Consider the following 56203-nt stretch of genomic DNA (forward strand, 5'->3'; position numbering starts at 1 on the left):
AACAAGAAAAAAAAGAAGAGGAAGTCCTTTCATAGCTACTGTTGAAAAATGGAAGGTCCGTTCCCTCTGCGACGTAAAGCATCATTCTTTTCTGGACCTCAGTTGACATATATTAATATTTGTATGACTTTAGTGTTTCTTTTTAATCAGGACCTTTAATTAATAATGCAGTTAATGAGTAAAGATACCAACAAAGGCTATGTTACTTGAGTAAATTTATTCAGTATCATAAGCGGGGAACATTTAGGCTAGTGCTGTGACACAATGTATTTGTTGAGGTGAAATAATTGTACTGTCAAAAGCACAATAAAAAAAACAATGCATCCTGACAGGCATCAGCTATAAGGAAGTAAGGTCAGTGAAATGCACACCCTCTATGACAAGTAGGCTTTTGGCAGGTAATGGTTTGTACAATTATATAACACATTCTCAAAAGCCGCCGCTGTAGTGTCGGCTCAGTTATTCAAAGTGCGACAACAGAGCTGAAATCTGATGCGGTTCACAATGATATGAACAGAGGAGTATTCACAACAGTCTGTTTGACTATTTTTTGGTCTGTGTTAGAAAATAAAGACAAAAAAATAGAAGTTGTAAAGTTTTGGTACCATATTTAATTTAGAGATATTCAAGTTCACAGTCCTGTAAGTTCACATAGTGCAATACAAGGCTCAATATATAAATTGCATAGATAAATAAGTGTTCATTAACTGAGTGGCACCTCAGTCTTTCATCGCACCAAACAAACAAGCAGCACAAGATTTAATTTACAGTGTTCAGTTTTGGTCATGTGACTACACTTCATTATGAGAGTTGTTTTATTGTTCTTCCAGTTGCTAAGTCTTCTCAGCCCCTTCATCATCACATGAAAATAACAAACAAATACATGAGGTACAACACAACAGCAATAGGGCAGAACATGAAAATACAGCTTTAGTTCCCCCAAGTGGGTCGTCTTATTTAGGCCTGATAGGACCCACCTCAGGGACCTGTACCTGGTTTAAGGGCAGTACATAAAGTGGCTCTGATTGCATTTGTCCAAACAAACAAACAACCAACAAACAAACAAAACATACAACTTTAATAAAAAGGCATGTCTGACTGATGAAATTTTAAGCTTCTGACAAATGTGTAAATAAAAGCAAATAAATACCATCACAGTCAAATTCTAATCAGTGACATCCATAATTCTTAAAGTACAAATTCTGTAACTAGTCAGTAAAATTTCACGCAAGTGAATATATTCACTTAGACCCCTGAATGTAGGTTTGTCCAAACAACTTCAAAACAGTCACAAAGGGAAAAAAAATGAGCTAATTCCTAATCAGCTAATTCCTCCCAAGTGCAAGAATCAGGGTGACAATCCCAGAGTGTAGCTGGGTTGAAGGTAGAACCAGATCCTGTAGTACTCTGTGTCCTGACAGCCAGGTCTGGTTGGATCCCTCTGTAGACGTCGATCATAAGAGGCGAGCTGGCGGTTGTGTTGACATGCACAGTTGTGCTGAAGAGGTCAATCTGGAGATGAGACATTGAAGCCAGTTAGTTGTGTGACAATATTGTGCACATTCTTCTTGAAGGTACAAAGTACAGTAACTTACAAGATCTTTGGAGACTTTCAGAGGTTCCTTGAAAACAGTCCAACCACCGCCTCATTGCAGGTTGGTGTGGTAACGAGCCAAGGTAGCGGTAATACTTTGTGCGATCCACACCAGACAGGAGCTGAGTCAGAGAAATTGCAGAGCTAATTGCAACGGACTGACCTGAGGAAAGAACCACAACTTCACAAAGGACCGCCGCTGACAAGGTGTGACTTCAAAATATTATCCAATAAAAACTCATCCATACCTTTCAATGTAATGTTGTGCAGAATAGGAAGTCAATTTCTCCAGGCTTCAGGTTGGACAGTTGCATTACCTGACATGCACCTGAAGGGGGCACATACGTTATTTGACATCTATCCTCACAGTTCAGCGATGGGAAAAGGTTTTCTCATACGTTTTCTCAGGCATTTAATGTTGCTCTAAATTTGACCAGATGCTTTATGCAGCTGTATCTAATCATGTTGTTGCTCTAAAATCAGAGGTTCTCAACTGGTTTGGCTTCGGGACCAACCGTCAGCCCTCAATGACAAATTGAGAACAGTTAAACTTCTCAAATTAATCTAATAAAATACGGTGTTTAAAACCTGAGATAATACAGAAGATAAGTTAAATGATAAACAAAAACTGACCAGCAGGTTGGCGATACTAAATATGGAAATATTCCCTTGAACACTAAATTGGGTACATTTGAACTAAAACCAAAACTGTGCACAGACTTAAAAATTTTTAGTGTATTCAGTCACTTATTGAAGAATTAAGCACACTGAGGTTTTTGTCCTCAGTGTAGGTAAAACCATGTCTGATGTAGTCATTTTCATACCAGAGTTTCATCATGATAACAGAAACTTCTTCTTTTAAGCTGTGAAATGTCTGGTGTTAATAGGCATTACTGCCCCCTACTGTTTGGGAGTGTGAATGGACAGTACTCCACTCCTTAAAAAAAATAAAGCACAGGATTGGTTTGTTAACATTATTTCTTGGCCAGAGTAAGATCTAGACCACTTTTGGGTCACAACCCACCAGATGAGAACCACTGCTTTAAATTGTGGATGTAATATTTAAATAAATGCATCATTTCTCACATCAATGAAGAAACCAAGAGCAGCAAGTCCTGTAGAATCGCGATACCCGCTGTTGTGTTTCCATTATGAGAGGACTTGAGGTTTACAATGTGTAACTGAGGGAAAAAAAGGAACAGAAATGAGACCCAGAAAAAATGACTTGTGGCTCATATTTGCAGAAGTCTTCTCTACCTCCATGGGATAGCGTTTGCGTCCACAGTGTGCTCTGAACCAGGGACTGAGGAGCCGTTACCCCAGTGTAAGTGGAACTGCAGACTGTCATAGCGTTCAGACAAGCCTCCTCCTTCAACCCCAACACCACCAGCAAGGGTAACTTTGACTGAAATAAAACAAGAGGGAAAAGTAAAACCTAAAATCTGACATCAAATGAGAAAAGAAATTAACCAGATCCTTTGACAAGGCCCTGAAATCCAGGTAAGTTTAGTCTCATCCTTTATATGGAGCCAAGAAAAACATGACTTGAATGTTCTTAAAAAAAAACAAACAAACAAAATAAAACATTTTAAAAACACTATTTCCTTTTTAGTTTGGAAACATGAGCAAAGCATCTGGCATCAACCAGCAGGACTGATGTGTTCACCCACTCCTCACCTGTCTTTCCAGTGTTTTCAATCTTTGTCAGTGCGCTCGTGTTGTCAAAGCCATGGAACGTGAACGCACCCAGACTGGAGTCACCTGTGGCGTTTGCTGACACAATGTAATGGGAGATTGACGACTGCCGTTGCAGTGCTGGGAGCTATTTCTGGCCATCTGGTGTAATCTACAAAAAAAAAAAAAAAACTCTTTCAGAATGTTAAGCTGTATCACACTCAACAGATTTTAGACAAAAAAAATGTGGATGCACTCACTGCACTCGGCAGATGATAACACCACTCTGAAAGACGAGAGGATGTTTTGTTATTGATTTATTCATTCATCGAGATCATGTATTAAAATAAACGTTACTTTTGATACTCACCAACATTGCCTGTGGCTCAAACACCATGGGTGCTGTTGCGCACACAGCAAGTGCAAACTATAAACCACTTCATTGGAAAATTTTGCTTCAGGCCTAAATTGTGATACTTTTGTCAAGATCTGCTCCAATAGGACGCTACAAGGAAAAAGAAAGCAATGTGAGTTATTTTTTAAATATTATTATCTGGAATATAAAAATCAACAAACAAACAAAAAAAAAACCTGCTCTTCACGCAGGTTCTGTTCAAATGAAAAAAAAATGTTAATTAAGAAAAATAATAATATTTACACTGCAAAAAGCTGAATGACAATGAAATAAGCAGGCTATTGACACTATAAACAAATATCACATTTTTAAATGCTTCCAATAATTGCTAAAATCTTCCTGAAAAAACAGGTTTCCTTTGAAGGTCAGAGTCTTACCTTGAGCACACCTGTCGTCCTGTGTCCACTAATGCCTGTAGAGTTCCATCCTCCCTCTTTATTTGCTGAACCAACCTGCATCTGCCCTGAACCGCCTCTATCTGGGCACCAAATCATAAGTTTTCAGTATGACTATACCGCACAAGAGAATGTGCAAATACTGTATTTATGAATATTTCAGGTTTCAAGGACTGTGCAGGTGTTCAGGGGACTATGTTGTCAGTTTAAACAGCAGCGTCTGTCATGTGAACGTATACAATGTTTAAACAAGTATTGTATGTATGTTTCCTCTTCTTGATAACATCCAGTGCAGAGTGACGTTAATGCATGATGTTATCTCAAGAAGGAGGTCAGGTGGATGACTGAGTGTACAAAGTATGTTGATAGGTATTTCCATGTAATGTTCATACTGTGAGATTGATCTGTTATTGGTGAACACAGATAGAATGATAGATCAATCAGAGACACATGTGCATGCCATTTTGATGGTATCAGTCTTAGTTTTTACACTTTGTAAAACCCGGCTTTCCCTGGATTCAAGTCATGTTAGATGCTATTAGTTGTTTTTTTAATCCCTACCATGAAGACAACAAAAAATAAAATAAAAATTAGGTTATATACATGTCACACAGCCATGACCTAACCCTAACCTGATCAAATGTTTCAGATGAAAATAATAATTAATGATGAAGACATGTAGTTGCAGAGTCAATAAAAAATGCTTCTGTTCATCATGTGAGGTGGAAGTGGAAATGAGGAGATCAGATCATTTCAAACAGCCCTCATCACCTTAAATAACCAGCTGCACTGATAAAAGACCTCTCAACTGTAAGACGGACAAAAACATGCATGAGGACATAAGAGATGATAAATAAACTGAACTTTTTGTCTCTGATTACTGCTGTAATCTGTACAATATAATTAATTCAGTTCATTAACAATTTCAGACTAGTATTTAATATGTATTTCAATATTAGTATTATTTAGTATTCTTTTTTTGGTAGGTGTACAACTGGGGGCCAATTCTAGCCTGTCATATTAGGGTGGGCTGGTTGAAATAACAGGTGGGCAACTTGGTCAGTATGTACAGATCAGTGGCAGCTGCTCGTCTTTCAGACAGGGGAAGCTCATTGTCGGCTTACATCAAAAAAAAAAAGAAAGAAAAAGTCAGTTATTTAAACATAAATTCGGCCTTCCATTCCTTTTTAAGAAATAGTCGTATTGGTACCAAGTAAATGAGAAAACGTTGAAATTATGTTAAGCTGAAACAAGGAAGTACAATGAGTGTGTTTTATTTACAGTGCAAGACATGAACAAGTAATTTCTTAGTGGTTTCTCTCTTGATTTCACAGCAGAATGTGCGACGATATTAAACTGAACTGTGTCAGTGAAGGAGTAGATCTCAAACTAGCTGTCAATCAAACGGGATTCAGCCTTTCAACCGATCCTTCAATCAGCACGTGGAAGCCTGGCATTCAGCCCAGCCAAGCTCCGCCCACAGCTCCATTCACCCCCAGAGATGCCCGACGTTTGGGGGCGGGACAACATCGTGGCATTTATCCAATTACCGTCCAGTTTTGAGGCAATGAAAAAAAACTGTTCCACTCAGTCCCATTGAAGTGCATGGACGCTGAGCATCTACAGACAAATGCACTGAGCAGAGATCGAATGAGAAAACAGCGCAACGGGAATGTATGAGAAGTGAACAACATCGCGTCCGTTGATTTGTGATAAAGCTGATTCTGAACGAACTCGTCTGTGGGATGAATGTGTTCGAACACATTTGTAGTCAATGAAATGTCAACACATTCGAACATATTTAACCATTTAATTTTCATAATTTTAGGGGAAGCCGGGCTTCCCTTGCAGTCTATGAGAAATCGCCACTGGTACAGATGATAGCGAAGCTGAATAGTGGCCCTTTTCAAACCACATGTTTTCCTGTCTGTCAACTTGTCATCTGTTAATTGTTACACTGTGTTAGCAGGGTTGAAATAAACATGTGAACTGAACTGAACTGAACTGAAGGCTGACAATTTGAAGAAGTGGTTTGGGAGTTTATTTAAGATCTACAAATCACTTTATTGATCCCCAGATAGAAATTCGATTGTCGGGCAGCTCATTTGTGTTCATTTACTCTTTAATATAATATGAAAAGGATTTTAAAAGTCCTTCATACTTAATTCTTTTCACTAGATGAGCTTGAAAAATAAAAGAATTAATACCAAATACTAATAAAATAAATTATTCTCACTGTGGCCAGAATTTATACAAAAAGAAGGCAGTCTAAGCTAGTTGCATGCATGTTTTATTGGTGTTGCTTTAGTCAGTGTGTGTGTACATAATGTGATGTGGTGGCTGCTGCAGGAGCCCAGAGACAGTGCTCGGCCCAACAGCACGTCAAAAAATCACAGATACAGTGAAATTCCAATAGAGAGAATCACGATATTAAACAGAAACCCCGACACGTGCAGGAGTGACTTCGACATGTACAGCAGAGACCAAGGAGGGTCATTTATTTCTGTATGAGTGAATGAAGCACTCAGGAAATGCAAAACAATGATGATAACCAATCACTGATGGAATAGGGCAGGCTGTAGGCTGCCCACCCAATCACAAATAAGACCCAATAGTAGCGTATTCTGTTATATTTTTCTACTGGATAAATGTTTTCCCTTAACTTTTGATTGGATGGGCAAGACACACCCCTGCCCATGCCTAGCACTGGCCCTGTGTACAGCTAGATTTCCACGCTAATGTTGCTCTCTTTCTTTTTCTCTTTCTCCTTCTCTTTCTGTGTGTGTGTTTGTATACAAGTGTGTAGTTTGGTCACTGTGTCAATCTCTATTCAAGTGCTATATTTAACATTAGTTAGCATCATGGACCCATTATTGATTACTGCTTATTGATCCTTTTACATCTCCAGTTGGCAAATCTCATTATCGGTGCTATATAAAGACAGCTTTAAGTCCCGCCCCTTTCCAGTTGGGCCCCATGGAACCTAACCTGACCTAACCTGAAAAAACAAAAAAAAAAAAAATAAAGAAAAGCAGTATTACAGTCAATAGTAAGAGACAAGTTACATTTTGATTTTGTTTGAATGATGTGATCATTTGCGCACATGATATTTATCAGTTTAACAGATAATTGTACAAGTCAAGTAAAACTGTTAAAGTATCCGATTGTTAGATACAAATAAAGACAACACACCTGAAAGTTGCAGTGGTGACATCATTGTGCTTCAGATCTCTCCAAGATCTGAAGGTGTCTGCTGCTTCAACCCGACCAAATATGAAGTGACTTTCTCTTTTTTAAATACTTTTTCATCTTGCTCGTGCAAGATTGCAAGATTAATTAAAAATGTTGTAGCCATTTTGGTGTTGGTGACACAAAACATGCAGTCTATTTATCTGTTTAACACAAGGACTTTATAATCTTTGCTCCAAACTGTGACTTTCTTTGACTTTCCACATACAGTATGTGTAAATGGTGACTATTTTTCATGAAGTTAGGTCCCATGGGGCCCAGTGGAAGGGGCAGAACTTCAGCTCTCTTTGAAAAATAGTTTAAGTGGGCTAACTTTTCTACTTCGGTGCCTGATTTAGTCAGTGATTTTCATTTGTGATATTGGAGTTTGGAGTTAGCTACATATGAGAAGATGAAATGAACTTTCTTTTGACAAAAGTGGTCCTGGCAGAACCATAAAATGATTCCGTTTACACAAGCTAGCATTAACTATAAATTTAGCAAAAGTAAAGCCTGAGGCCTAGTCTTACAACACAAACAGGGAGCTGGTTCCACAGGAGAGGAACATGATAGTTAAAGGTTCTGCCTCCCATTCTACTTTGGAAACTGAACCACAAGTAAACCTGCATCCAGAGAGTGAACTATTCTACTGGGATTATACAGGACCAAATTAAGTCTTGAACATATGATGGAGATTTGTCATTAAGAGCTTTGTAAATAAGGAGACGGTTGTTGTAGAGCGGATGAAGAGAAGCTAATGCGGGAGCAATTTGACCTCCTTTGGTAGTTTCTGTCAGAGCTCTTGCTGAAGAGTTTTGACAGTTTAACTGGATTATTTTCAGGAAGTTCTTCAGGCGTCCTGACAGGAAAGGATAACCAGTGTCCCATCTAGGAGTAACAAGATTCAGTGTGTGAGATTTTCAGGTAAAGTTTGTGTCAATTCAATGCTTTGGAGCCTGTCATTTCTTGATGTTAATTAACCCTTCATCGGGCAAGTGACTATTTTTGGTAATTTCCGCATACAAGACAGTGACAGCAACAGTTCTAAAACACATGGTCCTTTCACCTTACATGTGTTTTTCTTGTATTTTTATCTTACTTCTTGGATTTTATTTATTTATTTATTTATTTATTTCCACTAATGGGTAAGGAACCAAATATGATAACTTCACTGGTCTTGATTTTCCACATATCAATAAAAAAGGCAATGGCTACTGCCACAGTACTTTGGCATGAAATATCAGTTTGTCTATTGCCATAGAGCCAATCAAACAATCAGAATTCTGCATTCCGAACGTTCTCCCAGTGGCTGATTTATATTTATCAAAAACCCGGAAAAATTCCTCATATGAGGCATAACAGTTGCCACATGTCATGTTGTTTCCTTGCATGCTGAAACTATAAGTCTGAATAGGTGCACAGACCAGCTTCCGCTAAGTGGTACCCTACCCTTTTCCTGTAACTGGATAGGCTCATGGCATGTGCGATGCTTATTGCCACAGGGTTACAGGTTGCCAATCTACACATGACATAACAAGGGTGCTGATCAGCTCTGTGGTAATAGACAAATGAGAAAGTAGTCCCACAGTACTGTGGCAATAGCCACTTCGATAAAAAAGCAAAAAAGTAATAAGGTCTTGGTAGGTCCTCCAATAACACACTGAATTTCAGAGTATTTCTACGAGTGCCCTATTAAGGGTTAAGCCAAAATCTCTCACTGTATGTGGCCCGATTTACCTCTCTCCTCAAAGGACACACAGAAATGTTAAAAGGATGGACTTGCAGAAATGTAAAATAGAGATGCAGGAATAAATAGGCTTAGAGCAATAAATAGAGGAAGAAAATGGAAGAGTGGGAACAGTGGGGAGGTAAATAAGACTATGAATAAAAAAAATGCCAATAAATTAATAAGATGTCAGATGAAAATAAAATATAGAAATAAATAAGAAAAACGATAAAGAAAATGTAAATAGAAAACAAAGCAAAAATAAATCTGGGGATAAAAATTAAAGAAGGAAAAACATAAATGTGGACAAAATAAATAAACGGTACAGAAAATGAAAAGTTAAGGTAAATAAATGCCTTTTAAAAAGCCATTTTTATATTTCTGTACATATTTTTCAATGTGGCAGGTTCAGTCCTCCATAAATGTCAATGTTTTTTTTTACTTTTTATAATATATATATACAGAGTCAGCCAAAATAATGTGTACACACTTCAGGAAAAGAAAAACTTGCATAAATATTTCAATACCAAATTTTTTCAGACATCACAAGATTAATACAAGTTACCTCTGGCCTCTACAATTACAGGAGGGGCTCAAAGTGGTGGCCATTGGCTTCTAGACATTTACGTGTACGGCGAACTACTGCTGGGGTAATGTTACCCCATTAGTAGTTCTGTGCTGCAGATGGGTTATTTGTGTTAAAATTTTTAATCAGATTAATCATGATGATGGATTAATCTGTGTTAACGCGTTCATTTTGACGGTCCTAATATATATATTAAACATGATGTAGAACAAGTGGTGCCAGGCACAACAAACCCCAGCAGTATTGTAGCTTATTTTGGCATCGATCCAGCTGATGTCATCATGTCTATGTGTGTGCTGATGTCAGCATAGACATAGACAGCTAGACAAATTTCAGCCATCATAAGTAAATGGGAAAAAAGATTTTAAAAAATTAATAAAAAATTTGAACTTTGACCTACTTTTCCCAAAATGTTCACATCTATTCTAGGTCACTGGCGATCTATAAACCCAGTTTGGTATGAATTCAACCAATGCTTTTGCTGTTATAGTGTTAACAAACAAACAAAGAAACAAACCAAACCAAAACAATACCCCTTGCCTCCCCTTCAGGGGGCGGGGTAAGAATCTGAAATGCCGACTCTACTTTAGTGTAGGAAGACCATATGGAAAGTGTGTTATCATTACCACTGATGAGTTTTATTTCATTGAAGTCACATACTTCAGTGTTCTGCTCCAAAACATTCTGGACTTTTTAGTTAAAGTATCTTAACTCCAGTTTACAGCCAGACATAGTGGGTAATTTTGGTCATTTCACTGCTAGAAAACAAGGGGAAAAAAAGAAGAGGAAGTCCTTTCATAGCTACTGTTGAAAAATGGAAGGTCCGTTCCCTCTGCAGACGTAAAGCAATCATTCTTTTCTGGACCTCAGTTGACATATATTAATATTTGTATGACTTTAGTGTTTCTTTTTAACTCAGGACATTTAATTAATAACTCAGTTAATGAGTAAAGATACCAACAAAGGCTATGTTTACTTGAGTAATATTTATTCAGTATCATAAGCGGGGAACATTTAGGCTAGCTGCTGTGACACAATGTATTTGTTGAGGTGAAATAATTGCACTGTCAAAAAGCACAATAAAAAAAACAATGTCATCCTGACAGGTATCAGCTATAAGGAAGTAATGTCAGTGAAATGCACACCCTCTATGACAAGTAGGCTTTTGGCAGGTAATGGTTTGTACATTATATGACACATTCTCAAAAGCCGCCGCTGTAGTGTCGGCTCAAGTTTATTCAAAGTGCGACAATAGAGCTAAAATCTGATGCGGTTTCTCAATGATATAATCAGAGGCGTATTCACAACAGTCTGTTTGTTCTGTGTTATGAAATAAAGGAAGAAAAAAAAACCATCCTGAAGAAAAATTATGGGTTTAAATTTTAATTCACTTATAGTTAACAGCATCAAAGTTCACAAGTTCATGTTCAAGTAGTGCAACACAAGGCTCAAAGTATAAATGGAGCGGATAAATAATAAAATGAGCGGCACTTCAATCCTTCATTACATGAAACAAAAGAAGCAGCATGAGTTTCATTTTGTGTGTTCACCTTTGCAACATGACCATAGTTCATTTGGTAACAGTGCCAACACTAACAACAAAAAACATAGAAGTGAACTGGAAAATGGCCACGGCATATTCTACAATAATACCTCTGAGTAAACTTTCAGACAGGTATGTACGTATACAAAGACAAATAAATACAGTTTGGTTTTGACTGGAACGAAAACATTCATACAACACAGCATTCAGTGCCTGTATATTATATTAATTTAATGTGGATTAAGCCTTTCCAGAGAAAGACAGCTGACATTTGAACTCCTCCAAAACAAACATACCTATCTGGTCAGTGCTTCAATACACATCACAATTGCACGTCATTCCATTCATTACCTTCATGCTGGAGTATGTAAGTATGAAGGCACTCTGTTGTTGTAGCCAGAGGTATGTTCAAACCTTATATTGTATGATAGACATCACCATTACATCACCCACTGGATTGTAGACAATCATTTGTAACCAGAAATATATTGTTTTTATTTCTCTTTTGTGGTTCTAACTCCTACACAGTACAAGAATTAAGACAATCAGCCCCAAAGAGTAGCATGGTCTGGAGCCAGAGCTGGTTCTGACAGGGAGCTCTCCGTCTTGGACATTCCTGAAGACATTAATCATTAATTGTGAGGTGCTGTTGCCGATTCGGACTGTGTTGCTGAAGAGGTCAATCTGTAAGATATTTATTTAGACATCTGAGTGAAGAGCTGCTGATTTTATTGTCATTATATTGTCATTATATGGATATGGATATTATGCATGTAGCATACCAAATCTTTGCTGACTTTCACAGGTTCCTTGAAAACGGTCCAAACCACCGCCTCGTTGCAGTTGGGTGTGGTTAGCGAGCCGAGGTAGCGGAAATACTTTGTGCGATCCACTCCAGGCAAGAGATCATCAAGTGAAATGCCAGAAGCCACTGAAACAGAGTCGCCTGGGGAAAGAAACAAAACCTCTCAGAGGAAATGAAGATGACACACTGTTGACTTGTAAACATTTGACACACAATACATAAGACAGTTTCAATAACAGAGGCTTAAATCAAGTTCTTACCTTCCCTTGTAATGTTGGTTAGGTAAGAGGTCAGTGTCTTCCAGCTTGCAGGCTGGCCAGTTTCATTTCCTGACATTGCCTAAAAGATGATGTCGTATTGATTTATTCGATTTCTTCACTCAGATACATGAAGCATACGCATCATAATAAAAATAATGAAGTTTAAAGCATGTAAAACAGCATTAGAGGCACTTACTTTGTTGCTCCAAATTGTGGATGTATATAATCTAATTTTATTTTATTTTTCTTATTTATTTATCTAATTCAAGTATCTAGTATCTAGGCCTATGTATGTATGTATATATGGATGTGTGCTTACATCTTCATATGTTCATGGGGGATATATATTTACATCATGGTGCATTTCATATGTATGTGTGAATGCATTTGTATTTGGGTGTATGTGGGTGTATGTATATGTGTGTATGCATGTATAAGTATATGTATGTATGTATGTATGTATATATGTGTATATATACCTCCCTTTTTTTTCCCTCTTCTCTCTGTGATATTTCGTACCTATGTTTAAATGTAAGTTTGTGTCTCACAAACTCTGTTACGTTTGTTCAGGACGACAGGTGGCTTTGCTTTTTTGTTTTGTTTTGTTTTGTTTGTTTTGTTGTATGTGTGCTTTTTATATGTTCTGTTCTGTATAAAAACAACACTTCCTATTGTTTAGATATATATATTTTTTTGCACTACTGCTGTAAAAAAAAGTCAATAAAAAATCACAGGGAAAAAAATTTATTGTGGATATAATACTCAAATAAATGCATCATTTCTTACTTCAATGAAGAATCCAAGAGCAGCAAGACCTTCAGGATCAGCAATACCAGCTGTTGTGTTTCCATTATAGGAGGATTTGAGGTTTACAATGTGCAGCTGGGGGGGGGGGGGGGGGGGGGGGGGGCATAAGAAAAATAAGACCCAGAAAAAAAATAACTTGTGGTTTATATCTGCAGAAGTGTTCTCTACCTCCATGGGATAGCGTTTGCCGTCCACAGTGTGCTCTGAACCAGGGATTGCAGTGCCATTACCCCAGTGCAAGTGGAACTGCAGACTGTCATAGCGTTCAGACAAGCCTCCTCCTTCAACCCCAACACCGCTGGCAAGGAGAACTTTGACTGAAACAGAGCGGAAAAACAAGAGGGAAAATTCAAACCTAAAATCTGACATGAAACAAAAGAGAAAAATGAACCCAGACGCTGTGACAAGGCCCTGGAATCCAAATAAGTTTAGAGTGGAGCCAAGAAAAAAAATGGCTTGAATGTTTGTAAAAACCTCAAAACACCATGTCCTTTTTAGTTAGCAACTCGAATCACTTAACAGGATTGCTCCATTCACCCACTCCTCACCTGTCTTTCCAGTGTTTTCAATCTTTGTCAATGCGGTCGTGCTGTTAAAGTTGAAAAAGGTGAACGCTGTCAGATTACCGTCCACTGTGGCATTTGCTGATTTAATGTTAATGGGAGATTGTCGAGTGCCATTGCAAAATTGTGCAGCTATGATCGGCCATCGAGTGTCATCTACAGAAAGAGAGAAAAAAAAAAAGACTTTCAGTATGTGAAGGGATAGGAGCTAATAGCAGTAAAGATTTTAGAGTTTAGAAAATGTTGATTCACTCACTGCAGGTTGGAGCATGATAGCACCAGGCTGAAGGAGGAGAGGAGGATTTAGTTATTCATTTATTAGGATCACATGTAAAACAGAGCGTTACTTGTGATACACGACTTACCGACAGACTGAGAGGCACCCTGGACCACAGATGCTGTGATACACACAGCAAGTGCAACTATAAGCCACTTCATTGAAAATCTGACGTCAGACCCAAGTTTGGATACTTTCATCAAAGACTGATCCAGTAGGTCACAACAAAAAGAGACAAGGAATACAAAATAATGAAAACCAACAGTATAACAAACATATTTTTACCATCTAACCTTATTGCTTTTTGTTTTTGTGCTGAGATAAAAAAAAAAAAAGAATGAAAGTTAAATTGAAATCCTTGACTGTACAAATGTATGGAAAAGCAAACAAACATTAACTTACATTTTAAAACCTGCAACAGCTTTTTACACAAGCCCACTCATATTTGAATCTAATAATTATTGCAGTTTTCCTGGGCAGCACAGTCCTACCTTCAACACACCTGTCGTCTTCTGTCTCCTCTAATCGTTGTGGAACCTCATCCTCCCTCTTTTTATTCACTCACCTCGCTCAGAAACCTGTTGTATTTAACCCCAGGGCCTGGAAGAATTTCTGAGACATGTTTCTCATTGTTCATTGTCTTGGACCTGTCATTCATGTTTTCCTTTTAAAGCGTTAAGTGATACGTCTGAACATTCATTTATGCAAACTGTTGCCCACACACTTGAAATAATCTCATTCTCAGACACACTTCCTCTTTTTATTCCTATTTATAAACATCAGTAATCACTTTTAACCTGGTTCAGTGATTACATACTGAGTCCCTGTTATGCTTGAAATCACACTGTCACATCATTTCATGAGAAGAAGTACAGATTTTTTATTGCAACAATATATTCAAATTATATATCAGTTTCTATGAGGAAATATTTGTCCATAACAGAGACTGTTATCAGTAGAAAAAAACAGAAGCTTTTTTTTTTTTATGGTTAAAATACTTAAGTAATAGCTAATGTTAATTATCTATGCATATACATTAATGTGATAGTAACTATTTACTATTAATACAATAAACTAAGGAGTAACTGAAGCAGAATGACACCCAGAGAATGGAGGTCAGAGTCTGTGGCTGAGTTTAAAAAGCACATAACATAGATGCTTTAATGAAGCATCCAAACAAAGGCGCTTCATTTCAATGGCATGTTACTTCACTTTTAACATTATTGCAAAAAGTCATTTCTCTCTCTTCACTATCACCTGTAAAGATGCCATGAATTGTTTTTTCAAGGCTCTCCCCTGACAGTAAAAAACAGAAAGATCTAGGTTATATACCAGCCACACCCACAGCTTCTGTGTCAGGAAAATGTCACAAGTGTGCTCTCGAGAATCCCTTTTATTTGGCAGGCATTCACTTGACACGACAAAGAAAAGCTGAACATTTGAAGCTGAAAAATAATTCATTTCTTCTTCTGTTCATGAACTGAAATGTAAATTGTATACTCTGCTGTATGATGAAAGTTGAAGGTATTATCAGTGTAATAATACCTCAGTACGGTGAAATAAATTATTATAATGATGTCATTTTACTTGTAAAATAGCAGCTAGTGTTGGGAGTAAACACGGATGATAATTTAGCTACAAACACCCCTGACGTTAGGGATTTAACTGGAAATAATGATGATAATGTTGTAGCATCAGAGATCATTTGTTTTAATCCAAGCACACTGTAAGCCCGGACTTTGTATTTAATAAAATACTTTAATTACAATGTACTTAAATGATATAAGTTTTATTACATTACTATAAAATGTTAAGTGTATTCTACTTATTTGTAAACATTGTCGAAAGTACGAAAAAGTTTAAGTTGAATGGATTTAAATCACTAAGTTTTAGTCTTGACCACACCTTTTTATCTCTGCATTGCATTGTGGGTATTGGGTATGTTGTTCAAAATATGTTCCTTTTCTGTGCAGGTGTTCAGCGGGGCTGTGGTGTTAGTGTTAATTTGACTTAATGTGTGTATGGCAATGTTTATTGGCCTTTTTGTGTTTGTTTTTATATTTTTGTAGAGCTGCACCATGAGTGAGAGCCATAGGCCGAAAAATCGCTTTCCTGTTTATCCAAGGTTATAGTTGAACCAGCAGCAGCAGCAGTTCATCTTCAAGGAGGATAATCTTTTTGATGATTTAAATAAGAAAATGGTGAAGTTACTTACACATTGAAATGTTCCCCCATTCTGTTTAAAAAAAGGTCAGTGACCTTATTGTTCCAAGTAAACAAGAAAACTCTGAAATTTTGTTAAATTGAAACAAGGAATTGTAGTGAGTATGTTTTATTTACAGTGCAATACACGAACAAGTAATTTTATAGTGGTTTTTCTCTCTGATTTCACAGCAGAATGCGCGACGGTATTAAACTGAACTCTGTCAAGTGAAGGAGTTGATCTAAAAATAGCTGTCAATCAAACAGGATTCAGCCTTTCAACTGATCTTCCAATCAGCGCCCAGAAACCTAGCGTCCGGCCTGGCCGAGCTCCGCCCACAGACTCCGGGCATCTGGGGGCGGGACAACATCATGGCATTTATCCAATTACCGTCCAGTTTTGAGGCAATGAAAAAAACTGTTCCACTCAGTCCCATTGAAGTGCATGGACGCTGAGCATCTACGCGCAAATGCACTGAGGAGAGATCAAATGAGAAAACAGCGCAACGGGAATGTATGAGAAGTGAACAACATGGAGTCTGTTGGTTTGTGATAAAGCTGATTCTGAACGAACTCGTCTGTGAGATGAATGTGTTCTAACACATTTGTAGTCAATGAAATGTCAACACAACTGTACATATTTGACCATTTAATTTTCATAATTTTAGGGGAAGCTGAGCTTCCCTTGCAGTCTATGAGAAATCACCACTGATTTGTACGCTGTAAATCTTTCTGCCTTGCCAAATAAAAAACATCTCCTGCTCTGGCAAAACACACTGAGTTGTCTTCCAACCTAACTGTCATCCAGGCTACAATATAAAGAATTAAATAAGCCCATGAAGCTACTTATGTCGCAAAAGGTTTTAATTTAAATAATTTTGGAATTGAATACAATGAACTGATGATATTAAATCTAATGATTATACAAAGCAATTGACATTACAACAAATTTTATGTTAAATTAACTTGGCCTTTAGTACGTTGTACTTTAAAATAGCAATTCCGTTCAAAACACGCATTTAAGTTTAATACACTCAAGTTTTCATTACTCATTACCTAAATTTTTTAAGGCAACCGGTTTACTCAAATTTTTTAAGTAAACTCCACTTATCTGGTCTTACAGTCCATGTCGCTCAATTTGTAGTGCAGAGTTAAATATTAACCCATAAAGACCAAGTGTTACTTTTGTGCCAGTTTCCAGATTATTTTTTCTTTATATTTAACCTTTCTTATGTGATTTATCACCATTTATTGTAATATTATCCTCTTTATTGTGTGTTTTTTCCAGTAAACATCAGTAAAAAATTCCTATAGGCTATTTAATTCACTAATCATGTAGATGTTCGTAAAAGCTCAGATTAAAGGATGAGGAATAATACAGTAAGTTTAAAAATGCACAATGAAATTCATGAATGTTTTAGAATAGAATAGAATCTTAATTTTGTCACACACATAAACATGCACTACACCCCAAAATGTGTCTTGTGCCTTTAACCTTTTACCAGATCATGCATCACACACTGCATGCTAGGAGCACTGTGTTGGGCGCCTGGGAAGCAAATCAGGGGGTTAGGTGCCTTGCTCAGGGGCACATCAGCCAGTGGCTCTCTCCACCAGACCAGGGAATTGAACTGGTGACCCATTGGTCACAAGCCAACTCTCCAGCCATCTAAACCACAGCTGCCCCCTTTTTAATGGACTATATTTCCAATTATAGTTATTGTTCTTATTGCACGTTTTGAATCCAGGAAATGGTTCATTCAATCAGGCTGTACAAATTTGACAGTACCATTCATTCTTACAAGGCTGCACTCAAGCGTGGCATTTTTGCTACAGACATTTTCCCCATTTTTACTTCAGGGTTTTTATAGAGAGGGTCACATGAGTACAAAGCCTCCACATTTTTGGTCAACAGTTTTGCCCATCCCAGTATTTCACTCCCCAACCCAGTTTGTACACTTAAGTACAACTTTCATAAACTGGTCTGTGGTTGAGAAAAAGCACGATCAGTCAGACAGAACAACAGTATATATGTGTGTGTGTGTGTGTGTGTGTGTGTGTGTGTGTGTGTGTGTGTGTGTGTGTGTGTGTGTGTCTGAGAAGCTGTTTGGAGTGTTTGAGTACATCTCATGACAATTGTAGCATACTTTTACATTTTAAAAGTGACTTTTTCAGCAAATCTATCATTAACTGAACATAAACCAAGTGCCTCCATCCACTGTCATTTATCAAACTCCATGGGTTTTACTGGTGAATCACTGTTGTAGAAGATGACGGTGTTTCCACGTTCACTATACAGAGCCTCTGAACGTCTAAATGGGTCATATTTGATGACCATGAAAAGATGACAAACTGCATTTTACACCAATTATTTACATGTATTGATTGGATTAGTGGATCAACAGGTATTAAACAGTTTATATCTGTACCTACTTTTGGTCGACAGTGGATTTGGATTAAAGATGGATTAAATATGTGCAGTGAACTTGTTTGTTTGACCCATAGTTACTTAATGTAGGTTGTTGTTCATGTCTGGTAACAAAAATAGAGTCTAGGTGTTTGTGTTTTGTGACTTGGTATACAGTTAATCCCCGAACTGGCTGAGGTAAACTCTAATTGCTCAATTATTTAGGCTTAAAATCAATCTGTGACACCTACTAACATTATAAAACTGGACAACTGTGAGACTGGTATGGCTTGTTTTTGGATGTTGCTTGAAAGAGCAGAGTCTAATTGTCAGATAAACCTGCTGCTCCACATTGAGAGGAGCTTGTTTAGGTGGTTCAGACACATGATAATGATGCTACTGAGCACTTGACTTTGGACGTCTACCAGACACCAGATCCACTGGAGATGGGCAGGTCTGGGTGTCTCTGCTGGGTTTGTTGCTTCTATTTAGTTTTATGTTTTATGTGCTTTAGTAAGTTAATGAAGGAATTAGTATTTGATGACAGTTTTATTTTTTCAGATTTACTCTCAGCCCATCTTCCATGCGAACCCAGTTACATCATAAGAACTAGTCCAAGTAAGTCAAGTATTTGAATGTTTATGAGTACACTGACAGGATGCCTGATGCAGGGTATTTCTGTTAGAGGAAGTTATGAAGAAAATGCGATATGCAGCAGATTTTTGCAGATTGCGAACGCATCGTAGGTCAGTCCACCTAAAATGTAAAGTTAGTGAGCAAAGCTATGAAACAGCGAGATAAAAGGTAAATGTCTGATAGGTTCAAAAAGGTTAAATCATAAACACACCCACACCTTCGCATAATCCAGCAGGAAGGTTCAGAGTGACAGCCAACAAAGCACATCAAAGCTCCATTATATGTCTATATGTATTTGTGTTTGCAGCTGACTGGCATCACCGCGCAAAGGAGACAATGCAAATGTTTAGTCACACTATTATTCCACTATTTCTCTGAAAATGACTCTGCCCATAAAATCGGAATAATTCCTTTTTATCAGTATCATTTTCGACTTTATCCATCAAGAATAAATCACATTGTCAAAACCATTTCATGAAAAGAGGCAAAAAATATATATTTTATTCCAAATGTATGCAGAATAGTGTAATATATTCCAAATTAGGCCTTTTCTGAGTGGAGAATGTTCCTATATTCTTCACTGGACATATATACAATGCATTCAGAAAACTAGAAAAGCACTCGGAGAGCGCAGACCTCCTCCAAGGCAGATCAGTCCCCACCCCCCATCACCACCAAAATTTAATCATTTGTTCCTTGTACCAGTATCAACATTTCCTGAAAATTTAATGAAAATCCGTCCATAACTTTTTGAGTTATCTTGCTAACAAACAAACAGACACACAGACAGACAGACACACAGACAGACAGACAGACAAACTCAGATGGAAACATAACCTCCACTGTTTCACTTGGTGAAGGTAGTAAATCAAACTTTTAGGTTTTACTTGCAGGTTGTAACACATGACTCCTGTTTTAATGTTCATCTGCAGTGAAGACAAAGATCCTGAATGCTCCAAAACCACATTTTCATATTTCTGGTCAGAAGAGGAAACACACCTATTGTTAAACGTGATAACAGAAGATGTCATTATGTTTATGGATATGAACATTAAGTGGAAGTTTTCCAGAAGGTGTTTGAACAAACATAAGCCGGAGGATGAATTCACACAGTGGAACATGTGTTGTCAGTGGAAAACCATGGAAAAGCATTATTTTTAAGAGGATATACATGTCCACATGTAAGCAGGTGAAATATTCACTTGCAGATTCACTTCCTTGTTTTAAAATGGTTGTGATTATCTCCTGACTGTGTATTTTTTTAAAGCAAGGCAGAAAAAAATGTCAACTCCATACAGTTTCTTAGGCCCTGGGGCCATAAATCAGTGAGGACCCACACACCTTACTTAGCTATGTCACAGCAATATCTCAAATATTTCAATGCACAGATTGGCTGTGACATCAGCAGAATCCACCTGCACACATAAATCCTCAACCACTCAAGCAAGTAATTCTTTTCTTCAATTTAAAGATCTACGGTGTCTGTTTTCTGTAATTGCATCACAGGGGAGGTGTATTAGGATAGGTCAAGCGCCTGCAGGGCTGGATGCTGACACCACAAGAGTCCACTCAAGGCTCACCTCCACAAATCACAAGAGGAAAAAGTAATTTATGAGTGTGACAAGGTCTTTTCAGAAACATAAAGGGCATAACTTACATATTTGTCCTTTATGCACCCATCAGATGAGTATTATGGTGTCTCAGTGGCTTTTGACTGTCATGGCTACAGCTTGGTCATTACAAGCCGACAATGCCTTTCATGAAGCATTTAGTGATGTTTTCAAATACTCTTTGCAAACCTCTGGTAGGCATTCACAAAAAACAACATTTGGTTCATTGTGTCATCCACTCTCAAATCACAATTTGATATCAAACATTCATTTTTATCATCAAGCTTTTTCAAGTAGTACGCTGCTATTTCTTTGCCTCTGATTTGCCCTACTTCACATGCCATGTGCATTCTTTTGTCAGGAGTGTATAATTAGTTCTTCCTGAAAAAGGTCAATTGCTTTCTCACTTTGCTCAATTGTAAACTTAACAGTGTGAATTTCATTGTGCCAGTAATTCTTCAACTCCATCAGATATCAGAAATAGTTTGTTGCCTCTCGGTCAACTTCTGGCCGAAGAGGTATTGTAATCATTTTGTTGTCTTTCTGTCCGTCCGTCTGTCCATTCAACGACATAATCACATTATCTGAAGAATGCATTGAGATATCTGCACCACATTTACACTGTGGATCCATCTTGGCATGGAGCAGAAGCCTATTGAAACAGGTCACCTTGACCTACTTTTTCAAGGCCTTATGCAGTTATAATATCTGAGTACATTCAAATATAAATATGTATGTAATAAGTTTTACACAAAAACAATCTAATCTAAATTATAGGGCAGTAACTTTCAACAGAATCTTACACTATATTTAGCTGAGGGGTATTAAAAGTACGCTGCACGTCATGTTTTTTATGTTAAAATCTTTATGAGCATTGATAATGTTATCATTGATTTAATATGATGTCTTCTCTAAGTGTATTTATTTTATTTGTATGGACATCTCCCTGTATGTCATGTACATATTTAGCCAAGTAAATCTCATAGTCGTAGCCACAATTACATTAAAGGTTATCCAGGCTGAGCTGTGTTTGTATATGTAGATTTACGAAACATTTCCACTTATTCACTGTCACTGTGTTTCATTTAATTAAAACCCATCCTCTGTACAAGCATCCTTTTAAAGTCATATCAGTCAGTATCTAGGCCAATAATTATCTTGAACAGAGAAATGTATCTGGGGTTTTTTTTTTTTTTTTTTTAGATGGCCTGATCGCGTGCAGGTTCGCTGCAGTAGCTGATGGTTGTTGACTGTGTCATCATGGTACAGGGAGTAACCTGTCATGACACAGATTTTTTTCCAGGTTATTAAAATGTTTTATATGTCATCTTGCCAAGAAACCACTGTGTTTGTTTTTGGCGCGGCCCCGGCAGAAGCTTTGGTATGTGGCGACTGTGGTTTTATGAAGTTTCTATGGTTCAAGTCAAGTTCTTCCATCCATCAACTTTCATTAAAGTGTTCACCTGATCCAACCTGTACTGTAGCCCAGTAGTCCTCCCTACCGGGTCAAATACTAAAAGCGCTGCAAAACTGTGTGTGAAAATGGAAAAAGACAGTATTCCTTAAGTTAAAGTTCTTTTATTTATTGTCCTAAAATAGTAATTTAATTTACAGGATAAAAAGCCTACAGATGTGAGAAACCAACAAAGCATTTAATAAGTTTTTCATAAGTCGTTAAATCACGTCCATCATCATACGACAAACACAGCGCACTAACACACTACAGGTTTATTTCATTGTTTCTAAACTGCATGGATGTCTAACAGGTCTGAAAGTGTGAAATAAGTTTTGAGGATGGTTATAACAACAGCATACAGACGGTAACCCCAGCAACCTGTGTTCACGCCCACATATTCACATGACAAATAATACTACTTAGTAACCCCTGAGAACAGTGTGTGTGCACCCGTCATGTATGTGCACCCAGGGCAACAGGAAGTGGCACAGCAGGTGACACAATCATTACAAAGACTTCACTTTCCAAAAGTACCTCTTAAAATAAATAAAAATTATAAAGATCACAACAGTGAATGCATTAACAGATTCTGAAGTTGATCTTTTCACTGAGGATGTCTTCAAACTTTATATATCTTATAGACTCCAGCATGACAAAAAAAAATCACATTCATGTTTAGAGATTGTTTCTCAGCAGCATGCAACAACATTAATAAAATTTAGCTCATCATTTTATTTGATATCATACATGGTCTGTCACATGATTCAGTTTACCTACACCTGCAGATGAGGCAGTCTTAGTTATTGCAATCTCAGCTTTTAGGATTTTCTGTAATTATTGTATAGCATTAAATGATGATAAAGTGCAAGACACAGACTTCACAGTATTTAAACTAAGCAATCTTCTTAGAGGTGGAAGTTTGCTGAAAAGCTGCAGTAAAAGGCGAGCAGCAGAACCAGTATTGCTGGTCCAGGAGCAGGAGCAGCTGATGTTTTGTAGATTTTCCGACTGTTATGACTCTGCAGCGGGCGAAAGGCGTCAGAATATCCAGCCTGAGCAGGGAACATCTTCATCTGTTGGGTTTAAAGAAATAGTATGTTTCAATTTTGGACAGATGGACATTCAATGAAACCAGATCATTTTTCTGTTTCAGTCAATGTATATGTGTGTATGTGGTTTGTTTTCTATTTTCCCATCTCCCCATAATGAGTTCAATGCCCTCCAGGCTTTCATAGTTTTAAACAATGTGAAGGTGATTTACTAAAGACTCTAACCTGTTTGGACAGAGACACAGTCACATTTATCTGTTATTGATCAAAACTAATGCGAACATACTGTATTCAGATTCAGGAATGCGTGTGCTGTCTTTCCAGTAGCTGTCGTAATTGATTAACACAGTTTCAATCAGCACGGGTAAAAAAGAAATTACAAGCAGCACTTACTAGGTCAAAAGGAATTACATTTAATCCAGCTGAATGGAAGATCATTGATATTTATTCTCTTTATTTATTCTCGTTAACGAAAACTAATGAAATGACAAAAACTAGAATTGAAAAAACATTTTCGTTAACTGAAATAAATAAAAACTATAATTAAAAGAAAAAAACGATAACTAACTGAAACTGTATTGTGTGCTTCTTACAAAACTGACTAAAACGTATAAAAATTATGGATAAAATTCCCTTCGTTTTCATCTTTTTCAATGTCAGATTGATATGAAAGTGATTTATTTTGCTCTAGCAATTTTAGTTAGCGGCACCATACACTACTTCACGGTCTGTCACTTCTTGTCACTTCTCATACTCTATCTGGAAACATGGAGACTAAAGTTGGGAGAAAGCAGCAGAGTCCTGTCTGGGATTTATTTGAATACAACAGAGAAGAAGAGAAAAAATATGACAAAACTAAAATTAATACTAAAACTAAACTAAAACTAAGCATTTACAAAAAAAAAAGAAAATTCATAAAAACTAGCAAACCTGCCCTAAAAACAAATTAAAACTAACTGAATTAGAGAAAAATAAAGTTAAAACTAAATAAAACTAAACTATAATGAAAAATCCAAAACTATTATAACCTTGTCACAGAGCTGTCTGACGTAAAAGTGCTCATTTTTATACTTTGGGATTCTCACATATATGTGATCTTCTATTAAATATCAATTGCAAAAGGACATGTAAAGTAAATACACACATTGTCTATTTATCCAGATAAACATAACTATAGTCAAAGTGAATGCACATGTATAGATCTAAGTCTTTTGTCTGACAATGTATTGCACAGAATTGGAAAAACACCAACAAACCCAGTACCACCCAGTGGCTCAGTCAGATGCTGTCCAGTCTTCCATTAGAAAGAATAACCTACATTGAGAAAGCCAAACGGCAAATATTTGAAAAAATTTGGAGACCCTTCATTAACTACGTCAAAGAGTTAGACCTAATAGGCAATTCAGTTGACTGTTAACATTATATACGTACATTGCAGTTCCTGGTTTTATATGGACAAGTACACTTCTATACCCAGAATCACCAATTTTCAGAAAGCCTGTTTGTCTTGATAATGTCTTTCTGTGACATTCATCCTTTAAGATCAATCCAACAACACAATTTTCCTCCATGATGAATAAGTTTGTTCAGGATTATGAATAGAATTCACAAAATTAGACTGGCCAGCATCATAAAAATTCTAGGAAATCTTAGCTACATTTATGTCACTGACCCTCATGAAACTGGGTCAACTGACCAGCTCCATCCAATTTCTGACAAGTCTCTACTACAGGCATCAACCTGAGCCAGTTCTGGGAAATCTATAATTATTCTATCTGAACCATTATGCAGTTCCACACCCTATTTAAAATATCTCAAGTATTATCATAACTTGTGCAATAATCAATGCCATTATACTGTTAAAAATGCCATTTACACCTACGTTTGTAAACAGTTTGAAGAAAATATAGACATACAGTAAAAAAAATATTAAAAATAGAACCAGTTCTATCCCAAAGCTAAAATTCTGTGCACAACATCTTGAAACATACATGAAGACATGGTAAAAATTTCAAAATTTTCATTAACTGGCTACATGGTAATTTGGATGCTCAGATAGAGTATTTTTGGGAAAAATTTAAATCGACCCATTTTATTCATTGCCTCACGGCAACACTTTTCATTGAAATGTAGTCTTTTTGGAGTATATTGTTGCATCTTGACCATAAGAATCCATGCAAAAAAAATAGATCTCTACATTCATCCATTATGGCACAGTGCAAACCTGAAGAGAGAGGACATTTGGAAGAACTGGCCTTTTCGCCTGATTTCAAGGCCTCATGGACCAAACATGAAGGCACCTACAATTATTTTTGATGCAAAATACGATCTTTTCAGGGGGATTTCACCCCAGACAGTAAGTTTCAGCAGTGTGGCTTGAATACCTAAGGAGATATAGCTCCTCAAAGTTGGCTGAAAAACAAATTTGCAAAATTAAAAAAAAAAAACATTAATTTTCAAAGGGCTGTATCTCCTAAACTATTACAGATATGACATTAAAATTTTGGATGTGTTCGTTTATCTGGGAGGTGAACAAGTGTGAATTTTTTCAGAATTTTCTGAGGGGGTCATGTGGGGCACTTTCTGAAATCTGGTTGATTTGGGATGGAATGACCCTGCTGTACTTTATGATTGTAAACCTCGATAAAAATATTCTGGCAATAAATAAATGAATAAATAAATACATACATTCATACATACAGGGTGGGGAAGCAAAATTTACAATGAACATTTAGTTGTTTTTTCTCAGCAGGCACTACGTCAGTTGTTTTGAAACCAAACATATATTGATGTCATAATCATACCTAACACTATTATCCATACCTTTTCAGAAACTTTTGCCCATATGAGCAATCAGGAAAGCAAACGTCAAAGAGTGTGTGATTTGCTGAATGCACTCGTCACACCAAAGGAGATTTCAAAAATAGTTGGAGTGCCCATAAAGACTGTTTATAATGTAAAGAAGAGAATGACTATGAGCAAAACTATTACGAGAAAGTCTGGAAGATACTATTAAAGAAGAATGGGAGAAGTTGTCACCTGAATATTTGAGGAACAGTTGCACAAGTTTCAGGAAGCGTGTGAAGGCCGTTATTGAGAAAGAAGGAGGACACATAGAATAAAAACATTTTCTATTATGTCAATTTTCTTGTGGCAAATAAATTCTCATGACTTTCAAAAAACTAATTGGTCATACACTGTCTTTCAGTCCCTGCCTTAAAATATTGTAAATTTTGCTTCCCCACCCTGTACACACATTGGGTGACCTCAGCAGCATCAAATCTCCATGAATCAATGACTCACCTGAATGTAAAAATGTTCACATTGTCCTTTGTGCATTGTCTGTTCATAAAGGCGCTGATCAAACAGCACCATCAGGAAAAACAGACCACACCACATTCCTGTTTAATGGACCACTAAGTTGATAGAGGTCATTTTCTGGCCCTGGTTGAAGTATTATCAACTGTCTTTTTCCCTTTTTCATCAGAGCGTCATTAGACACATTACAGAAATCCTGAGAAAACCCTATGCTCCTACACACACTAGAAAAAACATCACCTGCATGATACATCAACATCACATGACCAGTAGGACATACCAGGCTGGGATCCACCTTGACAGGCTCTTTAAAGACCGTCCACACCACAGCTTCATTACAAGATGGTGTGGTTAAGGAGCCGTTATAGCGGTAGTACTCATGGCGGTTCACATCGCCAAGCAGGTCGTCAATGGAGATTTCCTTTTTGACCTCAACGTGAGAACCTTCATTGAGGTAAATGCGTATAAAATGCACTCATGGTTAAACATTTACAGTGTCCACACTCATAAAAGCATAAAAGAAATGTTGTTAAAAAACAATGCACTCACTGATGTTCTGAATGGCTGGCAGGTAGCTTGTCAGTTTTTTCCATGGATCTTCATCAGATGTGTGACTTGTCTACAGAAGAAACATGTTGAACAAGTAAGAACATCTGAACATAGAGCAGCAAAATTGACTGAACTGACATTTTAAAAAATAATATTTCATTCACCTCTTCACTGTCACCTGAGCGTCCCTTGCTTTTGTGAGACTCGGCAGCCTTGAAAATAAACAAGTATATTAAAATTATACTCTTATCACATACTTAGATTTGTAAAATAAAATAAAAAAAACACACTGTACTTTTATGTACCAAGAAACAAAACACTCCACCCATTGTAAAAGTGCACTACATCTACTATCATCACCATCAGTTAATGTCTGGAAAGTGACAGAAGAGTGGACATGTAATTTATTTTATGCATGTTAATCTCTGGTGAACCTTTGTCAATCAGTCTGTTCAGTCAGTGGCATGCAGTCTATGGACGTGATGTTCAGTTTCTAGACACTGACGCGGAAACCACCAGCAGCTAAATATTTGCAGCGGTGCAGGAAAAGTCTGAACATTCTTTTCCACCATGAAATACTGGTATATTGAGTGACAACTAAAACCGCCTACTTTTTGTTACTTACTTTTTAGTACTTTGTAATGTGAACCAGCAGATTCATATTTCTTGTTTGGTGAATGATGCATCTCTTCATGTGACTATTATAAGGAGTGTTTTTCCACTTAACTACAAAAGAGCACTTCCATTTTCTCATTGCTTTGCATCTGCACTCTCTGCATAACTATAAGTGCTGACTGTTACCTCCATGAAGAAAGCAAGCACTGCCAGGCCGTTTGGTGTCTTTACTGCTTCTTCCAGGGTTAAATCCTTCCTCTTGTTCACAATATGCATCTGGACAAAGTCACAATGACAATTTATTCTTAAATAGACAATGCCTTGACAGTAACGCCTGATGGAGTGGATGGTTTCTGCTACCTCCATTTGATATCTTTTGGAATCCACTGTATGCTCCGAACCCGTGGAGTTATCTGATGTGGTGCCCCAGTGGAAGTGGAACTGAAGTGTGGAGTAGTTGTGTCCCAGACCTCCCTCTGACACCTCCACCATGTCTTCTTTTAGCACACATTTCACTGGGAGTTGGACAAGAAAACAAACACATTTTTCAGTTGATTTTATAGGCTTGTAAAGTAATAGCTGTAGCAAATTTGCTTCCCAAGCAAAGAGTCACAGATTTATTTTTGTTGGGCTGTCAATCATCAGAGTAAATGACTATGTGTTAATGGGTTGTTTCTGGTGACTAGTGTGTTGGTGGGTAGCAAACATTACCAAACAGTGTTAGAGAGGATTGCTAATGTTATCTTTGCAACTGATCCACAGCAGAGACCAAATTTGTTCTCTGTCCAAAAATAGAACTTCTTAACTATGTTCTGAATTTAACTAGTTTTATCTCTAGTTTTGTCTTGTTAACCCTTTCATGCATAGTGGTCACTACAGTGGACAGCTATCTTTCAGCTGTTCTCTTATCGTATTTTCAAGGATTTAGTTGTTTTAGTTCCATATCAGCCGACACAGTGGAAGCTTATGCATCATCTCATACACTGCAATTCATACCATTATTGTAGCTTTGCTGTTCTTGATAAACCTGATCTACAGTAACATGTTTGAGTGTAAATCAAGCGGTTGTTATTGTTGTTAGACTGTCTATAACTTTTTTTTTTTTTTTGCATATAATCTCCATAAAGTGAGTGTGTTAAAATGTGACAAAACATCAGATTAACAACATTTAAGAAATTATTTCAAATTATTTCATAGTTTTCACAGTGTATCAGTAAATACATGTTTCTTTGCTTCAAAAATTAAAAACATGGTGTCCAGATGAGTAGACATTTTTGCAACTCCATGAAAAATAGGTTTATAAAAAACAATTCCAATTGCATTATTTTTTTCATGCCTAAAATGGAATAAAAACACTCAGGAAAGAAAATCTCAATTAAGGTTCTCATAATTCATGCATATGAAAGGGTTAAATAAGTATACATGAGGAGCGTCAATTATTATTTTTAGTGCTGTTGAAATAGAGTTAGGTTAGAAAACTTTTCTCCATAGCTCCATGTAAAAATAACATAATTTTTGATGTAATTTTTACAGTTAGCTCCACAGCTAAATTTAGCTAAAGCTATCATACCAGCCATGGTTGGCTGCTGTTAGCACACCAGTTAATGCTAATGTTAGCTGATTCAACTGAACAAAATGAGCACATGTATTTGATAAAATAACATTTTAGATTTCATAACTACTTAAGAATAAACAACTATTTATTCATATTCAGTCTGGAAATAGCATTTTCTAAAATGCAAAAAACAAATGAGGGTTTCAGTACTGATCAGGAAGTGATAGTCACATTTCTTCAACATTGTTTTGATGGGGAAATAGCCTCGTCAGTGAAGAATAAAAATGCTATGGAAATTCATGAAGTATTGCTTTTTACGTTCCAGTCCTGGGGGGGAGCAGATTCACTTTTTGGTCCTGAGCTGAGAAAATTTGGAAATCCCAGGTGTAATACCTTGTTTTTTTTGATAAATAAATCTAAAATGACAAATAAATTTACAAAAGAAACAAGCTTTACCTTTATTCTGGTTTTGCTGGGGTCATTTCAATGTGCATTTAGCCACTGTTATCCAAGAAACCAGTACGCAGCTTGAAATAAAACTCACAAACCTGCATGGCCTGTGTTGATGATGTACTTGATGACATGTTTGTCGTCAAACTTTGTGTAAACGAAGTCGCCCAGATCTTTGTTCTCCACGGTGTTTTTTGTGACAATATCGACAGGCGACTGTCTATTGCCATCACAGAACGAACCAGGCAGCATGTGCCAATGAGTCGGGCTAAATTCTGAGGGCAAAACAGGAAAAAAATAAGTCTACATCCTTATCCAACGGTGTTATCATATGAAACTATTGTATCAAGACATCTTTGCAGATACCTACCACAGTGGTTATCATAGCACCAATCACAATCTGAAGAAGACAAGAACAAATGTATTTAAAGGATGAGTTGCAAGACAGTTAAAAAATGTACTGGGTCATGTGTAATTTTCTAACCTATGTGGACTGCAGGGGAGGCATACACTGTACGTCCATTGAGGGGTTGAGGAGGACGGTACACACTGGTGTATCCTGTCTTTGTGGGAAATCGCTCGATCTAAGAACAAAACAAGATGTCCATGAATGGAGCCACACACTGATGACGCTGAGTGTTAACATTTCAGAGGAGCAGTGGCAGTTAAGGAGGTCATAGGTCAATGGAAATGGATGTCTACAGGGCAACTTGTACATTTTTTGGTTTAGTAACCGCAGAGTTATGGCATTTTTTCTTCTGGCAGTATTAGTCAGCCCATACTGTCTCAAAGTAAAAGATAAATCTGGAGCGATAAACATTTTTTGAAGGTGACAGAGTAAACTGGTTTTGTGTGAACCTGGTATTTATTCTACTCATTCAGTTTCTTCTTTAACTAATGAAACAGAGGCACTACCTTAACAGTGACATCTGAGCCCTTTGGTTCAGTTGGATTGTGTCTGCTACGCTCATTACATACGTGTCCTACCTGATATTTTCAACCTGGATGTTCTGCTTTTTCATACACAAAAGACAAAAGCAGTCTTGCATCTTTTAAAGATTGAAAACACTAACCGGCATGGGAGTCCATCAGGAGATTTTATCAGCATTTTTTGCAGTCATATCTGGGGGGGTTTTCTAAAGGTTTCATTCATTCCTCTTTCAATCATTGTCATTTCTAAGATGCCTATCTGATTACATGAGATACACTCTATGTCTACACCCATGGAAATACAATTGAGGTCAAAAGTTTGGATACGGTATACCTTGGTTTACGCATACAAAAAAAGTTTTCACACTTCAGAGTGTCACAATATTGAAGACCCTGGTGTTAAAAGTACTGAAGTCACATTTTTAGACAATTCAAGTTGAGCATATAAACATGTAGTATTTTTTTTTAACTAAGTCCACCCCATAAATATTTTTAACAGATGTTTTTTGTGACTTCAGTACTTTTAGTACCAGGGTCTGCATATTCTCTCTGCCAGTCCAGTAAGCTATAGCTATTTTATTAACATTCAAATTGTATTTTCATAACAGGGTTTTGGTTTTGTTTTTTTACAGCTTTTATATATTCTGTTTATTATATATTTTATTATGTTTTTAATTCATTCTTAGAGGGTTTACCTGTGTCAGGACAGAATGGATACTTGTCAAATTCAGGGATATATGTTTGGTTGTATTTTAGGGTTGTGTCCTTTTTCTCACTATCCTGAAATCAACTGAAAGACCTGAGAAAACAGTTTACTACAAGTCTGGTTTCTCCGCAGGCAAAATTTTCCAAATGTTTGAAGGTACCTCGCTAATTCTTACAAACGCTTGTGTAACAGCTGTGAACGGCACCTCAAGGCAACATACCTGGTGGAGGTAACTGATGCCGTAAGTAACTGGTACAAAATATCACTATTCAGAGTAGAGAGAGTATTGTAGAGCCAGATCCTGAAAAGCTGCTACCCAAGAAGGAAGATGCTACGTAACAAAACTTCAGTTTTCAAAGGGGCATCGTGACACAGATCTTACTTGAAGAATAAATGTTCTCTTGTCAGATGAAAAATATATAACTGTTTTGATCTTTGAGCAGGATATCCAACATATCTTAAAATAGTGTTCCAGAATGATGGGCATATCAAGGTAAGAAGAGAGGGAGATTAAGTGATTACCCATCATACCTAGTGCCTACAGTACAAGCCTGTGGGGGCAGTTTTATGATCTGGGGTTGGAAGATCAGCTGAACTTGAATATACCAAACATCAGTGTTTTTGTTTGTTTTTTTTTTACCTCCGCCAAGGAGGTTATGTTTTTGTCAGCACTGGTTTGTCTGTCTGTCTGTCTGTCTGTGTGCAAGATAACTCAAAAAGTTATGGACAGATTTGAATGAAAATTTCAGGAAATGTTGATACTGGCACAAGGAAGAAATGATTAAATTTTGGTGGGGATCGGGGGTGAGGGGCCACTGATCTGCCTTGGCGGAGGTCTGCGCTCTCCCAGTGCTTCTAGCTTTTTTTTTTTTGCTGATGACACAGACATATTCCACGATGACAATACCCGGATTCTTTGTTATCAGATCATGAAGGAGCGGCTCAGGGAGCTTGAGACATAATTTTCACACATGGGCTGTCCACCACAGAGTCCAGACCTGAACCAAAATTCAGAATCTTTAGGAGTGTGCTAGAGAAGAATTGTTTTCCATAAATGATCCCATTGTGAACGCATGCAAAATTAAAACCAAAACTTGCCAAATGGAATACCATATGTGTGACTTCATTTTTGACTGGGCAGTGCATAAAACAATGTGATAAGTGAGCTCAGTGTCCATATTGACATCTAGTAGTGACTTAACTGAAGTGTTTGTTTTGCTTGTTCTGGGAGATTGTAACTCTCATCCTAGATATATTTTTGAAATGAAAACACAACAGATCCAGTTCCTTCCAAATATACACTTATGGAAATGGAAATGTGAATATTTTATTCCACTTTTGTGTTTAGATCCTGCTAAACCCTAGACTTTTAAGGCCAGCAGTGTAAAAAGATTTTGAAGCGGCCCTCACCTTCACAAAACCTTGACTTTAAATTTATGGAAAATTTATTAGAATAAAGGAGTGGCCTATATTAAAATGAAATATTCAGATATTAAATATATTGCTAATCAGTCAGTGAATATAGACATAAATTCTGTCTTAAGATCAAGTTACAAACTAATCTGTGTTTTTAAGATAACACCTCAGATAGATGGAAGGGTTCAGCAGTTTGATCCTCAGCTTTTTGTCGAGTGGAATTAATGCTGTCAACATGTAGTCAAAACGATCAAAGTTGAAAGTGCGGAAGACAATGGTTTAAGCCTTTACTGGTGCTAAGGTAAACAGTCAAACACCTGCTGAGCTACTAGTCACAGCCAGGATGCGACACCTGACATGTGGAGCTACTATCAGCCAAATCCTGATGGCTGTCAAGCAGATAACAATCCAAATGACTCAAATTTATCTGATTCTCCGCAGTCACATGAAGCTTACTCAATGTTTTTTTGTCTTTTTTTAACTGTCAAAGGAAAAATAAAACAAATCAGATCATCACTGTTGATAGTCAAATCAGGTGCCAGCATGTACAAGTGCCTGTATGTTCCTGCACTCGTCTGATGTCCATCGGTGACAGCTGCCTGCAATGGCGGTAGCTTATATAATGGAATGTTAATGCATGCCTTCTCACTTTGCTTGAGGTCATTTCAATTTTGTCATGTTACCATGCAATTACTGCTCTCTGTTTCAGGTCAGAACCCAACCAGCAAGTTACACCAGTAGCAACAGCAGATTTGAAAAACAAGTCAAACAAAATATTTCGCTACATATATTCTGCACAACACCTTAGTAGTGTACGGTTTAATTTCTCCTATTGTTAATAAATATGACTCCCTTTGTCCTGTTTTTCTCAGGGGCAGGTTTCAAAAACGTGGCTAACTCACCAGTTTTTTGCTGATTTTGATTGGTTCTTCAAAGACTGTCCAGACGACGGCTTCATTACATAAGGGGGTAGTTAAAGAGCCCATGTACCGAAAGTATTTGGTGAGGTCTACATTTCCAATCAGGTCATGGATAGAGATGGGAGCTGTTATGTTAACATCAGAATCTGCAGAAAAGAAAAAGAAAAGAACATTCATGATGTGATAAGGTGGGTTTAAAGGCATAAAAATAGTGACATAAGATAAGCAGCACCCTGAAATATATATAACTGATAATATGGACTCCCTATAATCTCAATGATCCAACACACCAATCTTCAAAAATCCCTTCAACTCAACTATTTGACAGTAAGAAAATAGAGAGAACATTTGTTTGTTTAAGAGTCACTGCAGCTTTTCGTGTATATATCATTACCACAGAAGGGATCTTATGTCATGAGTTATCACATAATATTCTCAGGTGACATATGCCTTAAGGCAATGTCAGATTTACTTCAGATATGTCGCCTATTCTCACGGATCTTTTTGGTAGAAAATGCACCAAACTAAGCTGATATCCAGGTATCTGTTGACACTTTGTTACAGAAGTGGCAATGCATCATGTCTGACTGCTCTAACCTTTACTTTACCTTTACTACCACCTCGCACTGAAAAAACATGCATGAAGTCATCCTGCAGCAAAAGACCAGTCTGTACCTTTTTCACACGTGATGTATGACGTAAGGTTGTCCCATGGTCCTGACATATCTTCATCATCAGTCACCTTTTGGGAGTGGATGTTATGATAAAGATTAGAGATGTTTTACAGATATTTTTGTGACATTTCTAATGAATGCAGTAAGACTTTGTTTAAGGAACATGTGAAAATGACAAACTTCAACCACTTAGAACATATCCACCCCTCTGAGTAATTACGCTATGTTGTGATTACACTAAAAATCTTGTCACCCTTAACCCATAAAGACCCAGTTCTACTTTTATGTCACTTCCCAAATGAATTTTTCTCTGTAATTAACCTTTCTTAAGTGGTTTATCACCATTTATTATTATATAATCCTCTGTATTTTGCTTTTTTTTCAGTGAAAATCATGCATTTTCCAGTATTTAATATCCTGATTATGTATATGTTCATAAAAAACTCAGATTAAAGTTGAGGATTATTATATCAGAAAGAGAGAAAACTGAAGAAAAACTGACTTTTTCAAGAAAATCTATCATTAACTGATTATAAACCCAGTGTATCCATCTGCTGACATTGATCCAACTCCATTGGTTTTACTGGTGAATAAATTTTGTTGATGATGACCGTGTTTCAGCGTTCACTACAGAGTCTCTGAATGTCCAAATGGGTCATATGTGATGACTTTGAAAAGATAACAAACAGCATTTTACACCAATTATTTGTATGATGTATTTGATAGGATTGTTGGATCAACAGGTATTAAACAGTTTACATCAGTAGATGGTTTGGGTCACTGGTGGATGTTTGGGTCTTTATAGGTTAATACATATTTTTAAATCTTTTTTTTTTTTTTTTAAATATCCATTAACATTCACAGTGAATGTGATTTCAGTTGAAATACTGTTAGTTGTGCACTGTTGCCCATAAAGTTGGAATAAAATATATGTACTTCTTGTGACAATGTGTAACTGGGACTCAGTATATAATCGCTGCATTAATTCAAAGGTGATTTCTGATGGATATAAACAGGGGAAAAAAAGGAATATGTCTGAAAATATAATTATTCCAACTTTATGGTCAGCAATGTAGAATCAGACTACAGTAAGTATGTGTAAGTATTGACAAAGTACTTGAAATGAAGCCAAAACCTCACTGCTATGAGAAAGAAATGAGCAGTGAGTGAAAATACCAAATCTGGTTATGAACTTCTAAACAGGTGTTGGGACGGCGGATTTAGTAGCAAAATCGTATTCTCTTATTCTGGGTTGTCTTCTATATAAGCAAGAAAATGATCATGATGAAACTGTAAAATGTAAAATTTACTCAAAATGAAGAAAATTTTACTGTACTCAGATAACATTTGGTCCCTCTCTAAAAAGAGTCAAAGTTGCTCTTTGTGTAGAGCTCCCAAACTCAATATAGAGCCAAATTTATTCAATATAGAGCCCAATTTTCTCTTTTTGAGGAAAATACTTCTGACTCTGGAAAAAATGCTTAGTAATTCTTTCTGTGTGTGTGTGTTTAATGTAGAGAGGAATGGCTGCCTTCATTTGTGAAAGAACTACAAAAATGTCCAGAAGTGCCCTATCAGATTATGGCTCTAGACTGAGATATGATATAGATAGATCTATGTTCGGTACATTTTTTAAGATGATATGTACCATAGATTTTGAGTTACGTATGAAACAGATAGACAGCCTTGAATACAACACCCTCATGGTGGCGAAGGTAACATGTCCTCATCATTAGTCAGTATAAAACACTTATTAACGCCCTATTTTGCTCGACCACAAACAGTTGGACTAGTTTTCCATCACTGACCCCCAAAACTACATCTAATTGATAGTAGCTGAAGAAGCTCTTAATATGCTTCTAGGTCTTATACAATAGTAATAACTATTATTAAGCAGTAAATAAGAAGTTAGTTCTAGAATATGGTCACAAAGCAGAATAAACTTAATGAGACAGGTGAGGAGATAATGTGCTTTAAGCAACTACCTAATGGTGAGAATGTGTATTTTAGCCTAAATCACAGGTGTCAAACATACAGCCCACGGGCCAAAGCCAGCCCACCAAAAGGTCCACTCTGGCCCATGGGATGAATTTGTGAAACACAAAAATTAAACTTAAGATATTAACAATCATTTTAGTTTAGGCACCACATCCAGCCCAATTTGATCTCAAGTGCACTGGATCCAGTGGTGTAGTGGTCCCTGGAGAAGTGGGTATACTCTGAATTTTTGGCTTTTTTTTTTTTTTTTTTTTTTTTAAGTAGTCTAGAAAAAGAAACAGTGACAAGTAAGACTACTCTATTTAGTTTACCCAAAAATCCATCAGTAGTTTGTGCTCACGATTATAAAATTATCATGACTTGATCAGGGGCAGTTTGTAGGTATTACTGATCACACAAGCAGCTGCATGAATGTAAATTATTCAACATGAGGTAAGCATAGGATAACGTTAGTGACCTTCCCTTCTGCGCCTCTGATTGGCTCATCAGTCCTCATGCCTAAAGTTAACCAATCTAATCAGTGACAGCAGCGAGAACTAGCCAATTAGAGACAGAGTAAGGCGGGTCATAGCGTCACCATCCTGGGGGAAGAAATGGGCAATTTGGCTCAGATACTACTGAACGGTGCACATCAGGGGGATTTAGAAGTGGGTATACCCAATGATGACTGAAAAATAAGTAGGTATACTCCATATACTCCCATATACCCTGGACTACACCACTGGTTGGATCAGTAAAATACTGTCACAATAACATTTAAACACTGACAACTACAATTTTTTCTCTATGTTTTAGTGTAAAAAAAAAGTTACATAAAATTACATGAAAATATTTACATTTACAAACTATTCTTTCACAAAAAATATGAATAACATGAACAAATATGAACAACCTGACACATCTTAAGAGAAATAAGTGTGGTTTTAGCCATGTTATACCTGTTACTAAATGTTTTGTATATTTTTAGATCCATTGTGATCTGTAATTTATAATGAACATGTGTAAATGAGAAGCTGGGGTATAAGACTGTTAAAAGTGCACTTAAGAAATTTCCGATTGTTCATGGTTGTTCATGTTATTCACATTTTTTAAAGGATAGTTTGTAGATGTAAATGATTGGAGATGACATTATATGTATATTATTATATTAATATTCTACAGGTCTGGCCCACTTCAGATCATACTGGGCTGAATGTGGCCCCTGAACTAACAGGAGTTTGACATCCCTGACTTAAATGCTCTGTGAAAGGTTTGCAGTTCAGCTTTGAGGTATCATATCATACATCTATGAAAAATCCCAGTGCAGCTATTCCTTCCGAATCCGCTACAGCCTGCGTCACATTTTTGCCCTTCTTCAGACTGACAATATGAACCTGGAGAGAAAAGGTAGACACTGTAAAGACACAGCATCGCACAGTAGTACATATGTACTGGACTGAATGCAAAACAATACTGCACCTCCATTGGATATCTATGTCCATTAATCAGATGCTCTGAACCTTGGTGGTGGTCAGAGTACCCCCAATGGAAGTGAAACTGGAGAGAGGTGTACGTCCCATTGAGTCCACCTCCACTCACTTCCACCTCATTCTCCATCAGGTGGTACTTCACTGATGGAGGAACAACATCAGTGTAGTTAATAGATGAGGCTTTTTGGGTGTTTTCCAAAACACAAAGGGTAAAACCAACATCCCTCAGGGCGCGTGTGTGTGTTACCTGTATGCCCGGTGTTTGTGAGTTTCGTTATGACGTGCTTAGAGGTAAAATTAACAAATGTAAAGTTCCCCAGGTGATCGTCTTTCTTCACATTGATGCAGGTTATATTAATAGGAGACTGCCTTTTATTCCCACAGAAAGAGCCGGAGATGCTGTGCCATTCTGATGGTGCGGTGGCTATTAAAATAAAAGTAAAAGTGTCAAAAGCTGTTTTAACTAATGATAAACTAACCCAAATCATGCAGCAAGTCAAACATTTGTCTTTACTTACGGCAGCCAGTGTAACACCATTCACTTCCACAAGCTGAAACTGAAATAAAGAAATAGGAAATGACAAAAATAATACCAAAAAAGAACACAATATGGGTTTAATTTGAGAAATAACACAATAAATATGATACTTATAGTGACAAAAGTAACAATGTACAGTATTAAAGCTGCAGATAAGACCTCAACAAAGGGAATATCTGTCCACACGACTGTCTTTTAGCAAAATGTCGTCACACACATGATAAACATCTACTGTTTATCTTGTGTATCTGCCATTGTTGTTTCACGTACAGACACATACAGGCTCATGTTCATTATATGAAGAGTTTGACTGTGATCCCATTGTTTCCTAAACTCTCACTTTTCTATTTAATCATGGATGCACATAAATTGAGTTTGAAAAATCATCACCTTGTAAGATTGTTTTGTTTTGTTTTGTTTTTATCTCAATTTTAGTGAACAAAATGGACAAAACCTACACATGGATGAGACAGCTAAAACATAGAGAGAATACCCATATTATTATTATTGAATTCTGATGTTACACTGTTCACAGGGACTACCAAATGAGACAAATGTTATAATATATTTCTTTACTGTGATAAATATCATTGTAATAAATATTTTTCTATTTTATTATTAGGGTTGATTTTACATTGTTGTCTAAAACCAAATGATCCTGAATTGTTTTTTAACCTAATTTTACACCATCTTGACTTATTGTCAGCCTTTAAACCTTAAATATGAATATTGACTTCAGCATTTATCATTATTATTATTGATGACAACTGACATAAACATTTTTATCATGATAAAGTTCCACAAAGGTTGTAATAATGTGTCTGTACAAGTGTGTCCAACCAATAATAATTGTTGTAGTACTCACCACATTTCAAAAACGCTGCTAAAAACAGGCACGGCAGAAGCGAAAAGAGACGCATCTTGAAAGAAAAAATATTTAGAGTCAATTTACAGAAACAAATATAAGAAAAAAAAACAAAGCTGTAACTCTGTGACTGCTATAGAACTCAGTTGACTAGATTTATATTAAACAGTGAGGATAAATGTGCTAAAATACAATAAAAATATACATAATAAGGACAACAATTCTTCTCAATAGATATCTTACCTTATTATCCTGGATTGAAGCTGCTGTTGTGTATAAAATATTACATTAGTAGGAAAAATGACACAACAAATGGACTGTCCACTTTCCAAAGGTCCATCTGTGGATACAAGGGATGGATCCCAGTGACTGAGTCAGTGATATAGAGTTGGGGGGAGACATAGTGGGTGGAGGCCCTAGTGTATACACAACACACTGACCCTTAGTGTGGGAGATGGAACTGACTACTCCCTATATTCAAGACACTGCAATCAAAAATACAGGCATTAGATGGTCTGATAAAATCTAAAAGATGAGCTTTAAATGAGTCTTACTGGGGTCTTACTGAGTCCCCAGTAAGACATTACTGAGATATGAGTCTTACTTCATATCAAATACCACATTAGCCCTAATTTTCTGATGCAACAAGATGTTTTAAGAACTCCTGTGTAATTTTTTTTAAATTTTCATCCAGCCCCCCCACCCCCTCACCCCAAAAATAACTTTTTTAACTCTGAAAATCTCCACTTTCACAGCTCCTCCACTCTTTTGTCCAGTGCAATGTATAAATATGTTCATGATGGGCCATTGAATGATCTTGTCAGTGCCATATTGTATCATAAGAGTACTTTGCACAATGAAAAGTCTAATGTCAAGGTCATGTTGTTGGTTAAAGGTCACCAAAATGCCTTTTTTTTTTTTTTTTTTTTTTTTTTTAAATTCATACCATTCCGACATTTTATCACATATGTCCTAAGTTCTCTTCCCTCTGGTTTCCTGGTGGGATCCCCCAAGGCCTTTGGCCCTTTCAAAGACACATTACAGACAAAATATTGCAACATGTACATTCCATTTGAATTTGTCGCCATTAGTGTGGGGGGAAACACTAGCACACAGTTTGCCGAGAATCACTAACACTTCATTCATTCATTCATTTTCTGAACTGGCTTTGTCCTCACTAGGTCGCTTGGAGCCTATCCCAGCTACTTATGGGCGAAGGCAGGGTACACCTTGGACATTTCGCCAGTTCATTGCAGGACATGAGTTACTGTTTGTTCAGTATTGTCAGCCTTGTAAATCTAAGCTGGATTTTCCTGACCAAGGAAAATAAAATTCTCACTTTGTGCAGTTATTTACACCTGGCTTTTCTGCCTCCGTCCATAATAATTTACATTATTTAGACTAAATGTCATCTAAAATTAACGTTTATTTGCAACATAGTATAGCAAACTATTACATGATCAAAAACAATTAATTTTAGCCAAAAAAAAAAGTCTCCATTTTGAATGTCTGGGGTCAACAGAAATTTGTGATGTTAAAATGGGGTCACAAACTAAAAAAGGTTGGGAACCACTAGATTAAAGCTTGAAATCCCCACTTCAGTCACATCTTGACAGTTTCCTTTCACATCCTCTGTGTTGTTGTACAAAGGCAAAAAGACAACATTTGTGCCACTGAACTAGGTATAGACCTGACTATAAATCACTAAGTTGTGGATTTAGGAAACACTCTCTTAAAACCCAAAACCATGTCTTTATAGTTTTAGTAAGTCCGTTTAGTCCTATTTTAAAACCCCACACAGCCAAACAGTAATCTGCATCAAACCTCTGCCGTGCACATTACGGTGTTCTTTAATTGTGTGGATAAGCCGAGTGTTTTTATTTAGTGTTAAATCTGCAAACTGACACCGGAGAGCCTTGGCCTTTCTGCCTGGATGAGGCTGTGCTTGCAGCTCCTGGTAATGTGAGCTACTGCAATGTATGTCTGTGGAGCTTATATGATAGAGTTTCAGCTGCTCAGCTTGTGAAGACCCTCAGCAGGGACTCCCACGAGAACATCTATAATAACACCACTGGGATTTTTTTTTTTTTTTTTTTTTTTTTTTGCAAGTAAAAAAGATGCTACACGATATGACAGCTTCCAGGACAGAACCACAATTTCCCATTCGTATCAGTTTCCAATCGACAGAGAGAAGTCTGCGATAAACAGAGTGAAACTTAAAGTTAAAAAAAAGAGTTTGTTCCTGGTAATGTTTACTGTGATTGTCTGTGTTTGGACCAACATCATTCCCGGTAGTGTTCTGAAAAACAGGTTTTTTGGCCTTCAAAGTGGTTCCACCTCGTTACTCTATTTATGTTTGTTTGTCCTTCTCAAAATAAAGAAATAAGGGCAAGGAACACTGACAGGAAAAGGGCAATATGACCGTCCATTGGCACAGCTTTCTTTATACACTGGGGGTCAGTTTCATTTCTTGCATTCTTGTGAAAATACATAGGTGTTAATTTTCATCATGAATTTGTGCTTTTTCTGTCATTGTAAGGGGAAAATCTTCCAAAACTTTTTAGTTATAGTCCTGAGAGGTCAATGTGGTGTGTCTCTAAGATACAAATTTACAACATCACATAATGAAATGACATAAAATCTAAAACCCAATTCCAAAAAAGTTGGGAAACTGTGTAGAAATGTGAATAATGTCATAAATCCAACCCCTCTACTTTGGAACTGCCTGCCCGAGGAGATAAGGCTTGAGGAATCGGTGACATCTTTTAAATCACATTTAAAACACATTTTTATAGACTTGCTTTTATGTAATGTTTGTTCCTTTTTAATTTTTAATTTTAATTTTTAAATTTCATTTTTATCCTTTTTGATTATTCATTTACATTCTCATACCTGATGTTGTTTTATCTCATTTCTTCATTTTTTGCATTGATTTGACAGCATCATGTTACGTTGTCCCTGCCCTCTTTACTCCGATTTACTTAATGTATTCGAAGTGTCATGTTTTTTGCATTTGTTGTACACATCTCTCTTATTGTGTTGCTTCTGGTTTAGTGTTTTTACTTGCTTCTGGTATCTTGCTGTTGTGCCCTCTGCTTTAGCTGTCAAAGCACTTTGTAAACTTTATTTTTAAAGGTGCTATGTAAATAAAGTTATTATTATTATTATTATTATTATTATTATTATTATTATTATATTCACAATAGAACATAGAGAACATGTGCATGAGAAAATGTATGAATGATATTTAATGTACGTATACAGTTCTCCCAAAAAAAAAAAGGCTATTCTGAATTTAATTGAGGCAAAACATCTCCAAAAAGTTGGGACTAGACCACATTTACCACTGTGTAGCATCTAGTCTTCTTTTGACAACAGTCTGTAAACATTTGAGAACTGAGGAGACCAGTTCCTGGAGTTTTGAGAAATTAATATTGTTCCATTGTTGTCTGATATAAGATTATAGCTGACAACTTTTGGGGAATGTATAAACCCCTGGCAAAAAAAAAAAAAAAAGTTGAAAAAGTATGTCACAGAAGTAAGCTAAACATTTTGTGTGAACCATTCCAAGTAACTGAATTAAAAATTTGACACAGATACTTAATAAAGATTCCTGAATTAATTATACCTCCAAATATCACAAGTTTCATTGTAGCTAAAAATGTGACTTACACTTACTTTCACTTCAGCTGAGAAACTAAGCAGACAAACAGAAGGTTCTATCAATATTTTCCCACTGAAGGGTCAGTAAAACCCTGACTCTGTCTGTGTTGATTCAATGATACACCTGAAGGAGACAATTGGCCTACTTCTTCACTGATAAATAAAGATAAAGTTCTTTGTTTTCCCTTGACACACAGGGCAGGACCTCATGTGATCGCCTCCTGGCTGGAACATTAACAGCCTGTACTTATTGTCTCTATTCAATGATTGTGATCACTGTTATTATAAGCGAAGAAATCCCAAATATATGCTAATGCATGTATTGTAGTAAATAGTTGTAGTGCCTTTTATAGAAAACAACCCAGGGAATGTTTGGGCTCGTTCACTGTTGTTAGCTTTAATATATGGACTTTTGCAATGTAAGGTTTTGCAGTTTTAGTCCGTATAACCCATAAATACATGATGTAATTTAACTGTGCTCAATGGAAGCTCAGAAAAATTAGCATTAATCTATTTAGTACTGAATATATTACACAAAAAGGGAAAAAAAATCCACATCACACGACAATCCACAATAATGTAGACGTTGTTACTGTATTACCAAGTGTTTATTGTAACAAAATCAAAGAACCTATAATGTGACGTCCCACTGTAATCCACAATGATGGGTGGTAATATATCGGCAGCGTTCTCCATCTTCTTTCCAGTGCATTTATACAAACTGGCCTAGAAACATTTTTGCTCAACTAAACACTTTTACAACAATGGTCCTACAAAATAAAGAGAAAAAAAAAAACAAAGACAGAGCAAAAAGTATTGATGGTTCAGTCATGTTGCAGTAAAAATGTGCAATTGGTGGTTCATTAATAAAGGGAAATTAGACAGGGCTTTTCAAAGTGACTTTTTTCAGGTCTCATTGTAACAAAAAAAAACTTAAGTTAAAACATTTCTATTCAAGGTTTAAAGCTGTCAAAGTCACTGACAAGCTGTAGATGTTGAAGCTTCATATTGCAGGTGAATACGTCCATCTTGGACTGCCTGATGCAACTGAAGGATGGTGTCGAACAGCACCATCTCCTGGACGCTCAGAGGAGAGAAGAAACAGTCCTGCAAAAAAAAAAAAAAAAAACCCTCAGAATACCCCAAGAACACACACATATTATATCCACGAACATGACAGTGTGTTGTGAGAAGTGAGGAGTCTTACTGAAACAGGGTGCCGGTGATTTCATCGACAAAACCACCTGAGTAAAGAAAAATGCTGACATTAAACCAGGACAAAGATAAAAGAAAGTATACAAGGTGTGGTATCTAATATGAGTTGTACAAAATGTACGCTACCTGGAGTGCAAATTGTATCACACAGGATGGGACAGACATAGCAGGAAGCACATTCCTGGAACAGAACCAAGTTTCATGTAAATAGACCAGAAAGTTATTGTTTATCATCCGAAATATTTTACACTGAGGGTGTTTACTTGACACTGCTGACACTGATCTGACTCATCTCCATCTTCACAGGGGCAGTTGTCACAGTTAGTAGCGCAGTGCTAAGGACATAAAGATAATAAAAGCGCATGATTACTTTTAAAAATAAACATGAAATACAATCATATAAGCAGGATCCATTTGCACACTGTAAAAAATGACTAGAATTAACACCAAAATGTTGTAGAATGTAGAATGCAATATTAAAAAAAACTAAGTGAAAATACAATGCAAAGTCATTTATTTGAAAAGAATTGTGTGTTAACAATTAAATCAAATATAGCTGTAGTTTTTACAGGATGAGTATGTGAACAAAACCAGATTTTTATGTAGAAATGATGTATTTCTATTATTTTGAGAAAATAAAGATGTAAATTGAAAAACAATGTGCCGTTTAAATTGCAAGACGACAATGTTGAGATGACAGCCTATTTGCTTTTTTTGCTTTTTTTTTTTTTTTTTAATAAAAAAGTAATAAAAAAGTAATCATTTAACAATATAACATTTTAAATGCATGAAGTAGTGGGTGGCTATGGCTCAGTTGGTAGAGCGGGCCCAATGACCAAAAGGTTCGTGGTTTGAATCCTGGCTCTGAGTGACCTTACAAGACACTGAACCCTAAATTGCTCCCAGAAGGTGTATGAAATACGTTATATAAGTGCAGCCCATTTAAATCCAATGTTAACTATACATGTTTAAAATGTTAAATCCACATGGTACTCCATAAATATGTTTACAGTTTGATGTATTTTTTACAGTATTGTTCTGCTAACCACAGCTGCCAGTTTTTTTCTGTAAAAACAACAGGTTCCTTTTTTTACAGAGCATAAGTGCATATGTTACCTCACAGATGGTGCAAATGCTACACAGAGAGCCTGAGCTGTAGTGTGGCAGTTCAACGGCAGCGGGCTCTTCTTCGATTGTGGCGTTATCTTCAGCATCATCTGTAAAAAAAAAAAAAAAAAAAATAATAAGAATAGTAATAATAATAAGTCAGCAGAGATTTAAGGATATTTGAGTTGTTGTGAACAGGTTTCCAGTAAAAGCACATGCCACATAGATTAGATTAGATGAGATTTTATTGATCCCACAACGGGGAAATTCAATTATCACGGCAGCAACAGAATAAAGTGCAAGAAAAAGTGTGCATGAATAAAGATACAGTAAAAAATAATAAAAACAAAAGTAATAAAACTATACAGATTATACACATATTTACAACAGAATGGAGTGGAAGTGCAAAATGTCAGACTGATAGCTGTAAACACTAAGCATTCAGAACCAGGGATTTAGATGAAGAACACTTTTACTCAAGCTAAATAAATGAACTAAAAAGAAGGAAAAAGCAAGTGTAAAGAGTGTGTGTTACTGTAGTGCACTTTGACTCAAACATCTTTAACCCTCACTTCATCAGTCTTACAGTTGTTCTGCTAACATGTCAAGCTGATCACATGTTTACATCTGCTGCCACTGGTTTTCTACTCCTGAGCTCATATTTCTGCTCTTACTGTAGTCATCATATGAGACTTTAACCCTTTAACCCCTAACATGTCTGTGGTGAGCATTCTGAATGCATGATTTATTCTAAATATTCTTTAAAAATTGACTGTTTGTTCAATAGGAAAAATTCCAATAGACCTTATTCTTTCCATAGACATCTGAGCATGCTCAGTGCACCCCTTGTTGCCTGTGTAATATGGGGCAAAACACAGAGCAGTGAGTGAGAACGACTCACTATAATAATAGACAGCTTGGGCTTTTTTTTTTTTTTTTCTCACACTGTTTTCCTTATGGTTTTTTGTTTTTACATTTGTTTGTAGCATTGTGGTGATTTTCCTTTATGTTTTTGCTGTGTTTTTACCAAGTTTTAACCATGTAACTGCTTTTTGGAGTTCAACCAGGTACCAAAAAGCAGCTGGACTGATTTATATATACAGGGTGGGGAAGAAAAATTTACAGTGAACATTTAGTTGTTTTTTCTCAGCAGGCACTACGTCAATTGTTTTGAAACCAAACATATATTGATGTCATAATCATACCTAACACTATTATCCATACCTTTTCAGAAACTTTTGCCCACATGAGTAATCAGGAAAGCAAACATCAAAGAGTGTGTGATTTGCTGAATGCACTCGTCACACCAAAGGAGATTTCAAAAATAGTTGGAGTGCCCATAAAGACTGTTTATAATGTAAAGAAGAGAATGACTATGAGCAAAACTATTACCAGAAAGTCTGGAAGATACTATTAAAGAAGAATGGGAGAAGTTGTCACCCCAATATTTGAGGAACACTTGCACAAGTTTCAGGAAGCGTGTGAAGGCAGTTATTGAGAAAGAAGGAGGACACATAGAATAAAAACATTTTCTATTATGTCAGTTTTCTTGTGGCAAATAAATTCTCATGACTTTGAATAAACTAATTGGTCATACACTGTCTTTCAATCCCTGCCTCAAAATATTGTAAATTTTGCTTCCCCACCCTGTATATTAAAAAACAGAGAAAAAAAAATAAAATACTGGGCCTAAATTCAAATACTTGTTGTTCTGTGTTCCAGTTCACAGTTCACGTTCAACATCCTAAGTCTCTTATTGATGTAAATGCTGAGTGCCTTATTTAGTAAAAACCTGCCAAACTTGGACTTCCGGTTATGGCGGCCACGTAGGAAGACGCATCTCGCGCTGCTCTTTCCTGGGTGCTACAATTTCTACAAAAAAGATGTCATTTTTGCTATGAGGCTTCATAACATAGTGCTAGTGTGGTTGCTGTAATGCCGAAGGTTGGAAAGTTGAGCAAAGATAAGAACAAAGCATCAAAGCAGCCGAAGCTAACTGACTACCAAGTTCGTGGTGAAACACAGAAAGCTAATGACGATATGGCAGAACAGGGGGCTAATGGAGTCGGAGAACTTGTCGATGCCAAAATGGATACTGTATTGGCTGCAATAAACTCAATGAAAACGGAATTTTCGACCAAATTTGATGGGATTATGGCGGCGATAAATGCTATGGGAAAGGAAATAAACGACTGCTCTGAGCGAGTGTCACAAGCTGAGATACGTATATCCAGTGCCGAAGACGAGGTAGCTAACCTGCAAGCTAAAGTAAACAAGCTGGAGTCAAAAAACAAAACTCTGGAAGAGAAGCTTCTGGACTTGGAAACCAGATCTCGTTTGAACAACCTGAGACTTGTAGGACTACCAGAGGGAGCTGAGGGCCAGGACACATGCTCTTTTTTGGAGAAATTGATTCCAGAGCTGCTGGATTCTGTAACTCTACGAACCCCAGTGGTAATTGAAAGGGCACACCGAATCGGACCGATGAGGGACAGCAAAGCGCCGCCGAGAACACTAATAATGAAGTTTCTCAACTACAAGGATAGGATGTCAGTATTGACCGCTGCACGGGCTAAAAAGGAGATCCGGTACAAAGACCAGCAAGTCAGGTTCTACTCAGACTTGGCTACGGGAATACACCAACTGAGGAAAAAGTTCGACCCGGTCCGGCAGGAGCTGCGCAATCTAGGGATCCGACATGGAGTGATTCACCCTGCCAACCTTTTGGTAACTTATAAAGGACAAACTCGCACTTTTAAGACCCCAGACGAAGCACAAACGTTCATAAAGAAGATCCGGGAAGATGCCGCGGACAGTTAAATGACGAGGAACAATAACGGTAATGCAAGTACATGAGACTGTGGCAATGTGCTGTATTTGAAGGATGGTGCTATAACAGACTAAAACGATCCAACCTCACTGTCTGATACAATAATTAGCAGATAGGACGAGCTTTTCACATAACCATGCACATGTAAAAAAATATATGGACTAGAATTTATATTTCATATTAAAGTTCCATCTATCCCAATCTTAAAACATACATTATAATAATTTGGTATATTTTATAAGGGGAATAAAATCTGTAACTGTTATGAGGTGTAAACTTAAGACAAGATAAGTTAAGTAATGATTCAATAGGAACAGCAGCAGCAGAGATTTGTTAGTTTAGGGGAAATAGGAAGTGGATTGACTGATCCTCACTAAGTGTGGAACTGTCGCTAGCGATAACGGGAGACAAGAGATTTTTTGGGGGGGCTCCCACAACTGTGGGCACGAGGGAAATGTTCAAGTTCACAATGTTGGATGTAGTTCTAACATCCAGATATGTTATGCTTCTCAATAAGTTTATTTCTTTATGGCAAGGTAATCTACTATTTTCCATTTGGAATGTCTCAAGGAGTAAATCTTAAGTTTGTTTCTTGGAACTGTAGAGGTCTGCAGCAACTTAGAAAAGTCAAACAAGTCATGAATAAATTAAAAGATATAGACGCTAAAATTGTATTTCTACAAGAAACTCATCTATTAGAAGAGGATAATAAAAAGATTAGGAGGAGGTGGCAGGGTAGTGTATTTACAGCGTCATTCTCATCCCAGGCCAGGGGAGTTATGACCCTTATTCATAAAACCGTACCATTTCAAGTAAAAGATGTAATCAAAGATAAAAGGGGAAGATACTTAATAGTCCAAGGTTCCCTGATCTCAGAAAATTTAAATTTAGTGAACCTGTATGGTCCTAACATAGATGATTCAAAATTTTTCATAGATTTGTTCCTTATGCTATCAACACTAGCGGGACAACATGTAATAGCCGGGGATTTTAATTGTACGTTAAACCCCAACATGGATAGATCCACAGGAGCAGATCAATCACACAACAGGTGTAGAACAGTAATTAACCGCTTCATTAAGAAAATGAATCTGTTGGATATATGGAGAGAATTGAAACCAAATGCCAAAGCTTACTCCTGTTTTTCAAACAGGTTTCAGACTTATTCCAGAATAGATTATTTCTTAATTTCCTCAGAACTACGATCAAAAACTCCAAAATGTTTTTATGATAATATTGTGATCTCAGATCATGCACCATGTTGTTTGATGTACATAGATAAAAAATTGACAAAAGACCCGCCTAGATGGCATTTTCAGCATAAATGGTTACAAGATGAAGAATTTGTAAAATATATAGGAAAACAGATAGATGAGTTTTTTGAAATTAATACTACACAAACATCTGCGGGAACAAAATGGGAAGCATTTAAAGCCTTTCTCAGAGGACATATTATTAGTTATACTGGGTCAAAATCAAAGAAGGCTCGTGAGGAAAGACTGCAGCTGGAACAGAAAATAAGGATTCTCCAAGAAAAAGTTAATGAGAATAGTAACCCACAGTTGGAAAATGATTTACTAATTTTGAGAGCTGAATATGACAAAATTTCTGCCTCTAGAGCAGCTTCTAGTCTTTTAAGACTAAGGCAAACATTCTATGAGCAAGGCGATAAATCAGGTAAAGTATTAGCATGGCAGATTAAACAATTAGAAACCAAAACATCAATCACAACCATTTTATCCAATGGCCAAATTATAGTGGATCCTCAAGAAATTAATGATGCTTTTAGAGATTATTATGAGGGATTATATGATACCAATAATGAAACAGACTTACCAAACCTGAATAGATTTCTAGAGGAACTATCTATACCCAATATCCCAAATGAAATAAAAAAAGATCTAGAGCTAGAAGTTACTAAAGACGAAATAGAACATGCTATCGATAATATGAAGTCAGGGAAAAGGGCTGGACCAGATGGTCTCCCAATAGATCTGTATAAAACATTTAAAGATAAATTGCTAACACCGCTTTTGGAAATGTTTTTAGAGGCATTTTACAATGGCAGTCTCCCAACTTCTATCAATAATGCCTTAATTATTTTACTTCCAAAACCAGGTAAACCCTCTAACAAATGTGAAAACATGAGACCCATTAGTTTGTTAAATTCTGATCTTAAGATAATATGTAAGCTCTTAGCAAAACGCTTACAAAAGCTATTGCCAAGTATTATTGATAGAGACCAAAATGGTTTTATAATGGGAAGACAAGGTTTTCACAATGTGAGAAGGATATTGAATATTATTCATGCAAATAAAGAAATGCCTGACACAGCACTTCTATCATTAGATGCCGAAAAGGCCTTCGATAGGGTTAAATGGCCTTATCTTTTCAGGGTTTTAGAAAAATTTGGGTGTGGAAATAACTTCATAAAATGGGTTCAGGTGATATATAAACACTCTACAGCTGAAATTATAACAAATAGAAATGTTTCAAAACCAATAAAAATTAGTAAAGGATGTCGGCAAGGCTGCCCTCTGTCGCCCCTACTGTTTACACTGGCAATGGAACCTTTTGCAATAGCAGTGCGATCACATTCTCAGTTTAGTGGAATAACAGTGGGGCCGACGGAGCACAGAATAGCTTTGTATGCTGATGACGTAATTTTAATGATGACAAAATTAAATAAAACAATTCCAACCTTGTCACAGCTAATAGATGCATTTGGTGTTGTTTCAGGGTATAAAGTAATTAATACTAAATCCTCTATACTACTACTTAATGCAACTGAAAGAAAGAACCCAATCACTGAGGTAATTCAATTTAATGTTGTAGAACAATTTAAATATCTGGGAGTACAGATTTTACCAAGGCTAGAACATGTTGTCAGTGCTAACTACGAACCTTTGATGATAGAAACGAATGAATCTATTGATAAATGGATGTCATTACCAGTATCTACAATTGGGAGAATTAATATTTTAAAAATGAACATTCTACCTAAATTTCTTTACTTATTTCAAAACATTCCTCTGCCACCACCTTCAGACTTGTTTTGTAAAGTTAAAAAAATATTTCTTGGATTTATATGGAACAATAAGAGGGCACGACTTCGTTTGTCCCTACTGTATTTACCGTTTGACCGAGGAGGGTTAAAATGTCCAAATTTGATGTGGTACTACTGGGCTGCACAGCTGAGGTCTATTATGTTCTATTTTTCAAAAAATGATTCTCCTCACTGGACTGAAATGGAATCTTATGGTCTAAAATTACCTCTTCCCTTATATATACATTCAGACACAGAAAAAAGATTGCGGAAACAAGCTAAAAATCCAATTGTAAAACACGTGGTAAAGATATGGTATGATATAAAAAAATACTTAAAAGAAACATACTCCATTTCACAGTATAGTCCAATATGGGGTAATCACTTCTTCGTACCAGGTAGAGCAGATGCAACATTTAAATTATGGCACCTTAAGGGACTTAGAATGATCCAGGATCTATATAAGGTAGACTCAGATATAATGATGTCCTTTGATGAACTGAGGTCTAAATTCAAGCTAAGTAGAAAACATTTCTTCAAATATCTCCAGCTTAGAAGCTTTATTAAAGTGAATCAAGACAATACATTCACCAGACCTCCACGATCTCCGCTGGAAGAAATGCTGATAAAAGACAGTTTGAGAAAGGGTATCATATCAGAGTTTTATAATTTGCTGACATCTGGCTCATCTGAAAGCTCACAATCTAAGTTATTTGCCTGGAAAGAGGACTTGCAAAGTGAAATTTCAGATGAAGACTGGAAAAAAGCCTGTGCTGATGCCCAATCCAAAAGTATTAATACACGCCTAAAACTAATACAATATAAATGGTTAATGCGGACATATGTGACACCGGTGGAACTAAATCGATACAGAGAAAATATACTAGACACATGCACAAAATGTTTGGAACATAGAGGGACATTGTTTCACTGTATTTGGCAATGTACAAAGATTCAAAAGTTTTGGGAAGAGGTAAGAGCTATAATTGAGAAGATAATTTCAAAACAGATTTCGCTGGACCCTAAGCTTTTTCTGCTGGGCTTATATTCAGAGACACAGAATTATAGTAAAAATGAACGAACCTTTATAGACCTCAGCTTACTGTATGCCAAAAAATGTATTGCACAGTTATGGAAAAATGTTCACAGACCAAATACAGCTCATTGGATGAGACAAATGCTATCAGACCTTCCATTAGAAAGGATCACTTACATATTGAAGGCTAAACAGCACAGATTTGAGAATATATGGAGACCTTTTATTAATTATGCCAAGAATCTTGATTTAACAGATGTTCAAGTTGACTGATTGCTGTAGGCAGTACAGTTCCTACATTTTTACAAGTTTTACTTTTTTCTGAAGTATGCAATACATTTTGTATTTACTATAATTTAAAATCCACTTAGTATAGATTACCATTCAGTAATATCAGAGAAGCAAATTGTTGTTGAGTCTGTGTTCATTTGTTGGTTTTTTGTTTGTTTTTGTTGCTTTTAGAGCTAAAACAGTTTTTGGATAGGCTGTTAACTGTCGAATTGATAGTTACTGTTTTTTGTTTTTTTTTATGATCAATTGATCAGTTTGAATACTGTCCTTCAAAAAGATCAGTGCTGGATCTTGGTTGTGAACAGAGGGAGACAACTGAGGGCGCCATTTTGGACCTTGGTATACTCTGAAAACTTTTCAGTGTTTTCTGACATCTAATGGACGGTTCACCTGTCTGGGGATTAGGAAGATAATCAACAGGATTATTGGACAATATTTGGATTTAGGTTGCAGCCGTCTCTATTTATTTAATTTTGTATTTGTTGTTTTTGAGTTTAATGAAGCAAACTGACAGCATATATTGATTGTAAATGCCTGATTTTATGCTGTTAAAAAGTTAATAAAAATATTGTGGAAAAAAAAAAAAAAAAACCTGCCAAACTTCAATTCCTCTCTTTGTCTTTGTGTGTTATTCCACCTGTTTTGACCCTAAAACACACAGTAAAAGCAAAACCACTGAAGAAAAGGAACACAAGCACATACTCACAGCAGCTTTTATGACACTGAAACAGACACTTCTACAGATCTACTTTGATCTACTAATCAGAAATGTGTAATTACTTTTAAACCACTAATCATATCAATACATTTTGATATTTCAAGTACAATACAGTTTGTCATCTTTTCATGGTCATCAAATATGACCCATTTGGACGTTCAGAGGCTCTGTGGTTACCATGGAAACACCGTCGTCTTCTACAACATGGATTCACCAGTAAATCCCATGGAATTTGATAAATAAAAGTGGTTATAGATGGTTGTTTTTAAAGTGTTTTTCTTCCGTTTTGATGTAAATAACCCATGAATTTACCACGAGCTTTTATGAACATGTATATGAAGAAAGTGCATACAGAAAAATAACTGACTTTCACTGAAAAAAATTCCAAAATGCAGAAGTTAATATTAATATAAATGCTGATTATTCACTTTGGGAAGGTTAAAAGTAGAGATAAATTCAGTTACTAAGGATTAAAGTAACTCTGTTAGAGGCCCTTGTCTACAACTGCCTCTCAGTAGTTCCTTCATTGGTATTTTAGTTTTTGTTCCATTTAGTTTTGAGGCTTTTATATGTTTGTTTTCGATTGTACCTGTTCAGGATCTCAAAATAGTCGGACTGGTTCAACAGATTATCTGAGTGGTTCAGATACTGCTGTTTGCCAGCCTGCGTGCAGATAAGCCGGTCTATTTTCAGACTGTGCTGTGTGACTGTTGTTCCTATAAATGACTGATCTGTGTCACAAAAGCTCCTTCAGAGTCTGGATTCACTCACAGACTAAACACACGAGCATCATTTTCAGTAACTGTGTCATTTACTGTCTTTTCTTTAAACACATAAACTGGACTAACAGAACAGTAAAGCGTACCTCCGTCATCCTCTGCCTCCACTGTCTCCTCCTCCTCTTCTTCCTCATCTGCCTCTGTGGCCTCTGCTTCCTCTTCCACATCCTCCTCCTCCTCCTCCTCCTCCTCAACAGCTTCCTCCTCTGCAGCTTCCTCCTCCTCAGCCTCTTCCTCCTCTTCCTCCTCTGCAGCCTCCTCCTCCTCAGCCTCCTCTTCCTCCTCTGCAGCCTCTTCTTCCTCTTCCTCCTCTGCAGCCTCCTCCTCCTCAGCCTCCTCTTCCTCCTCTGCAGCCTCTTCTTCCTCTTCCTCCTCTGCAGCTTCCTCCTCCTCAGCCTCTTCTTCCTCCTCTGCAGCCTCCTCCTCTGCAGCTTCCTCCTCCTCAGCCTCCTCTTCCTCCTCTGCAGCTTCCTCCTCCTCCTCAGCCTCCTCCTCTGCAGCAGCGTCCTCCTCCTCAGCCTCCTCTTCCTCCTCGTCTGCAGCTTCCTCCTCCTCTTCCTCCTCCTCTGCAGCGTCCTCCTCCTCAGCCTCCTCTTCCTCCTCTTCAGCCTCCTCCTCCTCAGCCTCCTCTTCCTCCTCTGCAGCCTCTTCTTCCTCCTCAGCCTCCTCTACCTCCTCCTCTGCAGCCTCCTCTTCCTCCTCTTCAGCCTCCTCCTCCTCAGCCTCCTCTTCCTCCTCTTCAGCCTCCTCCTCCTCCTCCTCAGCCTCCTCTGCAGCCTCTTCCTCCTCCTCAGCCTCCTCTACCTCCTCCTCAGCTTCCTCTTCCTCCTCTTCTTCCCCATCTTCCTCTTCATTAGCCTCATCTTCCTCACCCCCATCTCCTTCCTCACCAGCACCGTCATCACCCTCCAGGTTCTCACCCTCATCTGCCATGACTTCCTCTACATACCTGGTGTGGACGTCGTTCTCGGCGTCTGCACTTGCCACGGTGCAGAGTGGGGCCTGGAGTGGGGACAGAAGCACCAGCAGGAGCCCGAGGACCCAGCCTTTCACATGTGCCATCTTGAAGAACAACTCGAGAACTTCCCCTCAACTGCTAGTCCACACTTGACAGCTGTTTCTCTTCTTTTTCTGTTCTTCTAAGAGGTTTTTTTTTTTTTTTTTTTACTTTTATAAATCCACACGGAAAGGTTTCCCTGAAGGCAGTTCAGGGAGATTATTCAAGGCTGTCGCTTCAGGCTGCAGGAGAAAAAGGGGGCGAGAAGGCCCGAGTTCCTGGGACAGACAGAGCACAGGGAACACAGAGGACACAGTGGAAACAAACCTGAGTGTGTGGTGTAGTTGTGTGGCTGCATGTGCCTGAGTGACAGAGGCACATGTCTGGGAAGAATGCTACTGATGCCCTTAACCCAGTGTATTAGAGGAGTGGGCGTGTAGATATGGCAGACAGGGGGGGTCGACAGCAACGGGGAGGGGTACAAAGAGGCCAAAGAGCATATGGAATTAGGAAGGAGGGGGAAGTTCATCCAACATGAAACTAAAGCAAAGGAATCATTAACTGGTTATGCTAAAGAAAAATTATATCAAAAAAACAAGCCTGTGTCACAACTTTTAATGTCTTTGTAAGATATAATCATGTATTCTGACACATAAAAGTTTTGTCTCGTTCTTCTCAGTAACTCAGGTCCTCCACTGCTTTTCATTTACATTATGTGTCCTATAAATGCACAAGTGAAGTTGTCATCTGATTTTATGCCACCAAACTGTAAGACACACCGGCCCTGGTTAATAAAGTTGCTTAATTTATTTAGTTTGTGCTTTTAAATCATAGTTTCAGACATGATATAATGTTTATTTTATTGTATTTTTCTTTAGTACTTGTCCTATTGAGTTTAATCTTGTTTTTTGCAACATCATATACATTTTTTCTTGTCTGACAGAGTTTTAATCATGTTTGTTTCTATTTTTTTTAATGCTATTTAGTGCTTTATATAAATGGTACAACACAAGTAAATTGATCTGAGTTTATAGTTAAATTTCGCACATATTTGGGGCTGGTTAGGTCCCAAATTTTGCTGCACATACCTGTACAAGTGAAAGCCTCACCTGCTAATTATGACAATACAATAAATTATAAAGCAGATGTAATGCAGTTACTACCTTGACAAACTAGTTAGACTAGTCTCATCATCTATTGACATGAACATGCCAGAATGATGAATGACATGGATGGAAATAGAAGGAAATGGAGAAGAAGGCAGTCTGCACATGTGTTAGATGTG

At 37.0% G+C, this 56203-nt stretch overlaps 3 protein-coding genes and 1 pseudogene across 5 annotated transcripts; all 4 read right to left on the reverse strand.

Annotated features, from left to right (window-relative positions):
• Positions 1–443: 443 nt before the first annotated feature.
• Positions 444–11518, reverse strand: LOC115439415 (carbonic anhydrase 4-like; annotated as a pseudogene).
• Positions 10590–14517, reverse strand: LOC115410449 (carbonic anhydrase 4-like). Of its 3 annotated transcripts, none has more exons than XM_030122103.1 (9): positions 14365–14517; positions 13962–14079; positions 13853–13879; positions 13582–13752; positions 13202–13350; positions 13013–13108; positions 12227–12305; positions 11944–12107; positions 10590–11845 (listed from the first exon to the last, which is right to left on the reverse strand). In XM_030122103.1, exons 2-9 carry the CDS (start codon positions 14071–14073, stop codon positions 11675–11677), a joined length of 969 nt encoding a protein of 322 aa, XP_029977963.1. In that variant the 5' UTR covers positions 14074–14079; positions 14365–14517; the 3' UTR covers positions 10590–11674. The 3 variants fall into 3 exon arrangements, with proteins under 3 accessions (XP_029977963.1, XP_029977964.1, XP_029977965.1); XM_030122104.1 differs by having other exon boundaries at positions 14276–14393; XM_030122105.1 differs by having other exon boundaries at positions 14376–14392.
• Positions 14518–22290: 7773 nt separating this feature from the next.
• On the reverse strand, positions 22291–39636 carry LOC115410719 (carbonic anhydrase-like). The gene is made up of 17 exons (XM_030122491.1): positions 39480–39636; positions 39237–39291; positions 38352–38390; positions 38081–38257; positions 37823–37974; positions 37648–37737; positions 34368–34434; positions 33675–33838; positions 30205–30304; positions 30091–30120; positions 29819–29995; positions 28076–28230; positions 27902–27991; positions 27265–27312; positions 27101–27170; positions 26832–26995; positions 22291–23257 (listed from the first exon to the last, which is right to left on the reverse strand). The coding sequence occupies exons 2-17, from the start codon at positions 39289–39291 to the stop codon at positions 23090–23092; spliced, it is 1746 nt and encodes a 581-aa protein (XP_029978351.1). The 5' UTR covers positions 39480–39636; the 3' UTR covers positions 22291–23089.
• Positions 39637–43468: 3832 nt separating this feature from the next.
• Positions 43469–55244, reverse strand: LOC115439416 (cilia- and flagella-associated protein 251-like). Its single transcript, XM_030163256.1, has 6 exons — positions 54008–55244; positions 45231–45331; positions 44378–44449; positions 44241–44295; positions 44107–44143; positions 43469–44006 (listed from the first exon to the last, which is right to left on the reverse strand). Exons 1-6 carry the CDS (start codon positions 54981–54983, stop codon positions 43985–43987), a joined length of 1263 nt encoding a protein of 420 aa, XP_030019116.1. The 5' UTR covers positions 54984–55244; the 3' UTR covers positions 43469–43984.
• Positions 55245–56203: the final 959 nt, after the last annotated feature.

The sequence above is a fragment of the Sphaeramia orbicularis genome, chromosome 19 (genome assembly GCF_902148855.1).
Source record: "Sphaeramia orbicularis chromosome 19, fSphaOr1.1, whole genome shotgun sequence".
Lineage (NCBI taxonomy): Eukaryota > Metazoa > Chordata > Actinopteri > Kurtiformes > Apogonidae > Sphaeramia > Sphaeramia orbicularis.

What these genes read in the sequence shown, in the direction of transcription:
- LOC115410449 (XM_030122103.1), bottom strand. Translation starts at nt 14,073, where the DNA reads ATGAAAGTATCCAAACTTGGGTCTGACGTCAGATTTTCAATGAAGTGG. An exon ending in GGGTGCCTCTCAGTCTGTCG is followed by an intron (nt 13,880 to 13,961) that starts GTAAGTCGTGTA and finishes CTCCTCCTTCAG; the next exon opens with CCTGGTGCTATCATGCTCCA. An exon ending in TGAAAGTCAGCAAAGATTTG is followed by an intron (nt 11,846 to 11,943) that starts GTATGCTACATG and finishes AATATCTTACAG; the next exon opens with ATTGACCTCTTCAGCAACAC.
- LOC115410719 (XM_030122491.1), bottom strand. Translation starts at nt 39,291, where the DNA reads ATGCGTCTCTTTTCGCTTCTGCCGTGCCTGTTTTTAGCAGCGTTTTTG. An exon ending in ATGGTGTTACACTGGCTGCC is followed by an intron (nt 38,258 to 38,351) that starts GTAAGTAAAGAC and finishes TTATTTTAATAG; the next exon opens with CCACCGCACCATCAGAATGG. An exon ending in CTCCCCTGCAGTCCACATAG is followed by an intron (nt 30,121 to 30,204) that starts GTTAGAAAATTA and finishes TGTCTTCTTCAG; the next exon opens with ATTGTGATTGGTGCTATGAT.
- LOC115439416 (XM_030163256.1), bottom strand. Translation starts at nt 54,983, where the DNA reads ATGGCACATGTGAAAGGCTGGGTCCTCGGGCTCCTGCTGGTGCTTCTG. An exon ending in GGAGGCAGAGGATGACGGAG is followed by an intron (nt 45,332 to 54,007) that starts GTACGCTTTACT and finishes TTTTTTTTACAG; the next exon opens with ATGATGCTGAAGATAACGCC. An exon ending in ATCAGTGTCAGCAGTGTCAA is followed by an intron (nt 44,296 to 44,377) that starts GTAAACACCCTC and finishes GTTCTGTTCCAG; the next exon opens with GAATGTGCTTCCTGCTATGT.